The sequence below is a fragment of the Canis lupus genome, chromosome 7, assembly GCF_003254725.2.
Source record: "Canis lupus dingo isolate Sandy chromosome 7, ASM325472v2, whole genome shotgun sequence".
NCBI classification, from domain to species: Eukaryota; Metazoa; Chordata; class Mammalia; order Carnivora; family Canidae; genus Canis; species Canis lupus.
The window spans coordinates 58496683-58568771 of record NC_064249.1 but is presented as its reverse complement, the minus strand read 5'-3'; positions in this window follow the sequence as shown (position 1 = coordinate 58568771).

Genomic DNA, 72089 nt, shown 5'->3' with positions numbered 1-72089 from the left:
ACTCATTTGATTTCTTGTTGCATGACCTCTGCAGACACATAGTTTTATGTTTCATCCACTAGACAATAGTCACCTTCACTCATTAACAGGTTTGTACTCAACAACTATTATTAGCCAGGTACCATTTGAAACTTTTTTTTAAGGTTTATTTATTTGAGAGAGAATGAGAGAGAGAGCGTGCTGGAGTATTTATGAGCAGTGGGGAGAGGCAGAGGGAGAGGGAGAAAGAATCTCAAGTAGACTCCCTGCTGAGTGCAGAGATCATGTGGGGCTCCTTCTCACGACCCCCAGATCATGACCTGAGCCGAAATCAAGAGTCAGACACTTAATTGACAGAGCCACATAAGCATCCCTGAACTTTGCAATATACTTTGGGACATGAACAAAAATTGCTTGTCACCATGAAGCCTGTATTTTAAGAGGAATATAAAGATAACCAAATAAATAAATTACAATACAGTGTTTCAGAGTATGCGAGTGTTATAAAGAAAATTGAAGCAGGGAATGGAGATGGAGAGGGCTAGGACAACTCAATTGCAGTTTTTAACAGGACTACAGAGAAGACCTGCTGTGATGAAAATAGACTGTGGGTGGAAAAGGAAGAAACAAAGAGATCTGTTAGAAGCCTAATTTAGTAATTTAGAAAAAAGATGACAGAGTCTTAGAAAAGATGATAGGGGGTCCTGGGTGACTCAGTCAGTTAAATGTCTAACTCTTGATTTTGTCTCAGGTCATAATCTCAGGGTTGTGAGATTGAGCCCTGACTCAGGCTCTGTGCTCTGCATGGAGTCTGTTTGAGGTTCTCCCTCTCTCCCACTGCCCCTCTCCTCCTTCAAATAAATAGATAGATGATAGATAGATAGATAGATAGATAGATAATAGATGATAGATAAAATCTTTAAAAAAGAACAGAAAAGATGATAGGGATTCAGCAGCAGTGACTGGGAAAAATCATAGTGACTTGCTGTTAGTAGTAATAAAGATAAGTAATTTTATTTTGTATGAACATGAGGATATGTCCAAAAGAATTTTTAACAGTTCTGATATGAGAGGAAGGGGAAATAGAAATGTGAAAGGTAACGTTAAGGAGATTTATATATTGTTGAAATAAATTTCTAGGCCTAAAATGGAGACACACCTGCCCACGGCAACATGTCAACAGAACTTGGATAACTTTGGTATCCTAATAAATGTTCCATTTGACCAGAAATGCAGTCTATGCAGTCAGCCAATGGCAAGCCACTTCTGAACTTTATACTTACTTTCTTGTTTCTTGATCTTTCTAAATAAGGTCAGATATGCAAGCCCAGTTGATCAAATTAAGCTGAGTACTTCCTCCTTGTCTCCTGCTTGCCTCTTTTTTCTTTTTCTTTTTTTTTTTTTTTTAAGATTTTATTTATTTAGGGATCCCTGGGTGGCTCAGCAGTTAGGCACCTGCCTTTGTCCCAGGGCGCGATCCTGGAGTCCCAGGATCGAGTCCCGCATTGGGCTCCCGGCATGGAGCCTGCTTCTCCCTCTGCCTGTGTCTCTGCCTCTCTCTCTCTCTCTCTCTCATGAATAAAAAAAAAAGAAAAAGAAAAAAATATTTTATTTATTTATTCATGAGAGACACAGACAGAGGCAGAGACATAGGCAGAAGGAGCAGCAGGCTCCCTATGGGGAACCTGATGTGGGACTGGATCCCAGGACCCTGGGATCATACCCTGAACCAAAGGCAGATGCTCAACCACTGAGCCACCCAGGGACCCCTGCTTGCCTCTTTCTATAAAAACTTGCAGTCCTTTCCTTTACTTTGTTGCTATCCGAACTCTTGAGAGTAAAGACTACCTGCTTCATGAAGTGTTTAATAAAGTTTGCGTGTATGCCCTAAATTTTCTTATTTAATCATTATATATATATGCACGTATGTATGAGGTTCACAGATGGATCTAGGTATCTTAAGTTCAGGAAAGAGCTGCACTAAAGATGATTTGGGAGTAGTTGGGATAGAAATGAGACTTGTGTGAAGCTCTGTAGTATCATTGGATAACAGTTTAGATAAAAAAAAAAATGAAAGAAAATCAGTGACTTAGCCCTGGGTTTAAGTGGTTGAAGAGAAAAAAGAAATCATCCAATGAAACATAGCAAAAATAACCAGTGGGGTAGGAGGAAATCCAAGAAAGGATAGTGCCCTTGAAAGTGTGTGAAGAACGTGTGCCAAGGAGGAGGAAGTGATCAATCATGTCAATTGCTATTGATAAGAAAGTCTGAGGCCTGAGAATCACTTGTTGAATTAAAAAACATAGAGGTAATAGATAATCTTGACGAGAGTGCTTTTGGTCAGTGGTGGAGTAAAATTCTGGTTGGACTAAATTTAAGAGAGAAAAGAGGAAGAAAAATTGGGTAGTGTGCCTAGGGACAGCTTTCCCACAGAGTTGAAAGTCTGAAAAGAAAGCAAATAAACACAGTAATGTTCAGTGCACGTGGTGACATCTAGAGATTGTTGCTATTTATTCATGTTCCCTAAACCAAGTTCAGCTGCCCATCACCTGAAAGGTCATTACTCAAGAAATGAGCTTTTATTGGAAAAGAACATAGCTTTATTCTGGAGGCCAGTGACCTGGGGAGAAGCCTGACTCTTGTCCAAAAGCCAACTCCAAGGTTTTCAAAGAGGCTCAGGTAGTTCATCAGAAAAAGGAGTGCAGTGGTCTGCAATATTGCTTGACCACATGCAGACTCGGTAATGCCAGCTACAAATGTTATCCCAGTGCCTGGTGTTTGTGCGTGGGCATCAAGTTCTTTTTTTGTGATGTGCAGGGGTAGCCTGTTCTTCCTGCAAAGGAGGAGGGCAAGGTCTAGACATACACAGAGGGAGGTCAGTAAGATCATTTATGTGAACTAAAAGAAAGAAAAACATTTTACTAAAAAAAATTGCTAGGCTAATCAAAAAGCCCAGGCAGTTCTGGTTCTTCACTCCTTAAGGCCAATGGTCTGCAAATCTCAAAGAAAGTAAATTAGTTCTGTTACAGATCAAGAGCCTTAGGTCAGCAAGTAAGAAGTATGTTAACTTGAATAGAGTTAACCCTTAAGACCAGCTGGCATGCTGTTACATTAATAGGAAGTAGTAACAGCTTTTTGCGGTGCTAACAGGGATGGGAATTGGGTGCCAAAAAAGAGTTATAAATAATGAATGGGTGCAGAGTCAAGTGGGGAGGTTGTATCTGAGTTAGGTTCCTTGAACAGGCTAAAAGAAATGGAATACAGTGAAGAAATAAATCGTTTTAAATAGGAGCATGAAAAGTCAATGTTATTTAGGTACAAAGGTAGTATAATTATCCCAAGAAAGGGTTCTTATTAGCCCATAATATAATAGATGTTGTTTTTTTAAAGGATTTTTTTTTTTTTAATTTGAGAGAGCTCTCAAATTTCAGCTCAAGCATGAGTGAGAGAGGGGCAGAGGAACCAGCAGACTCCCTGCTGCCTGGGGAGTCCAATGTGGGGATCTATGCCAGGACCCTGGGATCATGACCTGAGCTGAAGTGAGACCCTTAACACACTGAGCCACCCAGGTACCCCTAGATTTTATCTTTGATTAAGATATGACTTTAATTTTTACTTTAAACGTTCCATTTGTGCTTTTGTTTGTTATCCCAACTGTGAATTACTATAATACACCAGATTTTTAAAATGTCCCCACTTTGAAATTAAGAATCTGTCATTTCTCACCCTTAGGCTTTAAATTTTTTTTGAAAGCAGTATTTCTTGCTAGCAGACTGTCTGGCAGTTTGAAATTGCTCAACAGATGTCTTATGAAAGACAAAAAGAATACTAACTTATGATAACATGGTGCTTTTTTTTTTTTTACAACATAGCAAAGTTGAGCCTGTCCATTCATGTAGTAGATTTTTCTTTAAGACATATGGTTTGATTTCCTACTATCCTTGTGTTGTGTATACTAGTAGTGAATTTGTTCGTAACTGTTTTTTCAGGAGTTCCTGCAATGGTCTAACTTGAGATCTAGTTAGAGTGAATTGACCTCCTCTCTCAGAAGTTTCCTAATGAGGTGTCTAGGTAGCTCAGTTAGTTAAGATTCTGACTCTTGATTTCAGCTCAAGTCATGATATCAGGGTCCTGAGATTGAGGCCCACATGGGGCTCCATACTCGGTGGGAATCTGCTTGAGATTTTTACCCTTTCCCTCTGCCCTTCTCCTGGCTCCCTTCCCTGCTCTTGTTCCTGAGCATGCTCTTTCTCTTTCTCTCAAAAAGAAAAAAATAGGTTTTCTGATCCACACATATGTGATTTCATCCAACATCTTTTAACTGACTTCATTCTTCTCTGTTGTGTGCAATTAAAGTATTTTTAATAAAATTAATTTCCATCACATTAACATAAATGCATTATTTATGTATGTGCACTATATATATAAAATATATAAGCAAACAATACACAGTTTTATTTATTTTTAATAGATGTTTTAAAGTCTCATGTGTTTTTGTCGTTGTTTCTGTTTTTTTTTTTTTAAGATTTTATTTATTAATTCCTGAGAGACACAGAGAGAGAGGGAAAGACATAGGCAGAGGGAGAAGCAGGCTTCCCACAGGAAGCCTCACGTGGGACTCGATCCCAGGACCCCAGGATCATGCTCTGAGCCGAAGGCAGATGCTCAACTACTGAACCACCCAGGCATCCCAATACACAGTTTTAAATAGAAGTCTACATTTTATTTTTTTTAAGACTTTCTTTTGTATATTTATGAGAGACACAAAGAGAGAGGCAGAGACACAGGCAGAGGGAGAAGCAGGCTCCATGGAGGGAGCCCGATGTGGAACTTGATCCCAGAACTCCGGGATCAAGACCTGAGAACAAAGGCAGACATTCAACCACTGAGCCATCCAGGTGTCCCAGAAGTCTACATTTTAATAAAGGAACACATAAATGTGTAATTTTATCACGTTAAAATAAAACAGCACCTATATTTAGCAATATAATAAGGATGCCCTTTAAGATATGTAGCAATCATATTTTACAGGTTAAAATGCTTCCAGTAATTGCCTACTAAAGGAAGGAAAACAAGCTTGCATTTTTTTTGTTTAATTACTTTAATTATTTTCCACTTTTAAGAATAATGTACTTATGATAAAAGTCTTCATATGTTCAAGAATGTGTTTATATTTTAATGAAGAAGAAAAAACATGAATAAAGCACAAAGACAACCCTGCAGAAATGATCTGTGTAGTTTCTCAGTATAATAATAAAAGCTGGACAAATGAAAAACATACTCTTAAGGAGACCACATATACTCAAAACAAATAAAATACTGAACTAAGAAGAAACATGGAAAGGTAGTAAATGATAAAACTGGCATTTTCTACTTTACAAAGAGAAATGACTGCCTTTTCATTCATCTTGGCCAATTATTCTCATTACAGTTTTCAGATCAGTCTGCCTTTTTTTCCATTTTAGGTCATTGAGAAGAATCTATAACTTACTAGCTGTCTTTATGAGAATTGAAGTTTGTTTACATTAAGGAAAGTTTTCTAAGAGTGTTTTTGTTACTGTTAAAGCTTGTCTACCCTGATTCATTTTTATAAAGGAAAACTATCATATAGTTTGTGACATTTCAAACAATTTTATTTACCATTACATTCTATGGCAGCAGCATTATCTAGCAAGTCAATGTACATTATCAAGCCTCTACTCAATACATTATTCCAAGCATGATTTTGAAATGTGTACTGACATTGACACTGACACTTTCTACTATCAGCAAGTGATTTATTTTAATTCAAAATGACATAATCAATTGGAAAAGAAACTCTTTCACGGAGAAAATAAGTTACTCCTTTTCTGGTAGAATGTGTTTTTGCATATCTTATAAGTTTAAGTGTATTCTGATAGTTTATATTCAAGTTTGATTAACCTTAATTTTTAAGATTCTACTGAAGGTTAAGTTTTCTAGAAACAGACTCAGTGGTAGAGTTTAGCATACAAGAGTTTTATTAGGGAGTGACCTTGGTTGAAATCAACCCTGAGGGAAGGGAGAGGAAGGAGGCAGAATGGTCAAAAGACCACATTCAGCTGTGAGGCAGGCTTGGCAATGGCACTGACCCAACAGTGAACAGTAAGAGCTGGTGCTAGATGACTCACCAGGGTTGTCCCAAATGGATACTTCATCACCATCGGACACTGGCTATAGACATCCTGGAAAGGGCATGACTTCTCAGAACGGATCAACAACTGAAGGTTATCATCCTCGGCAGCTGGTCATTGAGTCCTTCCACAAAGGAGGATTTGGGCAGCACATTGCCGTGTCTAGCACAGATTCCACATACCTGTTGTTAGTTGTTAGCCATATACTTAAATCGTGTACTCTATTGTCTAGAAAATTACGTATTTGTCATGAAATCAACCTTAAGGATATATTTTAGAGAATTAAATATTAGGGACTTTACTGGGATGCCTGGGTGGCTCAGGGGTTGAGCCTTTGACTCAGGGCATGATCCCAGGGTCTGGGATTGAGTCCCACATCAGGGTCCTTTCAGGGAGCCTACTTCTCCCTCTGCTTGTGTCTCTGCCCCTCTTTCTCTCTGTGTGTCTCTCATGAATAAATAAAATCTTAAAAAAAAATATTAGGAACTTTACTGAAGAAACAGAGATAAGTGTATTATAATTAACACTTTCCGCTGCTATCAGTATTTGCATTCCAAATAAGATGTGAAGCATTTGAAAAGGTCTTTTGTAGTCATTGTAGCCTCATTTAATAAACTCTGGGAGGAGTCAGGATATTTCTTATAATTGATCTGGATAATAAAGAACTTTATCAAAATCCCAGCATTAGCTCCCATCTTTCTCAACCATAAGTACTGAGCAAACCTTTATGTACTACTCGCAGCTTCTTAGTCTAGGATAGTCTTGGACATGCATTTGTAATGTGATCTCATCCCCTTTCACCAAATACAGCATAAAATAGGTTCTATCATTTACTGTCATTGAATTTAAGTATAAAGGATGCTTAGTTTTAGTTATTTCAGGCTTGTGTTTTTACTTCTATAGATACCTAGTTCAATTTTTACCTCTGGCCATAGACACCTTCTCCTGGTGGTGATTTTAAAAGTGCTTCTCTCTCCTTCATTCATGATTCTTTCCATAGTGTCAGTTTATTTTCTTTCCAATGCACTTTCCCATGCAAAATAATTGCTGCAGATTATTTCCACTTTACCTCACTATTTGTCCTTCTCCATTCAGTATTCCTAATAGTGCACAGTCCTATACATGTGACATGGGTCATGTGTAACACTAAAAACAAGTGATATGATAGGAGATGTAGCTTATCAATCCTGGTGTTTGAAAACATATTAATTTTCAAAGGAGGGCAATATAAAATAAAACCTCTATATCTTTGGGGATCTTAATTGTCTCTGTTACCCTTACAAATTATTAATTGGCTTATTCAAATGACTTCATTGTCTATAAAACTCTTGATGGGACTATTAAATTTTGAAAGCTAAAATTGAAAGATGAATTATCAGTCAAAAAAGCTCTCTGAAAGAGAAGTGCTGGCAAGATTCCAAGGGGCTTCTTTCACAATTCCAGAGTGTTCCACCTATAAGGCCTAGTATTGAGAATGAACTTTTCCCCATGTGTGCTGCTCACTTCAGTTAAGTTAGGAATGAGATCAGATCGTGATCTCAAAACCTTCCAATAAGTTTAAATGTGCGTATATGCTTACCTCCAGTTAAATAAAAATATATAGATATTTATTGGATTTGTAATTGCTTTGACAGAAGAATATAGCAGATTTGACTCTGAAATTTCAAGGCTAAGTTCATGCATCCTTCGCTTTGTTCTGAGGAACACTTGCTCTTAAACTCTAGGGAAATGACATAAGAAGTTTGATTATCCTCAGAGGGTCATCATACTTGAGGAAATCTGAGCCATGTGGAAAAGATTTGAGTAGGAGCTCAGGTCAGCAGAACTAACTGAGCCCAAGTTTTGAGGCACTCAACTGATGTGCCAAACATGCAAGTAATATAGCCTCCACATGACTCCAGTTTCTGGTTCCCTGAGTAACTCCTCAGGAGCTGAGATTTCCCAGCTGAAGCCCTAGACCTAGAGATAAGCCATCCTCACAGTACATAGTCAAACTCCTGACCCACGGGTCTCTGAGCATGGTAAAAGGGTTATGGGCTTCAAGCCACTAAATTCTGAGGTATTATTACTCAGTAGTAGGTACCTGGAATACTCAGGTACTATAATTTTATGAACAATCTTATCCCAATTAAAAAAAAAAAAGAAAGAAGAAAATCCTTCAAAAATTTCCAGCACAATTCTCTAATTAAAAGATATCACAGAGTCAGACCTACAGTAAAAGTCAGAAATTTTTGTATGCAAATCAATGCTTAAAATTATGTTATTTTTTGGAAGATTTTATTTATTTATTTTAGAGAATGAGAGAAAGTGAGTACATGCAAGTAGGACAAAAGGAGAGAGGCAGAGCAGAGTGGGAGGGAGAGAATCTCAGGCAGACACCCTGGTGAATGTGGAATCCACATTGGCCTAATCCCATGACCATGAGATCATGACCCCAGCTGAAACCAAGAGCTGGGTGCCCAACCGACTGAGCCACTCAAGTACCCCATTTATAAGCTATTTTTACTTTTAAAATTTATATACCAAATTTAACTTGAAGCAAAAAACTTTCTATTCTTTTAAATTATTTTTGTCTACTACATATGCACAAAATTATTTTCATATATCTACAATAAAAATCAGATAGAAAAATATAAACCTTTTTTTAGTAGTGATTTAACCAAGATTGCTTGATAACTTTATTCAAAAGTACTAACAAGTATGTTACCCAGAAGAATAATATAGCTACTTGATAAATTGATTTTGCATATGTTGCATAGGTGTTTCACTAGGATTTATACTGAATGATAACAGATACTTAGTAAAAACAATTCTCAGGGAAAATATTCAATAGCTTTTCCTGTTCTTCTAAGTAAGAAAATTTCAACTTGTGTTAAAAAAAAATAAAATCATCCTTCCTGATGTAGCAGTTTTTGTAGGCTCTCACTCAGAATTGGAGTTTACTGGCTAATCAGCAAAACTCTCTTAAGTACTTATTTAAGAAAAAAGAATAAAAAGACTATAAAATGACTACATACATTCAAGTCCTTAGTGACTTGGAACTTTTATTAAAAGTTTACTGAGAGTTCCAAGTATTTACAAACCTGAAGTAATACCGCACGACTGATGTGTTTCCCTGTTCAACTCTCAAAAGGCATTAGTTTAAGCCTCTTTTAGTAGTGTTTCATAAAATGCCCTGGATTGTGTGTAATATTATGGCCAGACCTGTGTGTTATCAGAGCTAGAATTAAACTTGGTGATCTAGTTCAAACCACCAATTTAATAACAGAATTGAATTGCTTCCAATGGAAAACTGTTGCTACCTCAACCATCTTGAAAAGAAGTTGCTTGCAAAATTAAAAAAAAAAAAAAAAATCCACAAAGAATGAAGGAAAGAAAGAAAAAAAGAAGAAAAGAAAAGAAAAGGAAAGGAAAGGAAAGGAAAGAAAGAAAAGAAGAAAAGAAAAGAAAGAAAAGAAAAGAAAAGAAAAGAAAAAAAGAAAAGAAAAGAAAAGAAAAGAAAAAGAAAAGAAAAAGAAAAGAAAAGAAAAGAAAAGAAAAGAAAAGAAAAGAAAAGAAAAGAAAAGAAAAGAAAAGAAAAGAAAAGAAAAGAAAAAAAGAAAAGAAGTTGCTTGTGTCCTTTTTACTGGATCATGTTCCAGGAAAATCACAACCAAATTCATCAGTCAAGTACAACTTGGATTCCTACTACTATAAGGAGTCTGACAGATTCTAGAGTAACTGCAACACAACCAGAATATCGATACTTCATTTTCCCATAGTTTTTGAAAAAAGTATCAGAAGAACTTTCAAGACATTAAATAAAAAGAAACTTTTATATCTATGCTGAAAGGGCACATTTAATAGTGTTATCATACAAAGGTTTATTATCTTTTATGGTTATTTATATTTCTCTGTGAATAGTTGACAATCTCTGTTCTATTCTGACATCATAGAAATTCCTTTGTCTAAATCTTATCACTAAGAAATGGATAAGACCACAAAGCCAATCTTTACTAGTCCATTTTATTTCCCTTCTTAAATCTCTAGGTTAGTAAAATTTTTAAGGAGAGATTTGGAATGAAAATCGCAAGCAGCCCTGAAGGTAAAATGTTATATAGTACCATGAAGAGAAAATAAAAAAATGGATCTGATGGGACATCTCAGAAATCTGATACATAAAGCAAACATACATTCCCCTTTTCAGATTTTATTGATATTCTGGAACTGAGTGCCCCATAATGCTATATGGGAGTCCTTTATGGATTATGGAGTATTAGGGGCCAATCCTTCAGAGACAGAGCCATGAGTTGACTGCATTACTGCATCTGAGGATATCATATTTTATCAGCCACAACAACTTAAACTTAAAGTGCTCAGTCAGAAAAAAAGAAAAAAAGAAAAAAAAAAAAAGAAAAGACATGATATTATTCTCTGGAACTTGTCATTAATAGAGTAAATGAGTAATAAATATTACATCAAACATGAGAAATGGAGGTGACACAAAATACAGATATCTTAGGTGCCAAAAAAAAATCAATAGGTACTAATTTGCATTACATGGTTAGGCAGTTATACTTCCCAATTACAAGCATGTGGTTTGAAAGATGATACATAGAATTTGCTTTTTTTTTTCATTTAGTAAAAGTCAATTTCGATGACAAAATCTCCAATCTTCTAATCCTGAGTGTAAACACACAAGATGTTTTTATTACATATCTGATGGAGATATGTTTGAATGAGAGCTCAAATTCTGGCAATAATAACAAGTAAACATCAGAAAGCATCTAATGCTTCCCTCTTAGCTGACCTAAAGACAAGTTAATGTTTTTAAGATGGCTATTCTAAAATCTTCTTTTCCAAATAAAGAGCATATTTATATAAATAACCCTTGTAGTTTTAGCCTAATATACAGCCTTTTCCTACATGAAAAGGTCATATACTATGAAGCATAGACAATTAGTAAGTATAGGATATTAATGAATTTTATGATTGATCTCAAGTCATATGTATGATAGAAACAACCTACATATGATATTTAAAAAGAACACACAGACTCTTGACACTGTAGAAATTCAGGAGTAAAGACTCCTTATGGGGAGTTCATAATTTAGTAAGGGAAGAAAAATTTAAGAATGTAAAATTTTAAATATTTAAGACTTTAAATGGGTAAACAGAAAGTCAATTATTTCAAATATAACACAATTTATTCATTGATTTTAAACGATACTCTAATCTTTTATAAAATAACAGTGTGGTAAGGAGCTGAAGGATGTGTGGTGAGCTTTCCCTGAAAGTTAATATTTGAGCTACAACCTGAATAATGAGTAGGGTCACTGATTCAAAGATCCTGAGTGAAACGACTCCAGGGAAAAGTGTGAGAAAATGCAAAGGTACTGAGGTAGCTGACGGGGGCAAGTGGGAGATAGAAAATTAGAAAAATAGAAAAATTAGAAAAACACTGTGGTTGCAAGACTAATGAGTAATATTTTTAGTGCTCTTTGAGAAATAATCTCTAGCAGAGAGACTTAAAGATTCTTGATCTCTCATAATTTAGTGATTAAAAAGGGATACTGCTTTATTTTATAATCACAGATTAGTGAGGTCTGTGACATCTGGGTTTTACAGAGTGTCTGGGTGAACACATTTATCCTAGTTTGGGACAGTGTTATGACAGCAGAGCACTGAGATATGTGTGGTAATTTCCTTCAAAAGGCACTGTCTTTGAAACAGCTTTGTGAACCACAGATTTAAACCAACAAGTGACTCAATGTGGTTTATTCACCATCCATTCATTCATTTATTCAATTGATAATTCCAGAAACAGTTACTGTATACCTGTCTGTTTGCCAGACCCCCTTCTACCTTCCAACAGAGAGACATGCAAAGAGCCTACTACCAGGAGACATTAGGAGGCATCATATTTAGAAGGAAATCTCAAGTTGGTCAACTGAAGACCAAAATTATATCATGGAGCCCTGTTCGTGATATGATCACAGTCTGTAATTGTGACTGATTACAATTAGTCCTGATTGTAATCAGGACTGATATCTGACTCTGTCTTTTCCTCTTTCATTCTTTTTTTCTTATTGAATTCTTGCTTGTTTGTTTGCTGCTTTTTCTACTTTCCATTTGTTTATACTTGAATTTCCCAGGTTATTTCATCATTTTTCCTGTAACTGTCTTCCCTTATGTAATTTGTCCTTTCATCAAAATCTCTCCCTATGAACCATAAGGGGTGGTAATGTTTTCTATAAGGACTCCAATTGGTAGACTGATCAAAACACTGAGATGTCAAGATGTCCAAAAGAACACCCACATGGGGCAGAGTCACAGACAAAAACAGTGGGGCAGGAGCTAAGATCTTCAATGAATAAAATTGTGGGACCAGGATGTGGGTTGATGATGGGGATTTTTGTCAGATGTCAAAGGATCTAAGATTTTTGGATAGAGAAATGAAGAGAAATGACTTGAAAGTGACAATGGGGAGTGAGGAGAGCATCTATTCCATTTCCTGACCCTGTGTAACTTGAGAGGCATGCAGACAAGGAAGTTTGCTCAAGAAGAGGCCAGATTTATATCAGGGCTAGAAGTGACCAGAAAAGCAATAGAAGAAAATAAGACACCAGAAACATATCCCAGTTTATATATAAGGTTCCTAGGATTTAGGAAAAAAGTGGCAGAAAGGAATATTTGTCTGCTATTGAAATAGACCAAGTTATTCAAAGCCTGTGAAATTTAAAAACTGAGGAAAGGCATGTTTGTGGAAAGGATTACATAAAGGCTGGGGCAGGCATTTTGGAGATACTAAGAGCAACACCATTGCAGATTTCTATGAATTATTCAAAGGAAGATATAAGACAAGGGGAAACTTTTAGCACTTGGCATTATTTAAGGTTTTAAGTAGCAGTTGCCTTTCAAGTATAGAACTAAAAAAAAAAAAAAAAAAGACCTGAGTTTAGAAATTCTGAGAGAAATCAGAATATTTGTACACTGTGGTCAACATGGATATATAGTACTTTCTTAAAGACCATAGAGGACAGGGATCCCTGGGTGGCTCAGCGGTTTAGCACTGCCTTCGGCCCAGGGCATGATCCTGGAGACCCAGGATCAAGTCCCACATCAGGCTCTTTGCATGGTGCCTGCTTCTCCCTCTGCCTGTGTCTCTGCATCTCCCCCTCTTTCTATCTCTTATGAATGAATAAATAAAATTAAAAAAAAAGACCATAGAGGACAGTTTCAGCTGGCCCTAAAAGCGCATTCTCCTCTTCCATCTTAGTGAAGAGCTGGATTCAAGGTTGTTCAGCTGGTCTACATCTCCCAGCACATGACACTTAGGTGTGGCCATGTGACTGAGTTCAAAACAATGGTTATGAGAACAGTTATAGAAATTTTTAATATCTTAATGCATTTCCAAAGTTTCCTCATGAAAATGAAAACAACCATTAACCAGTATTTTCTTTTTCTACATTTTATACAAATACAGCATACTGTACCACTCTGCATCATTTTGTTTTGTTTTGTCATTTAGCATATACACTATAGATAGTCCATAGAACAGAGAAATCATGATCATTATTTGGCTTTTTTGGAGTGCATAGTATTCTGTTTTGTGAATTTATTATACTTTACCTAAACAATCAGCTTTAATGGAGATTTAGGTTTATTTATTAATTCAACAAACATTTATGTGCTACGTACCAAGATTGATTTAGATCTTTATCAATGAACAAAACTGGTAAAGATTAAAACTTTCATGGACTGCATATTCTAGCTGCAAGAGGCAGGCAATATGGAAACAGTGTTCCCATCAAAGGGAAGGGCCTTTTCCAGCACATGCCTGATATGTTGGAAGAACAGCAAGGAAGTCAATGTGCCTGGAACATAGTAGGTGAAAGAAGAATAGTAGATGATGATAAAAGATCAAAGAGCAACTACTGGCAGTATTAGGGTATATTCTTGGAGTGAAATGCAGATCCATTTCATGCTTTGAGCAGTGAGTTGATTTAACTTGCATTTTTTTTTATCAGTGACAATACTGCTATAAATAAAGTTGTACATATTCCATTTATGTAGGTACAAATGTCTTTATAGGATAATTCCCAGGTTTAGGATTGGAGGAAAAAGGATATACACTTTTATAAATATGACAGATATTGCCAAAAATGTCTCCCAATGGAGGTTGAATCATTTCACACTCCTACAAGCAATAAATGAGTATCTGTTTCGTTTCTATTTTATATTATTTCTGTTCACTTTTGCTGGTGTACATATGTGTGTATTATCATTGCTGTATTTTTTTAACGTGAAAGAGCTTGCTTTTTCCTTTATCTATTTCCTATATTTTCTGGGGTTTGAACAAACTCACATGAAAATAGAAAAGGTTTCTAGATAAAAGAGACAATTTGATATTCTAGAAGAATGTGAGTTAATAAATATTAGGTCCCAAAGAGTTAGAGCAAGACACAACATAAAATACAGGAGCAAATACAGACCAGGCATTGGTGAAAGGAGTTCCTCTTAATGAAAGAAATAGCTGTGTGTAGATGCAGATGGAATTGCTGGTTAATTGGAAACCAGAATTGGACTTTACTTCTCAGTGAGGTATATTTTCTTCCTGAAAGAGGGAGCTAGATCATCTATTGAGAATAAAGGGGAATGTGGAAGAAAGGGAATCAAGTGCAGAAGATGAAACATTTCTTGTCAGAAATGAGAAGGAACATTGCCGGGTGAAACATAATTCAATTGAAATCACTGTCAGAACACTGATCAAACAGGTGACCATCAACGTGTGGTGTCACCAGTCAGGTGTGTGAATTTCCCCAGCAGTCTAAAAAGTCTGTGTACAGACAAAGCGAATACTAGCAGCAGGATTTGCCCAAGGCTAGATGCTTGTAGGGCAGGTGGATGAAAAGACATTAGGTCAAGGTTGTTTAGAAATCCTTCAGGAAGAGCATAAAGTATTGAGCTATGAAACTGAAGCTAGAAAGTAAGGAAATGCATTGAAAAACTTTAGAGAACTTTAGAGAAAATTCTAATTTTCTCCTTCCATGTACCATGACACACCATGACTTGTACCATTCTGTATATCATCATAGCACAACCTGTGCTCTATTAGATAAAACATATTTGACTGACATCTTTAATTAACAAAACTCATGGAATGAAACCAGAAGGAATTCGTTTTCCCAGCATACACACTCTTTAAATATTCTCATGAAGAGTAGTCTGCTTTTGCCACATGATGACACCAGGAAGTCTCTCAACATTGCTGATCACTATAAGATTTATTTTTTTAAAGTTTTCTTTTTTAATTCTTATTAAGTTGCAAACAGTCTAAACTGAGTGAATGATTAACAGTAGAAAGATGCTTTAATTTTTAATTTTTTTTCCTCACCAACGTGGTTTGATCTGTGTGAAGAGATTGTTGATTTTCGCTTTCCATGTTTATTTCCCCTTTACTACAAAATGTCATTTTCACATTCCTGGTAAAAGCTTGGGGAGGGAGCAGTGGTAAGGGTACAAGAAAGTTCCTTATTGACTGATATTTTAAAATCTCATTTATGATCTCAGGGCCTGATCAAAACTTTAATCTCACTCTGTCCCAAGGGGCATTTATTCCTAAGATCTTTAGAGAACTTAACAATGCCATTGGTCTTTTCACTGTTATTACCCAAGAACAGGATGTATGTGGTTTTTGATGTTTATTTGTTTGTGATGCCTCTCAGGATCAGATGATCAACAGTCAACCTCCAGCTTCTCTTCTGTTAAGACCTGAAAGACCTAAACGATTTCCATGTGTCTCCTTCCTCTCTCTCTTGGAGGTTGTCTTCTGGCCATAGAAAACTCTAATGCAAACTACACTACATTCAGTAGAACTTCACTTACTTCACAAGTCTTATCCCCCCCTCCCCCTATTTCTATATCTCTACTTTTTCATTGGAAACAGCCTCTTGCCTCAGGCTCCTCAGCCACAAGTCAGATACACGAGTCTGCCCTCCAAAATCCAAAGGATAGATATTAAACTCTTCTATTTATCCCATGGAAGCCCAACCTCTTATCTTGAAGAGAAAGAGAACATCCTACCCATTTACCTTGTTTTTGTTGGAAGGCTGAAAGGGCAAGTGTTAGAGAACATATTTTTTTCAGACATACCTCTACAAATTCTCCTTCCCCCTAGTTTCTAATATTAAACATAAGTGTGACTGGGCCATCCCTAGGCTCTGTGAGTCCTTGAGTCTATAGTTTCTGTTGGGATTTTATCTATAAAACCATTTGATTTTAAATATGTTCTTAAAATTAGGGCACCTTGGTAGTTCAGTCAGTTAAGCATCTGACTTGGGCTCAGGTATGACTCCAGGGTCCCGGGATTGAGCCCACAATAGGCTCCCTGTTCAGTAGGGAGTCTGCTTCTCCCTCTCCCTCTGCTCTCCCCCAGTTTGTATTCCTTTTCTCTCTCTCAAATAAATAAAATCTTAAAAAAATAAAATATATATTACATGGGCCCATGTGACATATAATCATTCATCAGTAAAGATTTAGAATAATAATATAAGAGAACTTACTTTTTTAATTGTCCAATTATAGCATGTGAATACTAAATGAAGTATTCAGGCACCATCTTTTCCTCTTTAGATCCTCCAGTCCAGACCTTCATTGTCTTTTCATGTCCTTTTTTGTTAAACACACCATTCTTGTTTAATTTCATATCCTCCATCCAAAGAAAAAGGTGGCAATACGGTTATTTTACAGAATGTTCTGACTCTTTGGAAAATTCATTAAAAACAATACATATCTTCTTACCTCTAAATTTCCCTAATACCATGTATTTAGTCCTAGTTTTATCATTTATACATGATGCAGCATCAACCATCTTGCTGCCCATGGATACTGTACCTAGACACCAGAGGGGAACTTAAAATTTTAGGAAAGGTATCTCAAGGGGTGCCTGCATGGCTCAGTGTTTGAGCGTCTGCCTTCTGCTCAGGTTGTGATCCTGGAGTTCTGGGATTGAGTCCCACATTGAGCTCCCTGCATAGAGCCTGCTTCTTCCTCTGCCTGTGTGTCCCTGCCTCTTTCTGTGTGTTTCTCATGAATAAATAAATAAAATCTTAAAAAAAAAAAAGTATCTCAAGTGTTGAAATACTGTATTGTTCCCTGGGGCTGCTGTAAACAAAGTACCACAAAATGTGTGAGTTAAAATGTCAGAAATTTATCCGATATTCTATATTCTATAACCTAGAAACCTGAAATCAAGGTGTTGGTAGAGCCATGCTCCCTCTGAAGACTCTAGGGTGGAATTTTTGTCCCTTCTAGCTTACGGTGCTTCCTGGAGATCCTTGATGTTCCGTGTCTGGTAGATACATCACACCAATCTCTGCCTATGTCTTCCCATGGGCTTTTCTTTTTTCTGGGTCCAAATATGCCTTCGCTATAAGACCACCAGATATAGTACTGGGCTTAGAGTCCACCCTGTTTCACCATGACCTCATATTAACTTGATTACATTAGCAAAGACCCTATTTGCAAATAAGATTACATCCTGAGATTCTGGGTAGATGAATGGGGGGAGGGGACACTATTCAAATCAGTGCATTCTCTGCGGTATAGAGACCTAGATAAAGACCCTACCTGCCAGAGTCTAAGGACAGCATCTGGATGAGACAATGAATCGCATAAAGGAATTTGGGGTATTTCTTCTACAAAATCAGCTTCATGTGATCTGACACACAGTAATTTTGAAGTTTTACATCTATTTTACCTTTGGCTATACTCAAAACATTTAATTAAATATCACGTTACAAGCATATATGTTGGGGATCCTTGGTGGCTCAGCGGTTTAGTGCCTGCCTTTGGCCCAGGGCATGATCCTGGAGTCCCAGGATGGAGTCCCGGCATGGAACCTGCTTCTCCCTCCTCCTGTGTCTCTGCCTCTCTCTCTCTCTGTGTCTATCATGAGTAAATAAATAAATCTTAAAAAACAAAAACAGCATATATGTTCAGCCAATAATGAACTTGCAACCATGTCAAGAAAATAATGTCTATATAAAATAACTGGGAAGTGAATATAAAAACTACAATAAATAACATAGTCAAGTAATATAAAGAAATGCAATAGCAACATATGACAATATATGTGGCTGATGGTGGCACCACAACAAATATGAGAAACCACTGAAATACATATTTTAAAAGAGTGAATTTTATGATACATGAATTTCATCTCAGTAAAGCTGTTCTTTGAAATGGTGCAAGAATCATTCTGAGATAAGGTTAATTGAGGCCCACCTTTTGGAGTAAATCCACTTTAAGATGTCTTCAAGAAATTGCAAAGTGTAAATTGGAATTTGTAAATTAGTTTTTAAAATATCTATATCCTAAAGAATGTATGTGTGTATGAAATTCCTCTTTTTAGAAATGTTTCATATCTAAAAGGCTATTTTTCTATTTCATAGAAATACTGACATAAATTTTTATCAATTAATTAAAATAACAATTCTCAACTTATATATGTCATAGGCTGAATGGAGATCACGAGTCTTCACATTATCAAAGATCAGCAGCCTAATTCTTCACAGGACACTGGACTGAAACCATATTTTGCATCAATCAAAAAAACCATATTGCTAACTAGTTGAGGAGAGATACAGGCAGGGTAGGTAGAGAGAGCATTGTTATTAGGTTGTAATCTTATTTAACATCTCTATTAATCATTGAATAGGGAAAGAGATGCAAGCTAATGAAACTTAAATCACAATAAATTGTCAAGTGTTTTAACAGCAATTAGTACAGAAATGATAAAAAGTGACCTTCAGTGATTAAAGGGCAGCCACAAAAAGGAGATCCAACCTGGAAAGCATAATATTATTGGCAAGTAGCCCTTGGGAATAAAAACAAAAATGTGTAACTGTTTTTAAGGTCACCATTCCAAAGATACATACAAAGATATTCAGTGAAAGTGAAACTCAGCAAAGTCCTTACTTTTTGCATTATTGATTTTAATGTCAGTTTTTGTATTTTAATTTGGTTTCACTTTCAGTTTTTAAATAGAACATCTTTTCTTACTAGATAGATTTGAAATGCATGGTCAAAAAGTTTGCCTCTGGATTCATATTTTTCTTGCCATAGGCTAAAAATTGAGGGATGATAGGGGTAAAGAATGAAAAGTTGAAAAAAAGAAAAGAAAAGAAAAGAAAAGACATTTAAAAAAAAAAAAAAGACATTTAAGAGGACTCCAAGAAAGTTACTCTCAGTAACACTTGTGTAGAAATTAAAATAAAAATTTATAAATATTCAATAAAATCTTTGGAGTCAGTTTGTCCTACTGTGGGTTAAGAGAAGATTTTTACTAGAGATGTCTCAGGAAATGAGCTTTCATTAGTTTACTGAACAATTTCTAATGGTTTTGTAAACTACTCAGAGTGGATCTAGATGTGAAATTTTAATATAATATATTCAGTTAATAAAAACATTGCTAATTATTTGACAGAGAGAGTCTGATAAATGTAAGCCACAGCAGGAGCATTTGAGCAAACAGTATCTCACAGATATAAAAAACAAAACAACAGACCTACAGTGGAGTCACTTATGCTAAGCCCTACGATTTAATTAATTTACAGTTTCTGCTCTCCCAGAAATGGAATCTTAAACCAGTCAATTAGGAACTATCTAATCAGCACTAGTGAGGTAATCGGATAGATCCCTGAGTGCCCTACAGGAAGGTGACCTTGCCACAACCAATCTACTTTTTGTTAGTATAACTTCCTAGCCTGGCTTCCGTCTGCCTATAAAAGTATTATTTTATACAGCTCTTCCAAGTTTTCCTAACTACTAGATGGAATGCTGCCAGATGCACAAGTCATTGAATAAAGTCAACAAGATCTTTAAAATTTACTCAGTTGAGGGGCACCTGGGTGGCTCAGTGGTTGACCATCTGCTTTTGGCTCAGGTCATGATCCCAGGGTCCTGGGATTGAGTTCCATACCAGGTTCCCCACAGGCAGACTGCTTCTCTCTCCACCTATGTCTCTGCCTCTCTCTGTGTGTTTCTCATGAATAAATAAATAAAATCTTTCTAAAAAATAAGATAAAATTTACTCAGTTGAATTTTTTTCAATACAGATAATTCCTCTAATACATGAAGAATGAGAACCTTTTCATGTAGTCATTTCAATGTGATTTTAATCATTAGCTTTTGGAAGGGCTTCAAATACTAAACTTTATACTGTTATCACGTATTTTGCTATAAACATATAAAGAAATAGAACTAATTTCAAGACAGAATTTGCATTTGCATGCCAAAAATCTTATCTCTGTAATTAACAATTTCATGCCTTATATGTCTGAGATGACAAACCTCAAGAATAACTTCTAAACACACAATGATAAACTTATCACATATATGATATGTGCCATTTTTCATGTGGCACATTTTTAATGTGCCATTAAATTTTTCTTAATCAATTTCAATAATATTTATATTTTACCACCTTGCACAATACATTAATTACTTTTAAAAGTGAGAGTAATTTCTCTGGAATCATAGGTGTAGCAATAAAATATTCAAATGGTTGAAAGAGAAGATATTTTGAACTGCCTTGCAGGAATCAGTTAAATTACTGACTTTTGTAATTTAGAAAAACACAAAAGTACAGTGAATGTATGTTGTAAAATTGAGTAACAGCTGCATCCCAAATCAGTCCACAGTGGGCTTGATTTACATCAACTTCTGTATCCCCTGCATAATCTTTATTGTGTATGGTCCTCACTTTGAAGCTAATGATAGCATGTGAGCAAAAGAGAAATAAAATAAGAATAAGAAGCAGTGCATTTTTCAAAGACAACAGCAGATGGGTAATCTGTATTTATAGCCATTCACCCAAAAATACACCTGGCTATACAATGAATTTTATAAACTGAAATTATTTTTGAATGACAATTTAACTTTGGATAATGTCTATGCTGTACTTTTGGAAGTTAAAAATTAATTGACACTTTTGCCCTAAGAATGGATCCCTTAGACAATGTCAATTATATCTAAAGCGAGAGAGAGAAAAAAAGGAGAAGAATGGCCATAAAACAAAACAAAACAAAAAGAATGGATTGTAGACAGGTAGAATTATGCTTTGGCCCTAAATTCTCATTTTGTCCCACTAATTCTATTTTCACAGCATTCATTAAATTTTGTCCATAATGACATCAAAATGTGTCTGAGCTTAATCTTTTTTTCTTAAATTGTAAGTTTATTTCAGCTAATTCTAGAATATGACTCCCCTCTAGTTTTCTGTGTGGTAAGATATTTATTAGTCTCATCTCTTCCCATAAGCACAATTCGGATGAATCCAGGCATCTCTCCACTTTATATCTAAAAAGAGGAGCCTGTTCTGGGCTCCTATAAATGCAGAGTGCTGGTCTCCCAGTAGAAGTGGAGTGCTATTAGCATGGAGATAAGGCATATGAAAGCCCCAAACTATTGTCATCTTCCTGGAGCAAACTCATTGTTTTCTTATGGATCCCAAAAACTTTAGTAAGGTTTGAGATTAGGAAAAATTCTCTGGAGTCACTGAAGTCTGAAGTTTTGTCAATTTATGCCCATTCTAATTCAAACACTAGAATTTTCATAGGACCCCAGGTAGAGTGGTTACAACTGCCAGCATTCTTCCTGGCATTTGTAAACAGATCATCTTAGTATATTTTCATATGAAGGGTTCAAAGCACCTTAATTCCTCTCTTCCAATTTTTATTAAAATTTCAGTTAGTTAACATATGTTGTTATATTAGTTTCAGGTGCAGGATCCAGGGATTTATCACCTATATACAACCCCCAGTGCTCACCGCAATGAGAGCCCTCCCTGATACCCGTCACCCATTCAACCATCCCTCCACTCACCTCCCCTCTAGCAACCCAGCTTGTTCTCCATAGCTGTTCCGTGGTTTGCCTCTCTCTTTTCCCCCCTTATGCTCATCTGTTCTGTTTCTTAAGTTCTACATATGAGTGAAATCATATGGTATCTGTCTGTCCCTGACGGACTTATTTTACTCACCATAATACTCTCTAGCCCCATCTGCATTCTTGCAAATGGCGAGATTTCATTCTTTTTGATGGCTGAGTAATATTCCATTGTATATATGCACCACATCTTCTTTATATATGCATCAGTTGATGAACGTTTGGGATCTTTCCATAATTTGGCTATTGTTGATAATGCTGCCAAAACACTAGGGTGCATGTGCCCCTTCTTATCTGTATTTTGTATCCTTTGTGTAAATACTTAGCAGTGCAATTGCTGGATTGTAGGGCAAGCACCTTAATTCTACCTGAATGCTGTGACAAGGGATTTATTTTTTTCAGTGCATTTAAAACATGAAGTAATCTAAGTAGAAATTAGTTTGCAAGTATAATGTGAGGATAATTATTTAAATATTTATACATGATATAAGTAAAGTCAGAATAAAGATTCTACATTCAAAAGTTTGTAATGATTTTATAAAAATAAGAAAAATAACTTTTGGGGCACCTGGGTGGTGCAATGGTTGAGCATCTGCCTTTGGTTCAGGTCATGATCCCGGGATCCTAGAATTGAGTTCCACATCAGGGTCCCTGCAGGGAGCCTGTTGCTCCCTCTGCCTATGTCTCTGCCTCTCTCTCTCTATGTCTTTCATGAATAAATAAATAAAATCTTTTAAAAAAGAAAAATAAATTTTATTCATGGATTTGCTGCTATATGCCAGGTACTATACTCAGTGCTGAGATGCATTAAAACAGTTAATGCTAAGATCTCGCATACAGCAAGTCCACTGTGGTTGTGAGCTTCTCCTTAGGGCAGCTGTTCTTGATGTTTTGCCTCCAAGAGACATTCAGACTAAAGGGGCTGGGAAACAGGAGTCTGTGTGTGTCTATGAGGAGGGAGAACCATGGACACTGGTGAGGACATGGAATTTAGCTTGGTAGGTCTCTGTAGAGCTTGCCTCTGCACCAAACTCAATTCCTTTTCTTTGTGGGCATATGGCTTGGTGAAATATCCCAGCTGGCTTTGTAGCACTGTGACTGAGTTCCTGAAATGGGAATACTAGTGATAAATTTCATTCCCAGCCTGGTTTATATACAGTTTTCAGGCATAATCCCCCAGGTTCTTTTCCCTGCTACCATCTTTATGCAGGTGACCATAGGGACCCTAAGTTAAAGATGGACCAGACCCAAGATGGAAAGAATCTGGATCCTTGAGTCAGTTCTCAGAGGGAAGCAGCCACAGTGAGGAATACCCAATACGCACGTTAGTAAGTGAGAAATACATCTGTATTTTGTTTCAGCCCCCATAACATTTTTAGTTTATATAACATAGCTTCCTCACATCATCAGATCTTCTTTCTTTTCTTCTTTTTTCTTTCTTTCTTTCTTTCTTTCTTTCTTTCTTTCTTTCTTTCTTTCTTCTTTCTTTCTCTTTTTTTTTTTTTTTCAAAATTTAACATATCTGAAGTCAGGATGTATCATACAATCAAGTGTCTTTAAATTATTTGGCAGCACTTCTTCCTTCATTATAAAGTAGTGTTAGTTCTCACAGTCAATAATGTCTTAGATTTCATGACATATAATAATCTACAGGTTATCTTGATTTTGAAATCCATGATCTTAATCACTACCTATATTATCTATCCCCTTAAGTGGTGGACTGCATAGTGTCAGATAGCTATCTGACTCATGATATTATACTCTGTTCTTAGATTTTATCTCAGACTATTTCTTCCTTCCTGTTTAGCAAATCACCTGGAAAATATGAACATTATGGTAGACATCTTTTCTAACAGCATTCCAGGTATGTAGGTACAAATTGATTTTTTAAATGTATTTTCTGCCATTTAGAAAATTCAAAGACAATGATATAAACTCAAAATCTTCCACACATTTTCCAGAAAAGAAGCTGCCTTGTGCTCACAAATGGAATAAGATTTGGCACAAATTAAAATGATGTCTACCACAAATTAGAGTTCAAGTACCCATAGTGGTAAAGTCCGCATGGTTAGCATAATAAAAATATGGACTTTTTTCCTGTGATGTACTAGCTTTGTCAACTTGGAGGTGGTTGTCCACTGACTCTAGTTTACTGATCTATAAAATCACAATAATATTTATTTTAAAAGATCATTGTGAGGATTAAATATACTATATTAATAATAGGTGCCCAATAAATGCTAATTCCTCTGCCCCATCTTACTTGACTTATGGGATTTTCAGTTGAACTTTTACATATATTTGATTTATGACTTAAATAGATGAAAGTGAATGCAAAATTAGCTGCAATCTCACATTGCTTGCTTCAATGAAAAAGTGAAAGCAAAACTAAACCTTTTCCTGTGTGCCTCATTAGCTCAGTAAAATCTAATTTTCTCTAATTTCTTTCACTTCCTATGGGAAAGACCAAGTGATTATTGGAATTCATAGTCACATTTAATGATCTTTTGATACCTCTATAGATTTTTACTTTGTAAGAAAGAACTGGAATTTGAGTTCAGTTTCAGACCGCATAGGTGACGGGAAGGTGAGGATATATTTTGAGGAGAAATGGCAGAAACTTCATTAGTTACTTGTGAAATTTTTCGAAGTTGCTAAAGCCTCGCAAAGGAATTGGACACATTCTCACAGCAATGGACAAAGAAATAGGCTATTTCCAAAAGCAGAGGCAATAACAATTCCTCTGGGATGGCTATACTTCTATCTTTCTGCATGGGGAAAAATAAACTACTGAATTGGATGGCAACATATCTGTGAGAATACCTCCTACTTACTGTGGGCTAGCAGATATAACTAGAAAATCCATTTTTACAAATAGTTATGATGGTGTTTTCCCATAGTGCCAGCAGTTTACAATCATCTCAGATTCTATAATACACTGGTGTTAAGAAATTCAAGAGTGGCAACATTCTTTTTCAGAATTTATTGATGGGAGAGCAGTCACAGGAAGTTTCCCACAGCAGATTCGGGGGGAGATACAGTGCGCTGTGTCTGATTTAAGAGCAAAACAATGATTATGAGTCCCTCCTTTTAGAAGGAGTGCTGATTTAAGGAACTATGTAAGTTTCGATAACTTTGGAAGCAAGAAACATTAGTAAAATATGGCAATAAGTGTGATTTTATTAGATGAGGACTTGGGAATCTTACCATTTGGATATTAAGAGAAGTGAGATAAAGACTACAGAGGTTCATTGAGTTATTTTTTAAATAAAATTGTTATCAAAGTATAATATATAATATATAACACAATAGGTAATAATTGCATATACAAACAAATGCAAAAATAACTGCACAGATCAATTATTTTTCATGACTGACTAGACTCATAATCAATAGATCAAAAATAGAACATTATCAGATATCCTTCATTATACCTTTTAGAGTCACTATCTCCCTTCAAAAAACAATTCTGACATTTGTTATCACTTAGTTTTGCTAGTTTTCAACTTCATGAAAATGGAATTTTTGAGTGTGTACTTTTTGATGATGACCTTCTTAGTTTAATATTATATTATGGAAAAAATATTATAGTATGAGGTTAAGTTATTCGGTAGTTTATTCATGTTTATTGATTTCTAATATTCCATTAAATGAGTAAATAGTGTCATTATATATTTTACTATTAATGGGCATTTGGGTTGTTTCCATTTTGGAGTTCTTTTCAATAGTATTATTATATTCTTATGCATGCCTTTTGTGAATATATATGCACAATTTGGGGTGTTTATACCTAGGAGTAGATGACTGAGTCATAATATATATGAATGTTTAATAATCTAGATATAGTTAAACAAATTTTCAAAGTGGTTATATCAGTTTGTACTTTTACCAGCAACATATGATAGCTCTTACCAACAACTGGAGATACCATTAAAAAACAAAAACAAAAACAAAAAACAAAAAACAAAAACAAAAAAACCCAAACTCATCCAGTTTAATGGAAATGTGATAATATATTTAATTTGGTTTTTACTTTGCATTTCCTTTACTACTACTACTGAGGATATTTGACACCTTTTCATATGTTTATTGACTCTGAGTATATATCTTGCAAAGTTCCTATCCAAATCTTTCATGTATTTTCCTATTTTGTTGCTGGTCATGTACTGATTTGTACAGGACAATTATGTTTTTTTTTAATCGTTTTTATTTTGGCAAATTCATCTTTTTTGCTTCTCATTCTCTGTTCCTGACTGAGATCATATTTTTTCTGCCTGAGATTTCCCTTTAGCATTTTTTAATTGTTTAATAGAGTTATGCTTTTTAGCTTTCATTTTTTTTAAGATTTTTTTTTCTCCTGGGAATAGAATAATAGTTTGGCAGTTGTTTTCCCTTAGCACTCCACTGATTGCATGGTATTTTCCTCTCGTTTTGGTGATTTTTATTTAAAAAATAGTCATTGGTCTTATATGCTAATATTTTAAGGTTAATTTATCTTTTTTCTCTTGCTGCTTTAAAAATACTACTTGTCTGTCTTTGGCTTACAGCAGATGGGCTATAGTATGCCTAATCATTATTTGCTTTTATTCATCAATGGTTGGAATTTGCAGATTTCTTGGATCTCAGTTGAAATTTGTCATCAGTTTTGGAAAATCCTAAATTGCTATTATATCTTGAAAAATTGCTACTGCCTAATTTTCTGAATCCTTCTAGGAATCCTATTATAGATATGTTGGATATTTTATTGATACATGAACATGTGCAAATACACACTCATTTTTTGGTATATTCAATTTTCCTTTCTGTATTTTAGTCTGTATATTTTCTGTTGATTTATATTCTAGATTGAGAACTCTCTCTTCCACTAATTTGATATTAAATCTATCCACAGAGTTCTCTATATTTCTTATTGAATATTTCAATACCAGTATTTTAATTTGACAATTGTATATAAATTCCAAGTATTTGGGAAACTCTCCATAATTTCATCTCTTTTCTCCATCCACATATGCCTCCATTTTTCTATTTAATATCCTTACCTGATAACTCCAAAATCTGTTTTACCAGTGGATCTGCTTTTATTCCTGTCTATTGACTTGCAATCATTCAGTCTTTCTCTTGGCATGTTTTGTCAATGTTTTGAGTGATATCAGCCATTATACAAAAAGCATTTTTATAGTATCTAGATCAGGTTACTTTTTCCCAAGGATGTTTGCTCTCTCCTTTGTTAGGCAGATAAGGAAGAAGCTGACCAACTTAATTTAAGTACTGACTTGGCTTGAGGTAGATTGTAGCTTTGGTAAGACTTCTAGTTCTGGTCTGCTCAACCTGTTACTAGGTCATAGCCTTTAAGAGGTTCTATTTTAGATGCTTGGTCATTCAAAGTGTCCTCTTTCTCCATTGATCTCTATTACCTCTTAATTCTTCACAGCTAAGCAACTACTGAAAACTCCATCTACCTTGCTCAGCCATGCTTGGTCTACTAATAAGCCCAGCAGAGTTATTCTTCATTTCTGTAACAGTGTTTTGTTTTGTTTCTAAATATCTAGGATTTCTTTTTGATTCTTTCTTAAGATTTCCATCTCTCTGCTTAAATTGCCCATCTGTTCCTGCATGTTATCTACTGTAGCTATTAGAGCCCTTAGCATATGACTCATAGTTGCTTTAAATTCCCAATCTGATAATTCCAGCATCCCTGTCAGGTCTGGTTCTGCTACTGCTCTCTCTCTCTTCAAATTGTGGTTTGTTTATTTGTTTGTTTGTTGCCTTTTGGGATACCTCATAATATTTTTCTTGATAGATATGATGTACTGTGGAAAAAGAACTACTGTGAATAGACCTTTAGGAATATGGTTGTGAGGTACGGGGGAGGCTCAGGTTCTAAGGTCCTATAATTAAGTCTCAGTCTTTCAGTGAGCTTGTGCCTGTAGACTGAACTTCACAAGTATTTCTAGGGTTTTGTTTTGATTTTTTTCTCCCTTACTAGGTAGGAAAGCATGGCTAGAGTGGGTGGGAGTTAGATATTTCCATTCCCTAGATCAATTAGACTGATAATATCCTAGCAGGTTAAGATTTGGTTAACTAGTTTCCCTGTGGGCAGGCCTTGAAACCAGTTCCTTTTTCTGTTCCCCCCTCCTAAAAGCCTGAGGAGATTTTTCTCTTGTATTTACTATGGGAATCTGCTAGAGCTCCTGGAGGACAATCTTATGGGAGGCCTCCTATGATAGGATCCCCTTGGAGTTTTTAACTGTCAAAATTGTCCACTGGGAGCCTGTAGCCATTTGTCAGACACAGCTCAGGTGTTCCTACTGCTGCCCTGGCTCCCACATTCACATCCGGAGTCAGTGTTCCAGGAAGTTTGCCTGTCTCTTGCCAATGTTGGGGGCACTGTGTACCCCCCTCCTTTTTTAGAGCTCCAAGAGGAGTTGTTGACATTTCAGTCTGTACAGCTTTTTACTTGTCAGGACAGGGAAGTGGTGACTTCCACACTCCTTCCATGCAGAATTAGAAACCTAAAGATTTCTGTTTGCATAGGATCCTCTCTTGACTTTTGAGAGCTGTCCTGACATTATAATTTAGCAAACATCACATATGGAAAAGCTGGAATGACAGACTTGTTCTCCGTGTCTCCTTTTTTGCTTGGAACCTGATCTCCAGGACTCTACTGTGTGTTTCCTTTTTGTCATTCTGTCCGTACGAAACTCCCCAACATTCTGCTGTTTTCCAGATGCTTGGGCGCTGTGTCTCACTTTGTGTGTGACTTATACCCTACACTCACAGAAGACAAAAACAAAAGCCGCATTGCCTGACATCTGGGAGTGCTTCATCTGTCCTCTAGTATTTGAAAATGCACACATGTTCATTTAATAACATTTATATTGTCTTTGTCTTTCTAATCCTTGGTAGAAAGAGGAAATTAATTGCTAGATGTCTTTTTATAACTTTTAGAGACAGCTACTTAGATTGTTTCTAACATGTTCACTAATGCATTGTATTTTTTCTCAAATTATATGTTCATCATAGCCAAAATGGTCACCACGTCTCACTTTCATTTTACAGCTTAAGATATTTACAGTGTCTTTTGTGATTTCTTTTAGATCTAGGTTATTTAGAAAGATTTGCTATTTTTTAGGCATTTGAGGATTTACCAGTTATCTCTTTGCTGTTTGTTGCTTCTTAATGTAGTTTCATTGTAGCTGATTTATTCTGTATGATATCAGCTCTTTTAAGTTTGTTGATTCCTTCTGTATTGCTCTGTCTTAATCAATTATGGGAAATGGTCCGAGCACACTTGAAAAAACTACATATTCTTCAGTTGTTATTGGTGGTATTCTATTGTCAATCAGGTTCAATTTTTTTAAGTATGTCATCTCATCTATATATTTACTGTTTTTTTTTTAATCTCTTTGTTCTGTTACTGAGAGAAATATGTGAAGTGTTTCCCCAGATTTGTGGTAGTGCCTATTTCTTTCATATTTCTATCAATTTTTGCTTTACATGGTATAAACCTATATTATCACATGCATACAGATTTAGAATTGATGATTCTGACAGATTAACCCCATCATTATGGTGAGGTATCTCTCTTCAGCTCTAGTCATTCTAAATGCCCTAAAGTCATCTCTGATGTAGCATAGCTATACCAACTGCCTTGTTTGTGTTTTGTTTAATTTGGAATATTTCCCATACTTTTGCAATACATGGTGTGCTTTTTAATTTTTTAAAATTTAAATTCCAGTTAGTTGACATACAGTATAGTATTAGTTTCAGGTGTGCAATATAGTGATTCAGTGCTTCCATAGAACACCCAGTGCATTTTGCAACAACGTGAATGGAGCTAGAGAGTATCATGCTAAGTGAAATAACTCAGTCGAGAAAGACAGATACCATATGAATTCACTCATATGTGGAATTTAAGAAACAAAACAAATGAGAATAGAGGAAGAAAAAGAGAGAGAGAGAGAGAGATAAGCCAAGAAACAAGCGCTTAACTATAGAGAATAAATACTGTATGGTTTTAATTTCAGGTATCTTTTTAGAGCCATCTGTATTTAAATTCTGTTTTTTAAACCAGAGTGACCATTTTTATTTGATTATCTATTTTCCTGAGAATTTTTGAATTTGTGTATTTAAGTTTATGTACTACCATTTTTTTTTTCTCTTCTTTCTTGCCTACTTCTGGATTGATCAAGTTATTTTAAATTTAGTTGTCTTCTCTATGACACTGTGAGTTGCAGACTTTTTTATTCCTTTATTACTCAAGAGGCTGCAACATGAATCTTTGACTTAGTAAGATTTACTATAAGTGTGTACTTTTGGTACTACCTACAAGAAGCTAAAATTTTAAAATAATGTGACTTCATAGACCCCCTCTCACCTTTTGTGCTATTGTTGCCAAACATTTTAATTCAATTATACATATAATTCAAATGACAAATATTATTGTTAGTATTTTGTATATTTAGGCTTTTTATATTTCTTTGTGTTTTCTTGCATTTCCATGATTCTTTCAGGATAAGTGAGTGAAACTAACACAGGGATAAATCAAAGAAATTGAAAAGGAAAGCAAAGAGTATTAAAACCCATTGATTTACTACTACGTGTCAGGAAGTGTGTGCTGTGTTAGTAACAATAAAATTAATCATTCATTTTCTGCATACCACAAGCCAGGCACTATCCTAACTCTCTACATTCAGTACATTTTTAAAGCTTAGAAAAACCTGGAATTATGGTTTCCCCTTATGTATATATGGAAATTAGGAAGGTTCACCTTTCAATCAAGTATATAGTGTGTCCTTTCTTTTATGTGCTAGGAAATGTTTGAAGTGCTGAGGATATAGCAAAGAAGTAAACAGAGAAAATCCTGGTCATTCTGGTGGTTACCTTCTGGCTTGAGGAGATGGGCAATAAAAACAAGCAAGCTAATATATGAATGATTATATAATGTGAGAGATGATGGTAAATGCTATGGAAAAAGTAAAATATACATTTGGTTTGCTATTTTATATAGGATTATGAGATCACCTCAGAGACAAAGCTTTATTTGATCAAATTTCTTAAGAAAATACCAGGCTTTAAAAATCAGTTAGATGAAAAATTTAAAAATTACAAAAAAAATAATAAAATAAAACTAATAAAATGCTGAGTCAGTCTTCTTGATTACAAAGTCTAGTGTATCCCACTGGTTCATAGAGATGGGAAGACTAGAAGTAGGGAATACTGGGGATAAAAAATCAGGCCAGGAGTTAATTTTAGCTCTTTCTATTATTAGTATTTTCTAAACCTATCATTCTGGTTTTCTTTATTTCATCTATCCTGCTTCCTTGCTTAATAGCAAGGAGAATTCTTATTTCTCAAAATAAATATATATATAAGATATCCCAAAAATTTTATTTTTTAAGGATTTGTTTATTTATTTGAGAGAGAGAGAGACATCAAGATAGTAAGAGCAGGGAGGAGAGGGAGAAGTAGGCTCCCCGCTGAGCAGGGAGGGAGACACAGGGCCTGATCCCAGGACTATGGGATCAAGACTTGAGACAAAGGCAGATAGATACTTAAGTGACTGAGCCACTCAGGTGGCCCAAGATCCCAAAAATTTTAATGCAATTCTAAACTTAAATAGATAAATAGATAGATCTACCTGCCTAGTCATATAAATAACCAATCTTTTCATGTTGTACATGAGGAAACAAGGAGTTCGCTTAAGAATTTCTGTTTTCTTGTAATCAGAGTCAATCACTACCGGTTAAAAATACGTACTGTGATGACAAAGACCAGTGAACATTACTTTTAGGTGAGGAAATGTAAACCAACGAAAGCCCAAACTGCAATCTGCTAAATATAATATGTGTGTTTATTTGGGGTCTTAGGGATTGCAATCAGGGAGATGGATTCCACAAATTTTGAAAGTGTGCTCCTGAGAGACACAAGAGGCTAGAGATTTTGAAGTGGAAGGGAGTGAATTTGCAGGTGTTGTTTTGAATGAAATGTGATTGGTGCTAGTGTAGCCTTGGTTAACACTAATCTATGTGTGATTGATTGCTAAGGCTAGTGTTGGGTAGAAAGTTCATTTATGTCCAGTTTAACATGTAGCAGATGACTTGACTTTTAGCTGCATTCAGTGCAAATTCTAAGAATTTGAGACAGAAGATATGCATTAGCCTCACTTCCTCAATGCCATCTGGCTGTTTTCTATCAGACCCTTAGTAATGCTTACTCCATTTTATTCTCTGTAACTGGGGAAATATAAATTGTGTTTTAAAACATCTCCTAAAAAAAATTAAAACATCTCCTATTATTCGTATATTTATGCTCCATCTCTCCTCAAAACTCACTGAATTTTACATAGAAAGAATCTCATTGTGGTGGGGATGTGAGAGAGGGCAGAACTAAGGAAAAGAACCTGAATTCCATGGAAGAGTTATCTAGTATGCATCAGGTAAGGTTGTCAGGTAAAATACAGAATATCCAGCTAAAAGTATCAAATGAAAAATGAAAGGAACTACAAATAAGTTCTTTGTTTAGAGTTTGTCCCAAATATTGCATGGGACACTCTCAGACTAAAATAATATTTATTTTATTTTATTTTTAATAATAAATTTATTTTTATTGATGTTCAATTTGCCAACATACAGAATAACATCCAGTGCTCATCCCATCAAGTGCCCCCCTCAGTGCCCTTCACCCATTCACCCCCACCCCCCGCCCTCCTCCCCTTCCACCACCCCTAGTTCATTTCCCAGAGTTAGGAGTCTTCATGTTCTGTCTCCCTTTCTGATATTTCCCAACCCTTTCTTCTCCCTTCCCTTCTATTCCCTTTCACTATTTATTTTTAACTGAAGTTCAAATTTAACTTAAAATCTTGTATTTCCGCTTGTTAAGTATGACAATACTAACAGTAGGAACAGCTTATAAGATCCAGAAACTGAGCCAACTCAGAGGATAGAGAATTTGAGCTCAGAAGGAAAATAAACTCATGAAATAGGCCGTCTTACTCTTTTCTGTTACTTCAAGAGTTTGGGATGTCCGAAGTAGTAGATAGGATATTGGAAGTTGTGGGGAAGAGGTGGTTGAAACAATCTAATCTAACTACTGGGGTTGGGACAGGAAATTTCACTTGAAATTTAAATTCTATTTACTTAAAAAAAAAAAAAAACCTTTATAATAACATTCCTTCCTCTGAAAACAGTACGTTGATTGAGTTTCCTAGGTCCTTAGTATCTCTCTTGTCTTAATCTCTTTTAATAAATACTTTGGAAGATTCTTTCAGTTCTAGTTTTCTAGTTCATAGAGGCAAATCCACACATAAGTCCAATGTGCCCATGACTGAACCCCTTTAAATGCCACCTATCAGATCTCCAAAAGATTCTGAAGAGAACAATTTTAATTATTGCCAATCATGGTGATTCTTTTAGAATTTAATTAAAGAGTGCTTTAATTACATGGCATATTTTAGAAAACATCCCATATATTTATCAATTGGCATTTTCAAATGTGAATATATATATGTATGTATGTATAAAACCGTGCTGAAGTTACACACATACAGTAAATATGACTTAATAATACTTGTGGGTGAACTCTTCTGTACTTGAAACCATATTGTACCATGGGTTATATTGATAGAGACTTCAAGTTAAAAAGTATTCATTAACATTGCTAAAGATGTAAGAACAAAACAGAGAAATAAGGAAACACAGAAATAATATTAAAAATCATAAATTTATATTGATACTGTGATGAAATGAGTAAAACATTGGCACAAATAACTATGACATGAAGTATTATTTGCTAGTTAACTATTCATTGGATATATTCATTGATTGTGTTTCTTTATCAGTTTTAGTGAGAATAACTGAGAAGAGTGATCTAAATGTGTAATTAAACTTAGATTATTCATTTTTATTTTGCAACATCAAAATGAATTTCTCGTTTATATAATGTTTCACTTGAATATTTAAAATTTTCACAACTAAAATAAAAATACACAAAATGATGGAAACCAACCCCACATGAAAGTAACTATAATTACTAGTAACTGTCAAATAGAAATTAACAAACTTGTTTTTACACAGCAATAGAGGTTTGAGTGCCCTAAGCTTGTCAAAAGTGTTTAAAGGCAGTTTGCATTTATATCCCAGCGCACTGCTTTTAAAGGTCATTTTTCTAAAGAATGCACAAAAAGACAAAAATCTATTTATTCTCATATTACCCTCTCATCAAAACTAGGACTGAATTGCCATAGGGGAATATGATATTGGCGACATTTTCTAAGACAGTGACATCTATTTTACCTGGAACTTTTAATGTTTCAGACTTAAGAGGTAGAAGAAAAAATCGTATCTAATATTTCATACTGTGCCTACTCTGTGCATGCGTCCCCCAGGTTCTCCATAGGACATAGATTTCACATTTAAACAGGGTATATTTGAAATACATCTGAGGAAATATGAAGGAAAGAGCTGTTTACAAAAATGGGCAGTTAAGGAAAACCAGAAAGGTTGAGAGAAGCATGACAGGGCTAGCGAAAACTGTGAGCTTCTAATGCTCAGATCTGAAGGGCCAAGAGGAGGAAGCAGTCACTGGAACCTGGAAAACATAACTATAGTCATAAGAGGAGGCTCGAAGGTCGGAGCTGCGGTGTCTAACAGATATTGCAGGAGTCGGAGGAATACGTAACCCCAATCTCAACTTTCTCCTTCTACCCTATTTCTTGCAGATGCTTTCCACTGGTCACACCCAGCCCTAGGGTAAGGGAGCTCTTTGATACAGTTTATAAAGTTATGTTCCCAGCAAACACAATAGGATGGGAAGGAAGAAGAGGGGATCTGGAGAAGCAAACAACAATATTCAGCACCACCCACCTCTTTTGCTTTTCAATATCTACTGTTCTTTTTCATAGTGAAAAAATTTGTGTACCCATACAAAATATTTCATTTTATCATGTTGCATTTAATCATGGGATGACAGCACAATAGACAGACTCCTAGCTAAAACATAAAATTTTAGGCACCATAATTTCTTAATAAAAGGAGGAGGGAGGGCAGACCCAGTGGCACAGCGGTTTAGCGCCTCCTGAACCTCGGGGTGTGATCCTGGAGACCTGGGATCGAGTCCCACGTCGGGCTCCCTGCATGGAGCCTGCTTCTCCCTCTGCCTGTGTCTCTGCCTCTCTCTCTCTCTCTCTCTCTCTCTGAATAAATAAATAAATCTTAAAAAAAAAAAACAAAGGAGGAGGAGGGAAAGAAGCAATTCACATAAAAGTTGCCTTTAGCAGTCCTGTTTCCATAACTGCCATCTTTCAACATTGTTTAAGGCCTGTCTTACTCACTGCAATTACCTAAAATAGATAAGATTCTTTACCAAGTGGGGTGGCCTGAACCTTTACTCTTGGGATCTGAATCTTTTCTGGCTGTCTTTATTTGACTGCTGCAGTGTTCCATTGGCTATCATAGAGTAAGGGGATGCTAAAAGATCCTAAAACCAAGTGAATTCTCTGGCTCCAGACATTGTCTTCCTTGTCCCATTGTGTAGTGGCCGTGTATTTTCTCCTTGATACTGAAGATCGATCACTTCTCCAAGAGAGTGACCCTCTTCTCTGTATGACATGAAAAGCACAGAGAGCAATTTCAGTTACTTATTCAAAGGAGTGTTACTGTGTTCCCTAATAGAAGCATTTCTTCCCTTGGACATTAGGACTTCTAAAGCCACTGAAATCAAAGTCACAGAGACAAGAAGCAAAAAATGTTCCAGTGATTTACTTTGTGTAACAGTAGAACAGTTTCACTTTCAACCCACCAATTTCTACATTCTATATATCTAGTTTTTTAGTAAAGACAACATAATATAGTGGTTTTTGGTTTATGGCATACATATATGCTACATGATGAGAGGAGATATCTCCCAGTGGTGTGATAACTGAACTTTTACCAGGTTTTTTCACCATCTGAAAGCTAGCTGAATCATAAGCATATGTTAAGTGAATTCCATGGATGTCAACTCATTGCTTTACTTTTTTTGCCATAGAAATGCGTAACACACACTTTGACCAGTGGTGATGGTATGTGGCATGTAATAGAAATGAGTATCTGACAGTCCCTGAATAGTGTCACTGGCAGAGATGTTACAGACAGGAAGGCATGTTTGCATCTGAAGAATATATCTAGCCCTGTGTGGGGATAGATACGATCGATATGATAATAGAAGCCAATGTAATCAGCCTGCTACCAGTTGGGTAGCTATTCTTTTGGAAAATAATACTATATCAGGTGATCAGAATTAGTCTCTGGGGTCTGGCAACAGCTAGCTCAGTCTTGGTAAAAATCATTTAAGCTGTAGAAATCATGCATAACTTTTATGCCAACCTTCATGAACTCCCAGGATATATGAATCTGCCAAGAAAGCAGAAAAATATCTGGGAAAGAATCAATGACATCCATCTGAAGGGTCATGGTTTTCATCCTTGTATTTCTAAGCCTTCTCTGAAATGGATCTTTTCTGATGCTTATCTACAGAGAATACAATTATCTTCAATACTGGTGCCTATACTCAGAAGTCCATTCAATTACTTATTGCCCCGACTTAATCACCAGCCTGGCAAATTATGTTCATTGCCCGAGCCCTGATCCACTGTCCAACTCATTAACTAGCATAGGTATTTTTCTTAGACAGTTTGTCCTTCTTCATGAAGGGCACAAACAGATCTACCATTCCAAGTTCTGTCCACTAGGAGGATTTCCCCCCTTTTTAAATAAATTTATTTTTTATTGTTGTTCAATTTACCAACATACAGAATAACACCCAGTGCTCATCCCGTCAAGTGCCCCCCTCAGTGCCCATCACCCATTCACCCCCACCCCCCGCCCTCCTCCTTATTGTAACATTCAGACCTCCCTTGAGTGGAGCTGTAATACAGCAGTTGTCCACTTCCAGGCAATGTCAACATACTGTGCAGGTGTGTACTTTTCCTCCAAGATAAGGTGAGCATAGAGAACTCCTTGTTAAGCTTGAGCTGTGATGTGAAGGAGAGTCAGTGAAGCAGAAGGAAGAGCTATTGTGCATTTCTAAGGCATCTGCTTATGCAGTGTACTTGCTTCTTCTAGTCTAGTTTTGCTGTGTCCTTACACTCTCCATCTCCAGTTTTCAATGGATGTTGGAAATATATACCCGATATTATGGTTTAGTGAATTAGACAATGCACAAGTCATCGTGGGCTTTTTAGGTTTCACTTTTATTTGGTGCTTTATTATTAACAGTTCGGATTCTAGAAACATTCCAGAAGCGACTTTTCAAATGGCCTCTGAAGATGGCAGGTAGAACATTTTACAGTGGCAATATGTAGATTACCTGGGGGAGGGGACTCTCTGATGTTGAACCACAGAAACTTTTATTTCTGGAAAAAGAAAGCATAGCCAGGGTATAAAACTCTGAGTCTGAGCTGTAGTTTTTCTTGAGGCCTATCAGAGGCTCCACTGCAAGTTCCTGTTTTTTTTTCTACCTCAGGGAGTGGCAACTTTTTCTATAAAGGGACAGATAGTAAATATTTTAGCCATCATGGGCTATCCAATCTCTGTCACAACCATCCATTTTATTTATTTATTTATTTATTTTGATTTATTTATGATAGTCACACACAGAGAGAGAGGCAGAGACACAGGCAGAGGGAGAAGCAGGCTCCATGCACTGGGAGCCCGACATGGGATTCTATCCCGGATCTCCAGGATCGCTCCCTGGGCCAAAGGCAGGTGCTAAACCGCTGCGCCACCTAGGGTTCCCACAACCATCCATTTTAGATTTAGCATGGAAGGGTCCAGAGACAATAGATAAAGGAAAAAGTGTAACTCTATGCCAATAAAAGTTGCTTTATGGACATGGAAATTGGGATTTCATGTAATTTTCATATATCATAAAGTGTTCTTGTTTTGATATTTTTTCAACTATTTAATAATAGAAAAACTATCTCTGGCTCACAGACTGTACAAAAACAGAGGGTCCAGTTTCCGCCAGCTGACTATAGTTTGGCAGCCCTGATCTACTGGGTTGTGAGGCCCAAGTGGCAGGGCAGCTTGAACTACAGGCTAGAACTGTGAGTAAGTTGCCTTTGCCTCTGAAACTAACAGTTTTATGGGCTACCCTTAAAAGTATTGAAGTAGCTAGCATACCAAAATGATTTGTGAATTGCCTTTCGAATCCAAAGCCACCACGAAGCATGGTGACTTTTAGTGGTAGGTGATGGGACAACTTTCTTCTCACTTTAGAAGGGATAGTCTGCTATAATAAAGAACCATAGGCTCCTCACAACTCTACCAACGTGGCAGGCCCCTAAACATTTATAGAATTTATCTCCCATTGTCTGGCATACATGAATCCTACTGGGGCATCTAGAATGTTTACTGCTCCCTGAACACCACATCTGTCTGGCAGAGTATTTTCAATATAAGTGAGTAGCACAGAAGATGTTCTGTGATCTATCAACAAGATCGAGGTCCCTCTAAACTACAGGGATAATAGAGAGTTGAAGAGCTGACATAGGCCTGTGACAGCACAGTAAATGTGTATTGCTGTCTCTGACATAGAAATCTAAATTGCTTATTTCTGTTTACCTATGGAAGAAAAAAAATTAAATGCTATTTCATTAGGCGCACATCTGGTGATTTGCTTTAGTGATGATAATCTAGCTGGAACTACAGCAATATAACAGAATTTACTTAAATTACTCTGTGTAACAGATTGTATAAACAGTCCAGGGATGATACAGTGATTAAATAGGGTTAGGAACCCATGCTTTTCCATGTGTTGATGAACTCTTCCTGTGTGTTGGGTGTTTTTATCAGCATAATTTACCTGCATGTCTGTATTTTACTTAGCCGGAAAGAGTAAAAAGAAAGTGAAGGGGTATGTCCATTTCTTTTAGTGGAACATCTTGGGAAATAAACATATTGCTTCCATTAAAATCCCATTGGCCAAGAGTTAGTCACCAGGCCAGAACTAGCAACAGGAAGTAAGGCTGGGTAACATATCTTAAGCTGGAAACCCGTGTGCCCCAGACTTAGGGATTCTGCATTAATGAAAGATGAATGAATGATTGCTGGGCTAGTATCTAACTTATCTTTATATGGGAACAGTTTTTTTAATAGAATTCCAAGTTCTTGTCCAAATAGCCAGGACTCATTCATAGATGTGATTAGAGTTAACATAACAAGTATGTGTCTTAATGGATAATAGACTATTAAAACTAGAGAGAAATTTGAGATGACTTAATCCTAAACTTTTTCACATAAGAATCAAGTGAATCCTAGGAAAAAAGAAAGTTAATGTAGCAGAACTACTTCCTGGAAGAACTGGGACTGCATCCGAGTATTCCAACTGTATAGTCTTTCCCCTTTCCACTAGCGCCTGCTGCTTATTCTGTTACATTTCCATTTCGTGTGTCGATAAAAAGGTGTGTGCTGCATAGTCTGGTGACTAAAGTCTAACCCACAGGAACCAATAACCTAATAAGAAAACATTTTTGCAAATAATAAGAAATAAAGAAAACATAATAAAATAAGTGTAAAAAGTATTGAAACAAAGTAAAAGTATTGCATTACCACGTGTGAAAGATAGGATGTCAATGCATGAGGTCTCTTTTGAATAAAATATATCTTTGTAATAACACTATATTAATTATAACTTTAAAAATAATAAATGAAGAACTATCTCTGTTCTCTAAAGTATTTCAAAGTACTTTAAAATGGACTACATTTGACTAAGCACCAAGCTTATGGTGATGTAAGCAACAAACTTAAGATAAAACTTAGTTTATAGTAATGTATTGAAGACTTAATTAGCAGCATTATCTCTATATTCCTCCAAAAATGCTAATAGAGTTTATTTACATGATCAGCATCTACTATGGTCATGCACTATTCAAAGTACTGAGTCTAAAATGGTGAACACCACAGAATTTTATCTTCAAGGAACTAAATGGAGTTTAGAGATCTCAATGAGTAAATACACGTAAAGTGCTTATATCGTGCCTGGCATATAGGAAACACGAGATGACTCTTGATGATTCAGTGTTGTTTTTCAGTATTATTTAGTAATATTGCTTTTTCTTGTAACAAATATTCACATCTACAATTTTGTTGATATTTGATTGGCCCCATGCTAATCATCAAGAAATCCACAATGTTTCACCGAATAATGTTATGCCTCATGTAAATTTTCTTATATGAATAAATATATTTATTCATTGGTCATTTTTTACTAAGTTTCATGGGATGGTAACTATAAAAATGTTATAGGTGCTATATCATGCACTTAAGGCAGTCATATGGGTTATATAAGTCATATGAGTTGGGAATGCACTATAAAATCATAAATTATAAATGTTATAAATATAGTATACGTCAGATTCATAGAGAAAGTTATGGCTAATTTTCTTTTAGGAATAAAATTCAGCGTGTATTTTTCTGGAATGTGATACATGAACTGAAACGTAAGAGGCCAATTGGTTCTTGCCAAACACATAGGTCAGGAAGGGGAGGAGGGCATGGGGGTGAGTGCAGAGATGGTACATTCCACAGAAGGAGGCAACAGTAAGGAAAAGCATGGGGACTTTGGAAGCTTTAAGTAATTATGGCATGGAATATGGTTCTGAATAGGGTGAGCAGTGAGGTGTAAAAGGAATGCAAAAGCTGGTTCTTGAAATACCTTATATGCCAAGATAGGGAATTTGATTTCTCCTCTAATCAAATGGAAACCATTAATGGAGAGTAAAATGACAAGACTTGTCCTTTGCAAAAATTTTGTATCAGTGTAAGGTAAAGGTCAGAGAGTGGCAAAACTGAGAGCAAGGAAATTCATTATATGACATTATTGAAGTTTAAAAGATGAAAAGTGTATGAACCAAGAAAGCAGGCCATAGAAAAGATGTTCTTGAAGAAATATATAGCCACCAAGTCTCAGGTTTAATTTAAGATGCATTTCCAGTCATTTTGGGAATAAAATATAAAGTGTAGGATATCTTATTAACCTTGGCACAATTTGGGCAAAAAATATAAGTGCATGTGCACTCATGTGTGCATGTGTGTGTGTGTGTGTGTGTGTGAATTGCAATATCTTTAGGAGTGCTAATATACTTTCCTTTAAGCTATTGAGGGCATAGAATGTCGTTCAGTTTTGCCAAAATAATTTTTAGTATAATGGGCTTGCAATATTTGATCTGAAACATATTTCTACTGGCTTTTCTCTAGATTTCCATGATTGAAAGCAATGTACTGTTATTGCCACTGATATTTCATTTAACATATTGTAAATGAATTTACTCTGAAAGCTAAATACATGGGTTTTACCCATAAAGTTGATAAGACATATGGCAGAGCAGGTCACACTTGCCATCAATATCATTGATCTATGGGACGCCTGGGTGGCTCAGCAGTTGAACGTCTGCATTTGGCTCAGGGTGTGATCCTGTGGTCCAGGATCAGTCCAGCATTGGGCTCCATGTGGGAGGCTGCTTCTCCCTCTGACTATGTCTCTGCCTCTCTCTCTCTCTCTCTCTCATAAATAAATGAAATCTTTAAAAAATATATCATTGATCTAATGCTGACCTGAAGAATCTCTCCCTTTAGAGAAGAGAAAGATATTCAGCCTGAATGTTCATTTGATGTTGGCCTTTGTACAGAGATCAGTAATCACTTTGTCAATTACAGTTCACAGAAATTTCTATTCTTCATAAATAATATAAAATTTAGTTTCCAAATTCTAAGAAATGCTCCTACTATCACTCCCTTGTTCATAATTACTTTTTCATTCAAACATATAAGGAAATATGCTGAATTATCTAATGGGCAATCACATTCTCTGAAATCTAATGTGGAAGTTGGAGAACAAGGGTCCAAATTTATGTGTAAGAATTTATTCAAAAGTCATTGAAATTGAATATTAAAATAGAAACATGTCATTTTCACCTGGGATATTCAAGGAAGACTTTATTGGATTAGAGGAAATTTGAAATGGATTTTGGAGGAAGGAAGGAAGGAAGGAATTTTTCTAGGACACATTGTGTATAAATCATCCTAGAAGCTGAATCAATATGTAATAAACACGAGATGAAATCAGTGGGCAATATTTAATAAATTATAATTTTACTATATTAGAGTATTCAGAAGGGAAAATTTAGACAAAATTGAAAGGGCAGCAGAGATTAGATTATAGAAGCTTCTGAGTTGCAGACCTAAGAATTTTAATATTGTTTAGACAACAAGAAGTCTGAGTAGTTTTGTGAGCAAGGAAGGCAACATGATTAAAGAGGCTTTTTAATAATGTTATATTGGTGGCATTTATGCAGGATAAATTGATAGGAGTAGACAACAGAGTTTGGCACAGTTCTCCAGAACTCTTCAAATTTCCAGTTATGAAGACATAGGGCCTAAGGGTAACAATTGCAAGAAATAAATGTTAAAAATAACCCAAAGTAGTCAAATGATGTCATGATTGATTGTTTATTGAGAATGAAAGGATGAGTGTGTTTCTAAAGATGACTTTAAGGTATTAAACCTGCTAGGCCATAGACTTAGTCCTTGTGAATGACAGTAAGAAATGAGAAGATTATTTAAACATATTAAGACTAAGTTATTCACAAGAAATAGAAGTTAAAATGTCCTTAAGAATTGTATGTTTAGAACACAAATAAGAGGTACTGGAGATATTAAGATGAGAAAGTACTATGTTGCATTTACTGGGGAAAAAAAAGGTTTGAATATGTTGGAAAGAAAGAAATAACCAAGAAAAGAGGTAGACTGTAATTCTGATCATTTTTCCCCAGGCCTACTAAAATAGTCTATGTATTCATAACCCACAAATTGTCCTTTTCCTTTTTCTTTTTGTTTTCAAATTCATGCCAGTCAACTCACATATAGTTATAATTCTTATAAGTCCTGATTTCCAGAAGAATGAGGAAAAAGACAAGGACTTAGTAGTTAATGAGGTAATATGAGGTGAAAAACTAATCTGAAAAATAAGAAAATTAATTTGAAGTATATAAATTACTATGTCAAAAAGCATAGATATAAGTGACTTATTCAGGAAAATACAGCAATGTCAAGAAAGAAATCCCTCACTACAGTAGATTTTCACATTCTGATATATTCTTTGGCTAATACAGTTTAGAAAGAGGTGTCTAAGTATGCTCACTTAATGGCAATTACTGAAAACTGATAAAATAATGCATCCTTTTTATTCAACTTTAGGAGGAATGCAAAATCATTTTCCACAAATCTCATGAGGAGTAGATGATATGATGTCAACTGGAAAGGTAATAGTAAGAGGATCAGTCTGTGCAACAAAATACCAATGACAAAACATTTGTGGGTAAACATTTGTTTTTTACCAAAAAGTAGCAGCTTAAAACAATATTTATTACCCCCACAGTTCTGTAGGTCAAAAGTCCAGGCTGGCTTGACTACTTTCTCTGCTTAGGGTCTCACAAAGTTGAGGCCAAGCCAGGTAAGCTCTTATTTGGAGTCTCTGAAGAGGAATCCAAAGAATCCACTTCAAAGCTCATCCAAAGTGTCTTCAGAATCCAGTTCCTAGTGGCCATAGGCCTGAGGTCCCCATTTCCCTATCTACTGGTGCCCTGTATGAGCCCCCAAAGGCAATCCTTTGCACATAGCCTTCTACTTATTCAAGCTACCAATGGTGCCTTGAGCCTTTTCCATGCTTCAAATTCCTCTGCTCTGCTGACTCCAGCTGGAAAAATAACTTTTTTTTTTTTTAAGGGTTCAGGTGTTTAAATTGCAAATACTTGGATAATCTGCTTTTTGGTCAACTCAAAACTAACTGATTGCTAACCTTAACTGCATTGACAAGTTCTCTTTGCCCTACAATATAACATAATCACAGTCCCGGAAGTTAGAGAGAGAAACCATGGGTAGGAGGCTCCTTTGGGAATTCTGCCTACCATATGGAATATTTATTTTACTTTAATAATAGATTATTTAAATTTTCAAGATCTCTTGAATGTAACATTTTTTTTTGCATTTTTATGTTTCTGCCATTCATATTTGTCCTATTGGCTTTATGAATCCCCTGGTCTCAGGTGTTAATTCTTACTTTTTGTTTGTCTGGTATCTCACTTTCCTGATGTAACTCAGAGGTTTATTGGCTATTTATTTTTGTTTTTGAAAATACCTGTTCTGCAGGTGAGAGTCTATGATGGATGAAGGTGGTGCTGGTTTTCTAGATGCTGACAGACCCCGGTCAAGGTGGCTAGCAGTCCCTTGGAGTACTGCCTTCCAACTTAGTCCAAGCATCTCACTCACTGCTTTAGTCTTTGGCCAAAGGCCCTGATGAGCTAAGCCCAAGAAAGGGCAGGTTGTGAGGCTGCTCAAACTAAGCTGCGCTAAGGGACTTAGATGACTCTCCCTCTAGCCTTGAGGCTCCTCCCAAATGTCTCTATTTAAGTACACTCTTCTCTTGTTTATGACCTTTTCCAGAATTGTTTCTCAGTATGTCTAACTTTACCTGCTTTCTAGCTTTCTGGAACTCCTCGACATGGCATCCTTTCTTGTTTTATTAGAATATGGGGAAATCCTCTCATTTCATAGGATTTTGTATATATATATATATATATATACATATTTATATTTCATATATTTATATTTTATATATTTATATGTATAAATATATATTCATATATATTTTATTGAAATTCGAGTTGCCAGCATATAGTACAACACCCAGTGCTCACCCGTCAAATGCCCCCCTCAGTGCCCGTCACCCAGTCACCCCATCCCCCTGCCCACCTCCTCTTCCACTGCTCCTGTTCATTTCCCAGAGTTGGAAGTCTCTCACCTTTTGTCCCCTCTCTAATTTCATAGGATTTTAAAAGAGTAAGAAGATTATCATCTTGATTCTATTAATAGGGCATTCACTTGGTAAAAAAACACCTTAATGTAGCAAGAGCTACGGAGATATATAAGACGTGATTCTTTGCTTTTGAGAATAAGAAATATTCGATAAATAATGAATTCACTCTTTTGAGTCTTACATTTAGTAAATACATATTCAATTTCAAGTTACCAGACATTGTGGTGCTTAGATAAAATGACAATAAATATGGGCATAGTCCCTGCCTCAAGAGAGGTTACAAACTAAATATTATATGCAAAAATAGACAAATATTTACAATTAGCCATGATAAGTAGCATGATAGGTGGAGAATAGCAAGTCACAGGAACACATCGTAGGCTAGATGGAGTGGGGGAGAGGATGACTGAGAAAGAACTGCCCTCCTAGTCTGAAAACACACAAACAAGAAAATAATTTGTCTGATAAGACTAATATTCTAGAGAGAGGTGTTTTCTCTGAGTTGAAGTGTCATTTTCGTAGTTGCATGAGTTTCTTTGGTTCTGGCCTTAACGTTACCAAATACTGAAGTGTTCCGGCAGATTTTCAGCGAACCCTCAGATGAGAACTATATTCCCATTTAATAAGTTATGTGCCAAAGGTGATACTGATACGCATGATATCAACTTTTTTCATCATATGACTTCCCATACAGAAAAGCAATTCATACATTCCTTCAGTAAGTTGTTAAGTACAAGAGGATAATTATCTGCTAAGTTTTGTGTGGTTATATGAATATCTATGCTTATGGATAGCACATTTGACCATATGAAAAAATAGAAACAAAAAAAAAAAGAAAAAATGGAAACAAAAAAGAAACTTTGCCCCTAAAAATTTATTATAAATATCTTAATTAATTCTTTTGCTTCACCTTCAGTTTTTAAATAAAATTTTTGAATATATTATAGAATTCACTGAGAGGATCCCAATAGTTCTCAAAGGAATCAAATTATATCCTAACTATATGGCTGAAAAATAAAATCATAATTCCTTAGTGATCCATGAAAGGAAATACCTTTATAGAAGAATTTCATCAAGTAAAGGTTTTCTTTCCTTATTGAATCTGAGCTGTATTTAATCAAGGCCTGAGAAGCCTGCCAAGTTCCTTTTCTTATGTTTAACAAAAAAAAAGGCCTCCAAAAATAGACTTCTGTTTCTTAGTACACTCTTACTCACTGACGTTTCAAATCTCAACTAAGTTTGTACTTTAGCAGATTAATTCAAGTGGTGGGCAGAAAGAATATTCCATACACCTATAAAAAATAACACTAACACTAGCTTTATTGATGTATAACCTATATACAAAGAACTGTACATATTTAACGTGTATAATTTGATGAGTTTTGACATATGAAAACATCTGTAATACCATCACCACAATCAAGGTCATAGATATATCCAGCAGATCTTTCTTGTGTCTCTGGCTGTGTGTGTGCACGTGTGTGTGTATTAGTGTGGTAATACCATTTAACATGATGTCTGCCCACTATACACATTTTGAAATGAAACAGGTCTATTCTTTCGTCTTTGCTTGTAGGAATAGAAGATCCCTCTAGATGATTAAATATCCTGCTAAGAGTGTAAGCAATAAATTGGACTATCTCTTGATTACTTTTCACTGCCAAGTAAAACTTTGTTTCCTGTCACCCCACTAAAAGTATACTGGAATGAGATTGTAAGAATGCACCTAAATGAACATATGGCCAAATGAGCTCTGCAACAAAGGTAGATTAGTTACTGAGCCTTGCACAACAATAAATTGTATGTTTAACTGCCTGAAGCAGTAGTACATGTGACCTATTTTATGGCAATTATATTTATGGAACCAATTCAAACATGAAATTATCCAAGATATCTTTTTAAATAAAGAAATTGCGAGAATAAACTGCACATGTCCTCAGGGTTTGGTTTAATCTTGCAAAAATGTATTGACTGTTCCTGTATTTTTTCCCCCTCATAGGAGGAATATATTTGGTTAAGCAGGTGTCAAACTTAATGAGCAAAAACCATGCCATGGCTCTTCCCAAAAAGAATACTATCTCTCAAAAGGATAAAAAACAGTTGTATTCACAAATAACATTACAGCAAACCATCACAAAGGGAGTAACATTTGAATCACAGAATGCTTTAGTAGGGCTTATTTCATCATATTCCATCTATCTATCTTAAGCCATTAATTGTAAGATGGACTATTATTTTACCATTTATATGATCATTAAGGAAAAAAATGCTGCCAATTAAATGATGACTTAGTGTTTTAACAACAGTCTTACTTGATGCCCAAAATAGGCACATTAACTTTTCATCTACTCTGGGCTTTTAGCAATGGCCCCTGCCCTCAGCAGCACCGTGGTGAGCAATATTCTACTACCAATCTCAACCACAAAAGTTAAACATCTTCTCGAGGGCATCTTTCTTTCTAAGATCCTATAAACATTTGGTGGTTGTTTTCAAGAAAAGTGAGGAATTATGGTCATTTCGCTAATGGTTAATGTTTCACAAATACCAAATTTACTCTCCATTGATCACTTTTCATGGTGTCCTGAATAGACAAACTTTTCATTTAGTGCCAAATCATAGAGTAATTCTTTAAAAGACATTTTATATGGCAATTAAGCTTAACCTGTGCTGTAACAACATTGCACATGATTCTATTGAAGAGAAGAATATACGGTTATAGATAAACCTGCCCACATGCAAGTAATGAAAACATAACTGCCAACTGGTCAAAGTGATTGCAAGCAATTATAGTTCACATCTCAACTGCACATCAACACACGTGCACACACACACACACATAGCTAAAAAGTAAAATATGATGAAAAATGTATGCTGAGCATCTTACTTTGGTTCATCTGAAGTTCTTTATAATAAATTTTCATCCTCACTCCTAGAATTTGTTGTTATTCTATTATAAACAAAACTTTTATCTCAAATCCCTGTATTTCCCTTTGGGCTACCATAACAAAATGCCAGTGACTGGTTGATTTAAGAAAAGAAATGTATTTTCCAGTTCTGGAGGCTACAAGTGCCAAATCACAGTTTGGCAGGATTGGTGTCTGGTGAAGATTCTCTTCCTGAATTACAGATGGGGCCTCCTTTTTATGCCCTCACTTGGCCTTCCCTAGGTGCACGTGCCTGGAGAGAGAGCCTCTTCCTTTTTTTTTTTTTTTTTGTTAGATTATTTATTTATTTATTCATGAGAGACACACAGAGAGAGAGGCAGAGACATAGGCAGAGGGAGAAGCAGGCTCTGTGCAGGGAGCCTGACATGGGACTCCATCCTGGGTCTCCAGGACCACACCCTGGGCTGAAGGCAACGCTAAACCTCTGAGCCACCCGGGCTGCCCTGGAACCTCTTCTTATGAGGATACCAATCATATCTAATTCTATCAGATCATGGGCTCAGCCTTATGATCTTGGTTAACCTTATTCCTTCCTCAGAAACTTCACCTCCACATACAGCCACAATGGGGGTTAGGGCTTCAACATATGAATTTGAGAAGAGGAGCACAAAATTCAATTCATTACACCGCTGCTAGTTTAAAAGTTCTACTTCCCCCGTAACTGTAATGTAATGTAATAGCAAGAAATATTGATATGTTTCTAATGCTCAATAGGATTAATAATAAGAAAACTTTTCCCCAAAACCAAATATTTATCTCAGCCACTTCTACTTAGGTGAAGTACAGTTTGTTTAATTCAAGATCAAATTGAAAAATAAATTATTATAAGACACCATATGGTTGACAAAGGCCACAAACTCACATTTGCTTCTCTTGGAACTTGCATGTAGCTAAAACCATCTAAGACCGCTGTTTTTGTTAAGTACTGGGCAGTGCAGAGGCCTGGCTCTAAAAAACTTACGTCAGGAAGACGATAATGCTTTCTTCCTACAGACAGCCCACTCCATAGAAAAAAAGGGAAGAAAAAAAATAAATGACTTACACATGCCAATTTCTCCTTCTGGCTTCATATATCAGATAAAGAAGTGGAAAGACCAGAAGTCATACTCTAGTGTAGTTGCTTCCACATGACAGGAAACAACATCAGAAGGAAGAAAAATGCATGCCTTCCCACAGACCTAAAACAAAATTCTAAACATTTTATCTGTAATGTTTGGTGCCAATAATTAAGACAAAATACCAAAACAAATTGAAATATCAGTATTACCAGATGAAGGAACATCATAGAGAATCACTGAACTAATATAGAATCTCTACACAACTTGTTGTTTGATACACCTACAGAATTCCTGTTGCAGAGGGCATGCATGGTGTTTTTCTGTTTTTGTTTTTTGTATCCACCATCCAGACTTTGTAATTAGACTCTCAATTTTCTTTTGGGAAAATCCCCTTCCCTTATGGCCTGCCATCTCAGAAAATGTCAGTTAAAGTGACCAAAAAAATGCTCATATAAATATATAAATCAAATATTAAAGAGACTCTTTTTAAGGGCTCTTGAATCTTAAGCAGGCTTCCACAGGAGAAAGCAGCCCTGAAGGGATGCTACCCAGATTCCATCACCTGTTCTAGCTTTTTCAAAGCTAGGTTGTTTGGCTTTTGCTTTGATTCTTTAATTATTCTGCAAATTTTAATTAATTTTTAAATTAATCTATGCTTAAATACTTCTATTGATAGAAACCAATTATCTCATCTAATATTTGTCTTTATATGTTAAATATACCCCCTCTCTTTTTTTTTAGAACTGAAACTTAAATCCTGTAGCTTCCTACTTTAGTTTGACTTTTTTTTAATTTTCTTTTTTTTAATAATAAATTTATTTTTTATTGGTGTTCAATTTACCAGCATACAGAATAACACCCAGTGCTCATCCTGTCAAGTGCCCCCCTCAGTGCCCGTCACCCATTCACCTCCACCCCCCGCCCTCCTCCCCTTCTATCACCCCTAGTTCGTTTCCCAGAGTTAGGAGTCTTTATGTTCTGTCTCCCTTTCTGATATTTCCCACACATTTCTTCTCCCTTCCCTTATATTCCCTTTCACTATTATTTATATTCCCCAAATGAATGAGAACATACAATGTTTGTCCTTCTCTGATGGACTTACTTCACTCAGCATAATAAAAAAAAAAAGAAAATTAAAAAAAAAAAAGAAGTCAAACTAAAGTAGGAAGCTACAGGATTTAAGTTTCAGTTCTAAAAAAAACAAGAGAGGGGGTATATTTAACATAAATTTTCTTTATTTATTCACGAGAGACACAGAAAGAGAGAAACAGAGACATAGGCAGAGAGAGAAGCAGGCTCTATGCAGGGATCCCAATGTGGGACTCGATCCTGGGACTCCAGGATCATGCCCCGAGCCAAAGTCAGATGCTCAACTGCTGAGCCACCCAGGCATCCCTAGTTTGACTTCTAAAAGAAGAGAAAAAGAGATCTAGATTTTCTTCCATACTGTCATTCTTTCAAATTATTGAAATCATGTTCTTTTCCATATTGGTTCTATGTAAATCCCTAAAACACTTTGTTATAGGACATAATTTATAAATATACCAACCTTTTGTAATATTTACTAACCTTACTACTCTGAAATTGAAGTGTACAGAATTGACTATAATGTTTTATATGTGCTCAGTTGAATACAGACAAAAGTGAGACTAACAACTCCTCTATGTCTCAGGTTCTCCTTCAGTGGGCTTATGCCCCATGAGTAGAAGCCAAATTATGCTAGAGGATGCTTTTGAATATAACAACGTATTATTATTTGTATATGTAACACATAATTATTTTAGGAGGCACCTCGGTGGCCCAGCCAGTTAAGCATCTGACTCTTGATTTTGGCTCAGGTCATGATCTCGGTATCATGAGATCAAGTCCTCAGTTGGGCTCTGCACTCAGTAGGGAGTCTACTCAAGATTCTGTTTCTCCTTCTCCTTCTGCCTCTCCTCTCCATGCTCTCTCTCTCTCTCAAATAAAGAAAAAAATCTTAAAAAATATTCTTTCAAATATGATATTCTCCCAAAATGCTACCGAGTGAAATGACTTGATATCTTCACTTGTATAGTTGTTTTCTATTCCTAAGTGAAATAATTTTACCTATTCATTTGTACAGTAAATATTTTTAGGTTGGAATTTACCCAAAATACAAAATAAAAGAACAAAAGAGGTTAATGGGAAAAAAAAAAGTTGTAATGAATTAAGAACAGGAACAAATGAGAGGTAGAAATGATAACTAAGAAGTTTAATATAATAAGCTCTATAAAAACATGCTTGCTACTTCTCTCATCTTCTTTAAAGAATAATATTATATAAATAATAATTGCAATGTGTCCCTGAGTTTTTAATATAGACAAATGTAATATGAATAGCAATATTAGCCGGAGTACCAAGTTAGTGTAAATCTGAAGTAGATTCTGCTGTTAAGTTGCATATGGCAAGCCATAGAACAATCATTAAAAAGGTAACAAAAATAGTAAAACATCATTAAATAACTAAAATTTTACACTAGAAGATCTTTATTAAATGCAAAAGAATATGGTAAAGGAGAAACAAGGAAAAAGAATAACATGAGAAATAGAAAACAAAAAGTAAAGCAGTGTGGCAATTTGGCAAGAAAAAGAAATAGAAGGTCTCCAGATTGGAAAGGAAGAACTAAAATGGTTTCTATTTGCAGATGGCATAATCTTGTATACAAAAGATGCTGAGGAACACACACAAACAGAAATACTATTAGAACTAATAAGTCAATTCAGTAAAGTCAGAGATAAAAGTCATAGATAAAAAGTCATGAAGATATAAATGCATAAAATTTGTACTCATATACTAGCAATGAACAATTCAGAAACAAAAATTAGGAAAATAATTCCATTTAGAATGAATATATCAAAAAGAGTAAATTATTTAGCAATAAATGTAACAAAAGATATACAAACTCATACTCTCAAGCTACCTCTGTAATAATGAGACTAGGTGTGATTATCTTTGGATTTATACTGCTCGGAATTTGTTGAGATTCTTATATCTATACATTAATCTTTTTCATCAAAATTGTGAAATTTAAGCTATTATTTCTTCAATATTTTTCTTTCCCTTTTCTTCTTTATGAAACTCACAGTACATGTGACTTACTGTATTTAATGTTGCTCTGTCATTCATCCTCAGATTAGATAATATCTATTGATCAAACTTCAAATTCACTGGTTTACTCCCCTGATATCTTTTATCTTCTGTTCAGCAGTTCTAATGGATTTTCATTTTTTTGTCTACTGCAATTTAAAGTTTACAATTTTTGTGTAATCTTTTCTTAGTTTTAATCTCTCTACTGTTAAATAATTCAAACATATTTTGAATCAACAAAAAAAGCTATAGTGATGCTCAAAAATATTTGTTTAACCCAAAAGAATACAGTACAGGGGGAACTGATAGAAAAACAAAAAAATGAAACATACAAAGTCAATGTTTTTATTGCAATCTGTACAACAGCCAGTAACTTGAAAATACAGTTAAAAAATCTACAGAGAAATTAACATGGTGCACTTAGAAGTATTTATTTAACATAAAATGAGGTAGTAACAGAAAAACAGAACAAAAAAAGCAGGAGATATATAGAAAATTAATACCAGAATAGCACATATAAACCCAACCATATCAATAATCATATTAAATGTGAATGGACTAGTCACTTCAATCCAAAGGCAGAGATTATTTGACTGGATAAAAAGCATGACTTTCCTAAATACTCTCTACATATATATGTACTTTATATTCAAAGACAGAAATAGGTAGAAAGATAGAAAAAATATATCTTCTACAAATAGAATCTATAACATAACCGGAGTGACTCTGTTCACAGAAAGTAGACTTGTATTTCTTGCAGAAATACTCTTAAAGAGGGACATGCCATAAAGATAAAAGGGTAAATACATCAAGAAGATATGACAATTATGAATATATATGCACCTAATGGCACATAATATAAGAATTACAAATGTCTTTACACCTAAATACTCCTTCTCTGGAAAGGAAATGAGATGAATTTTGCAATCTCTCTACCCTTATGTCCTTGTGCTGTGAGCTCTTTACAATGAAGGAAAATATTTTCCTCTGCTAACATCTGACAAGTGTGATTTCATAAACAGTTTGCTAAAAAAAAAAAGAATACAGAAGCAACTAAGTATTGAAACTGTGTCCCAAAGTCATAAGCATAAATGAAGAAACCATTTCCTTTTAGCTGATTTGGAAATGTTTGGTTCACAAGGAGACCTATTTATATGATTTATGTGGGATTTTGAACCAACAGTTAAAACATGTAGTTTTTTGGTTCATGCATGATATTATTTCTCATTTTCATGTGTTAGGAGGATTCACTCTGCTTAATCTGAGTCTGAACTATACCAGGAAAATTGTATAGCTTGGGATTTCACAATATGGCCCACAGATTTTTTTTAGGGAGCTTGTAGAATAGTAGTCATGAAAAGACCCAGCTTTAGAGAGTTATAAGCTACCTCATTTTGAGTTCTGCCTGCCTAAATGAAAGAATATGTTTAGCTGATCTTTAATATCATATATTTTTGTGAAAATGAATGTTATTAATTTATTCTTCTAGCTAGTTTTGGCTAGGACCATTTTTTAAAAATGAAACTTTTGGGGAGTGCAGGGTGATGTGAAGCACAACACATTGTCAGAAGTCTGCTTTGAGACCCAGGCAAGTAATCTTGTGTTGTTTGTTCTAGTCTCTTGACATGGAGCTAATTTTCTCAGTAATAGCTGCAATGGAAATAACAAATATAAAAGCTTCATTTCCCCATCCTTCAAAAAGCCTTTTAGCCTACTTTGAAATCCCCAAAGAATATCTAGAAAAATACCTATCAACTGAAAAATGTCAAAGCTAATGCTCTGCTTCAAAATTAAAGCATAGAGAAAAGGGTTGCAATACAGCTAACTCTGATTTTTCTGACGCATTCCTGCTTGTGTTAATTCAAAAGGGTTCGTTCTACTGCTGAAGGAAGTCACACAGTTTGCTCCCACTTCTGCACACACTGTATCTTTTCTTGTAAATAATAGAGTAAGAATATAGGAATTGGGTGCATAAAATGGACAGGTTCCCAGCTCTATGTTCCTTGAAGTATATTAAGCAACTTTGGAAGTTGCATTGATATTTCAGATCAAGCACCATGGCTTATTTATGCATTAAAGGGATCACATGTTGAAACAGAATCTGAAGGTTCTGAAGTGTAAATCCAAAGTAAGTGTCCCAGCATCCTAGGAATGCTGATTATAAAATACCAGATCTCAAAGTTAAGTAAAATAGTGACCATCTAGATTGTCTCAGCTTAAAGATTTACTTTATTTCAATTTCTTTCTTTTTGTTAAAGGTTTTATTTATTAATTCATGAGAGACACAGAGAGAGAGAGACAGAGACATAAGCAGAGAGAGAAGCAGGCTCCTAACTTCAGGAGCCCCATGCGGGACTCAATCCCAGGACCCCAAGATCACACCCTGAGCCCAAGGCAGATAGTGGCTCAACCACTGAGCCACCCAGGCGTCCCACTTTATTTCAGTTTCTAAAGCATCCCTCCTAGGAGTGCCCTAGTCTTTGGTGTTTCTGGCCATGGAGGCCATATATTCAAATTCTGAGTTAGCCTTGAGAGAGGAGCAAAACGTTTAAGCATTTTAGAATTCTGCATTCTCACTGCAGACTCTAAGTGGTAATGGTGGTGTCACAACTCTCGCTCACCTTAGCTGGTGTTTGGACACTGCGGTCTGCTCAAAGAGCCTTGGATGTCTTTTTTCCCTTTTGTGTATCTGGGGGTTGGGGGAAGTGCAGGAACAGGGAGCGGTCACATTTTGTGCTTTTATTTCCAAAATTCAGCCTGTGAAGTTCATCTCCAGAGAGGTGTCCTTACACTACTAGAACTCCCCTGCTTGTCTTGTACAAAGATCAAGAAGCACCTGGGATTTATATCTCCCTCATCTCAGGTCAGAACAAGAGTGAGGCATGACCTACATTTCAGAAATCCCTTGCAAGTTCAGGCTGGAGCCAACCTTTGCAAAACTTTGCCGCGATGGTACCTCGTTTAGATTATCCATTTCCTACTCTTTCCTGTCCTGCGTTACATACTCTCAGTCAGCTGACCATGAATTATTTTCTTGTACTATGTTGAACAGCAGTGGTGAGAGTGGACATCCCTGTCTTGTTCCTGATCTTAGGGGAAAGGCTCCCAGTGCTTCCCCATTGAGAATGATATTTGCTGTGGGCTTTTCATAGATGGCTTTTAAGATGTCGAGGAATGTTCCCTCTATCCCTACACTCTGAAGAGTTTTAATGCAATCCCTATCAAAATACCATGGACTTTCTTCAGAGAGTTAGAACAAATTATTTTAAGATTTGTGTGGAATCAGAAAAGACCCCGAATAGCCAGGGGAATTTTAAAAAAGAAAACCATATCTGGGGGCATCACAATGCCAGATTTCAGGTTGTACTACAAAGCTGTGGTCATCAAGACAGTGTGGTACTGGCACAAAAACAGACACATAGATCAGTGGAACAGAATAGAGAATCCAGAAGTGGACCCTGAACTTTATGGTGAACTAATATTTGATAAAGGAGGAAAGACTATCCATTGGAAGAAAGACAGTCTCTTCAATAAATGGTGCTGGGAAAATTGGACATCCACATGCAGAAGAATGAAACTAGACCACTCTCTTTCACCATACACAAAGATAAACTCAAAATGGATGAAAGATCTAAATGTGAGACAAGATTCCATCAAAATCCTAGAGAAGAACACAGGCAACACCCTTTTGAACTCGGCCATAGTAACTTCTTGCAAGATACATCCACGAAGGCAAGAGAATTATTTTCTTAATAAATGTCTCACCTGTCAATTTTCATCTCAGGGTCTGCTTTGGGGAATCTCAACCCATGACACAAACTAGTACCTTGAGATGGTGCCACCCTAACCAAAAGACCAAAGGCATTTAGGTGGGAGTTAGAGGAAGCAGACAACGGGCTAATGTTCAGCTCCTTAAGGACAACAAAGGTGCGGGTATTTTTTACTGTCATGTATCTTACTCTTCATCCCACTTTCAACTGCACTCTTTTTGTCCTTCTTCAAGATACTGTGCCTCTAAATTCCCCTTAGAATTCCCTTGGGGGAATATCATCCTTCATCTGCTTTCCTTCCATCGACACTTAGTTGTTCACTCTTCTGGCCAGAACTTGGGACACTCTCCTCTTGTCATATAAAGTAATTCTAGAAAGAAGTTCTTCATAATTGTTATGTATTACTCATCTTATATATTTATATGTACACGAAAATACCGATAGCATCCATATTTAAAGAAAATCATTAAGATAAAAATGACTTAGTCTCTATCCTAAAGAAAGGTAAAATATTCTTAGGATAATAAAACAAATTCATGAAGTAGAACCTTTCAAATGTCATAAGAAATGCGTGAACAAAGTGCTATGAATGTTCAAAGAGAGAAAAAGAACTATGTGGCAGGCATTTTTGCATATTGTTTCATTTAGTGTTAAGTTAGATGATATAAAGTCCTGGCTCCCACTTTCCATGCATAAGTAAGTGAGCTAAAATAACTTAAGTACATGTCTGAGACACGTAGCAGGTACATACCAAATCTACAAATGAAGGCACTACTTTTTGCATCCAAAGCATATGCCCTTTCTTCTATATTGCTTGAACAAAATGCAGCAGAAAGGGGCACCTGGATGGCTCAGTTAGGCATCTGCCTTCAGCTTGGGTTGTGATCCCTGGTTCCTGGGATTGAGGCCCACATCAAGCTCCCTCCTCAGCAGGGAGTCTGCTTATTCTGCTCCTTCTGTCCCTCTCCCCACTCACATTCTCTTTCTCTCAAATAAATAAATAAATAAATAAATAAATAAATAAATAAAATCTTATAAAAATATAGAAGAGGATGCTTGAAATTTAAGCTATATTTAGGAAGTTGGGTAATAGATATTTATATCAACTGAGCTACGTACTTAAAAAAAAAAGATTTTATTTATTAGAGAGAGAGAGAGCATGAGCAAGGGTAAGAACAGAGGGAGAAGCAGACTCCCCCCTGAGCAGGGAGCCTGATACGGAGCTCAATCCCAGGGTCCTGGGAACACGAGCTGAGCTATAGGCAGATGCTTAATGGACTGTGTCATCCAGGCACCCCTGAGCTACTTACTTTATCTCTATTATTCATTTTTACATGAACCTTATAGAGTCGATATTATATCATTTATGGATTTAAAAAAGAAATTCAGATGAAATAATACTTGCTCACACTCACACAGGTATTAAGTGACACAGATAACTTTAATCCCAGGTCTTCAATTCCAAAGTCTGATATTTTACCCAATTTTGGAGGATTGTATAGAGACTGAAAGGTCAGTCTACCAGAGTAAGTGGAGAGTAGGGGCAGAAAAACAGAGCAGGGAGCTCTGAATGTATGTAGGGTGAGGGTGTGTTGCAGTTTAGTTAGGGTATCTGATAAATGAAGAGTAGGAGGATGGCACAGATTGGTAGAATTCACTACTTGGGTCTAAAGAAATTGGGCTTAATAAATGAGCAATAGAGAGTCATTAAAAGTGCTAAAAAAGAAACAACAGAACCAAAATGGAGTCGCTTTCCTAAGGCTCATATCACCAAATCAAGACTTAATATCTGACCTAATTGCAGCTTTAGCCTCTCCCAAGGATGGAACCTTAACCAGTGAGTCTGGAATTTCCTGGTGAACATGAGCAAGGAACTCTTCTTTATAGACCCCCACTGTTCTCCAAAGGAAGGTGACCTTGCCTAAATCAATCCACTCTTTGAAGGAAATCTTGAATTACAAACATTTCTAACAATGATATAAATTCAGGAGAGTTGACCAATGAGGTATCTCTGTGAACAGTTTGGGGCATAATTAGCTAACTACAGAGGCATTGCCTTATTGGGTACTAGCCCTCTAGCAATTCAAAGGCCCAAGGACAATCATCACCACAGACAGAGATTGTGAGAGATGGCCCAACTGATCCTGTTGGGGGACAAACCACTCCTACTAAGGTGACACTGTTCATGGATTTGCTTGTAGGGATTGTCACAATTGCCCATTCAAGCCAGGGCTCAGTTAGGTTTTCAACACACTCTGGAAGTAAATCTCCTAGACTGAAATAAAAAGTGTTTCTAAATTCCTTGCAAAGATGTGTGCTGCATTGAGAACTTTTGGTGACTGGGGAAGATCTAATTTAGATAACCAAAAGAATGTGAGGATATAAATATACCATGATTTACATAGGTATTTGTATCTAACAGGATGAGTGAAAACAAAGTACTAGATGATTTGGCCTTAAAAGTTGACTTTGCTTGAAACAATCCATTCTTTGCTAGAATAACTTCCTTGTCCCACCTTCTTCTGCCCATGAAGGTCTTCTGTTTTCTACAGCTCCTCAGAGGTTTTTTTTTGTTTGTTTTTTTCTATTTGTTTGATGAGATGCTGCCCAGTTGTGAACCATTGAATAAGGCCAATTAGATCTTTAAATTTACTCAGTTGACTTTTTTAACAAAAATTTCTAACCAAGAAGGTAACATGGTTAGAAATTAGTTTTAACATGCTAACTTCTTATAATTTTGTGATAACAGAGGTAGCACATATGTTAATCATAGAAATAAGTAATATTTACTATTTTGGTCAATGTGTGTTTTTAAGGGGGTAGATTTAAAAATCAAATTAATTTCCTGTCACATCCTTTAAATCATACCATTTAGGATATGGCTTATTTTATCTAAGACAGACTGTTTCTAATCCTCAGATGCATTTTTTTCTAATAGCATCATGGTTGAAAATAGCAAAATGCCATTTCCATGGCTTAGATTCCACTGGATCTAAGCCAGTCTATGAGAATGGAAGTATATCAACCAAACACAAACCAGCATGTGGGAATTTAGATGAAATCAACTAAACTGTCAATGACCAAAAAGCTTGAGATTCAGCACTCTGAGCAGTGGTAACATTTAATGTCAAGTGAGCAGTGGTAACATTTAATGTCAGGTGATAGGAAATTGACAAGGGCATTTATTTACTATAAGACCAGAATTAAGATAATTCTTGAGAAAATCAATAGTTTCAAAGACCAGGCAAGAATATCAGATGTCCTGAGCTACTACTGTCTAGGATTAAAGCAGACTTCCAGGCTCCCACTATCCTGCATGTGCACACAGAGTAGTAGCAGAGGTGAGTGGAATGTGAGTGAGTTAGAGGCATGAAGAGACTTTAGGCAGACAGAAACTGACTAGCGAAGACAGAGAAGAACACTAACTCCGATATTGGAGAAAGGATAAGTCACCTGTTATGTGGTTCTCTGATCAGATCTAAGATGCTGTTTATAAGACACAGAATTTATTCCACATGCAGATAGGACATTTCCAGACCTGAGTATCAGGAGAATATTTACTCCCATGCCAGGAAGGACAGACAGAATCAGTGACCATGATTTTTGTTAAAGATATTCAGATGAAAAAAAAAAGTCTAAATCCATTCTTTTATTGAAACATTATTTGTTCTATAAAAATGAATTGGGTACCTACTATATACCACGATCCCTCCTAGGTGCTGGGGGTTCATCAGTGCAAAAACAAATAAAGAGGCAAACAAATAATGAAAGAAAAAGATTTCTTCTCCCTGGAAGCTTACATTCCGATGAGGAAGATGGACAGGGAGCAATGATAGTGAACAAGTAAACACATAACAAATTCATTACTGCTAAGTGCTTTAGAGCATGTAATTATGGTTACAGTGACATTCCTTATTGGTACAACCAGAGGCCACAATGCTCATGTGAAAAAAGGAGGAGGACAGAAAAGGATGCATAACCCCCAACTGGCTGGCACCAAGGCTGAGTGGAAAGAGAGGTCTCTAAGTGTTTCAAAACAGCCCACAATGTCATCAAGCCATTTGCAGAGCAGAAGGGAGTGTGCTATTTGCATATCACCATGCCTGCCTCTCTGTCATTTCTGAAGTTATAAAGGTACTAATGCAAGGACCTAAGAATGAATCCATTTCCCTGCTTTTAGGGACAGTATGGCACAGATGGGCTGCTACTTTAAACAGGAGTATTATTTTATTTTTTTGAGTGAAACTAAAGTTATCCTTTACATATTACATATCTAGACGGATAAAGGTTTTTTTTTTAATTATCAATTATAGAGCCCAGGATTCTGAATTAATGGACTCTTACTGTAGGTTCATTAAAATAGGACTAATTTTCACTATGTTATAATCCTTGTCTCAAGTTTTGAAATAATGGAAACTCCTGGAAATTGCTATCAAACTTTTAAGGCATTATCTACTATTGAAATATGTACTTCTAAAGCAGAGTCTCTGTGCCTGTTGAACCAGTCAGCCTCACCATATTACCATGAACCCTCGCACATTGATTAAATACTAATGTGACCCCAAGACAATTTCAACTAAAAAGGTTTTTTTTTTTTCCTTTCTATAGGCCTCATGCCTCCAAAGCTATTAAGCTACTTTGTTCTTCTGCTAATTATCTGAAATGTTATTAATCTGAAGCCTAAAACTCCTAGAACTTCTTCAAAGCTACTCTACAATGACAATGGAACTGAAGTTAAAAATATAATTAAGAGATTGGAGAAAGAGAATCTAATGGTTAATTTCCAAACTTACAGACCTTAATGGGTATGCCATTCTCTTTTGTTTGATTTTGTTCTTGTTACTTCAAATCTTTTTTAAGTGGTGAAATTACAGTCATTTGCAAAAAGATTGGGAAACATTCACTATTTAAAAAAAAAAACAAATACATTGCTTTCATATCAAAGCTGATAATTTTAGCACTTTTTTTCAGAAATCTATATAACCTATAATTTATATTACTACCTTCCTAGTGGAACCCTCACCTCGCTGCCCTTGCACCATTGAAATTGGCCGATGCCCCTTAGAGAGACGAAATTCTGGTAGCCCTGATATAGAGTTGTCACTCTAACAACACAGGTCCTGAGTCTCAGGGAATGCAGAGATTTAAAAAAAAAAAAAAAAAAAAAGGCATGCATTGTGTCCATTTGTCTTGAGGATAGATAAAAATTCTGGATAGTAAGAGGTTCTGTCTCTTTAGCTCAGAAAAAGACATAAAGAACTGGAGATTTGGGCTTTCTTATAAGCTATAGGCAAGATGAGACTAATTAATAGTCTTTTTAATTGTCAACAGTACAAATTTTTAACATAATAAGTGATCCAAAATGATTGAAATCAAGTTTTAAGGATCTAGTTTGGCTGGTTTCTTGTGTGCATGAAACCTTTAAATATTTTGACAGCTATTCATATTAATAGATGTTTCCAGAAAAAAATGAAGAATCTTAGATATGAAAGATGTTTCACTTATATCTTCCTGGCCTCATGATATATTAAGAAGGTGATCATTAAGTTCTAATCACTACCAAATCAGTTAGTAAGCACAATAATCTTGACCTGCAGAGAAGAAGAAAAAAAAATAAGGTGCTGGAATTCAGTTATGGAGTCTGTCCCTTGTTATAAGGGTTACACTGAGCAATGAATTTCACCTTTGTAAACTTATTTTTCTGATTCATAACATGGAGAAAATAAGAGTACTTATTCATAGCGATGCTATCAGTACTAAATAAAATAATGCCAAGAAAATGTATTTGGTACAATGTAATCTCTTGACAGCCCCCCTGCGCCCTCTATTCCAGTTATATTCATTCTTTTCATTTTTCTGAATGGACTATTTTATTTCCTGGTTTGTTTTGCTTCTCTATTTTGCACTACCTAGACTGCAATTCTTTCCTATTGTAGGCTCTTATTTAACAACAAAGCTCTAAATTACACATCATCTCTGTTATAAAACCTGTACTGAGCCTGCTTCCTCTCCCCATCCCAACAGGTAGAATTGACCTTCTGCACTTTTATACCTCCTCAGTGTCTTGTGGAGGATTCTATTGTCATAACAATTACAAATTTGTGTTTCACTTTTTTGTTTATATCTTTGTTTCCTTCATTAAATATACACTGCTGAAGGCTTAGAAATACTTTATATTCATATACTCTTCCTAAGAAAAGTGCCTGAAATATAATTAACAAGCAATAAGTGTTGAATGAGTGGCAGCATGAATATAAGCATATGATCAGGTTGTGCAAAATCCAATGAGCACTTAGAGAGCTTACTACAGTTATATGCAGTTATTGGGCTAGAAGCTTCATAAACAGTATATTATATAACACACTGAAAATTGCATTTACAAAAAAAAACAAATATTTGAAAATGAGGTAACTTTCTTAACACCATGACAAATTTGGGATTGGCATTAAAGGCTGCCATGGCTTAAAGTTTCTTTCAGTAAGTGAAAGAGAGATAGAAGATATTTCATATATATATATGAATATTATATATAATACATATATATAATGTATACATATATAATACATATCTATGATTATCTATAATTATATTAATTAGCTCTCCATAATTATATGATAATCTAATGTATATTATGTTATGGACTGAAATTCATATGTTGGAGCCTTGACCTCCAAGTCTCCAAGTACCTCAGAATGTGACTGTATATAGAGAAAGGGCTTTTGAAGAGGTAACTAATTTAAAAAGATGTCATTAAAATAAACCCTAATCCAATCTGACTGGTGTCCTTATAAGAAGAGAAAAATCGGACATACAAAAAGACACCATGGAAAAGACTATGTGAGAATGTAAGGAGACAGTGCCATCTTCAAACCAAGGAGAGAAACCTCAGAATATAAATCAGCCAACAGATCTTGGACTACCAACCTCCAAAACTGTAAGAAAATAAATTTCTATTGTTTAAGAAACCTAGTCTTGTGGTACTTTGTTAGGCAACCCTAGCAAACTAATATATTTACACATACACAAACATACACACACTTTTAATGTGTGTTAATATGGCATACATACCTAGTTTTAAATAATCAAACACTATCACAACCCTTACAAATAAAATCAATGGTCATCTGCCTCACCCTGAATTCCTATTCCCCAGAGACTATCAACTTTAACTTTTTAGTTGTTTCCTCTTATATTTTCTCCTTGCTTCTAAATAGCATGTTTACTATATTATCACATTATTTTTAGCATTTCAGATGTAGATGTTATTAAGTTTCAACCAGAAAAGATGGAGATTTGTTTTTCTTACATTCTTCTCTCATCTTTCTAGAATATGTATTTCATAATTTTGACTAAATAAATATGCAGTGTTATCATAATTATGACTATAGCAATGTTATTTTCAGCTCAATTGCAGAATAGTAGAATACTAAGCAGCATTCTCTCAGACACTTCCATCCATGAGAACCAGCAACCTTCTCTTCAACCTACAGAGGCCATTCCTGCCTTGCCTAATGAGTCCATAATGCATTTCCATGAGGCAGTTAGTTACCTTGTAGAACAAAATAATTTCTCCTCATCTATCCCTCCAGTTACAGTGCTCACTGGCTTCCAACATATAATGCTTGTTAGAACACAGTATATTTCAGGAGATCAATTACAAAGTTAAAGCTACAAGACAGGGTTACAATCAAAAGTATTACGAGATTTTGCTAAATTTTATCAACACAAATCTGAAAAAAATAGGTGTGGGAATGTAGTTTTATGATGTTGAATCAGAGAGAGGAAAAATAATTTCAGATATATTGTGGGCCAGGCTACTTGCATACCCCCCCCATATAGGTTCTATGATAAAATCCATGAGAAAGTTTCCTCACCATGACTTTCAGATACACTGATGAGGTGAGAACTAGAATCTTTGAAAAGTGTATAGTGGTTACTTTCTTTGTTCTTTATTTTAAATATTTCATTTATTTATTTGAGAGAGCAGAAAGCACAGTGGGAAAGGGGAGATGGGCAAAAAGAGAGGGAAAAGCAGAAAAGCAGATTCCTCACTGAGTAGGGAACCCAATCCTATGTGAGGCCTTATCCCAGGATCCTGAGATCATGACCTGAGCCCAAGGCAGATGCTTAATCACCTGAGCCACCCAGGTGCCTCTGTAATGATTATTTTTTGTAGGCCAAGGGGATAATTGGAAGATACTGTTAATGAAATGGATATCATCAGTAGTGATGTTGGAAACACTAAAGAAGCAGCTCTAACTTATTGGATGAATATACGTTTACTCTACTCAGCACTAGAATGGTCTGAACTAGATAAATCTTTGGTGGTTACATATTGATCATGGTGTCCTTAGCAATAAATTTTATGCCTACTTAGAAAGTTCCCGGGAATATTTTATGTATGCTAACCAGAGATATAATGTGAACTATCACAATAGCCATGACCAGGTACTCAATTCCCAAATTTGTATCAGATCATAAAATCCAAGTCTGTGGAAGGACCCCCAGGTACACTTAAGAAAAGAAACTGCTAATATCCTAAACATGTACTGTAAATTTCTTCCTAGCCTTCTCTTACGGTTACTTCCCAGGGTTGCTGTGTATTGAGAAAATAAAAAGGCCATACTATTTGAAAATTATTGAATACTGATTCTGAACTAATACTTACTTTGGGAGATCCACAAGATCACTGTGGAGCACAAGAATAATGTGATCTTTCTTAGTGGGTGGTTGAGGGTAAATGGTTACAGTCAACAATGGTCAGAACCTCTACATTAACTCTCTGACAGAGTAAGAGATACTGAGACAAGAAGTGTCAATTAAGAAGCTCTGGAATTTTTCTTTCCTTCCAAAATAATAAATCAAAAGTAATACTTAGAGTGTATTGGAAGGGGAGGGTAATAGAGTATATAACACCAGTGCCAAATATTTGAAAGTTGTCAAAGAGATGACTCCTATCACATTGCCCACTTAACTCTCTGGTTTCATTTGTGCAGAAGACAGATGTATCCTGGAGAATGACAGTTGGTTACTAAGAATGTAAACAAAAGATAATTGCAATAATTTCTATTCTTCCTGTTGTCTCCTTTTGGTAGGAAATCAGCAAAGGGCTTTGTCTCTGTTACATTTGTTTCTACTACCACAAGGAAAAGAACACCGGAAGTAGTTTGTCAGTCAACAGAGATAGCATTGTATCTTTGTTCTTATGCTTTAGAGCTGAATCAATTACAGTGATCTGTGACATGATTCAATTTTACAGAGTACTGATCATCCCCAAATTTAAAAAGTAAATGAAGTTGGTCTAGGAATAGATTGATAAACTGTGGTCTATTAGCCAAATTCGACCTTCTGTATGGCCTATGAATTAAGTATGATTATCACATTTGTAAATGTAAAGTGTTGTAAACATACACACACACACACACACACACACACACACACACTACTGTATGACAAAAAGGAAATTTGGCCCCCAAGCCCCAAGATATTTATTTATTCTCTGGTGCTTTAGAGGAAAAAACAGGTAAATGCATGGTCCATTATATCCATAATGTCATATTAATAGAATCTATTAAGTAGGAAGGGACAGTAATTTGGATGACTTATACTTGTGATGTATTATTGTTTCTATCTGTGATTAGAAGGCCTCTCATGTTTACTTCTGAATATATTTACTATTTCTTTTAACTAGGCACTTTCTCAAATTTCCTAGGGATTCCATTGTCTATCACTATTAGTTGATAAATTAATATCCAATATATTACTGTGGGACCCAAGGAATTTAACAAAAATCCCCTACCCCTGGACAAGCAGAGCAGGATTAACTAAGGCACTCCCCACCCTGGTCAAGCCGCTGAGCACATCCTCACCGGAAACTGGCTCCTATAGGAATGCGGATCCCCTAACCACCGAAGAATGTAAACCCCGCCTTGTGCCCCCCAAACCTGCGCGCCAATTCTGACCAGAGTGATAGGCTAGTTCAAAAGGTCACTGTAGGGATCCCTGGGTGGCGCAGCGGTTTGGCGCCTGCCTTTGGCCCAGGGCGCGATCCTGGAGACCCGGGATCGAATCCCACATCGGGACATCGGGTTCCCGGTGCATGGAGCCTGCTTCTCCCTCTGCCTGTGTCTCTGCCTCTCTCTCTCTCTCTGTGTGACTATCATAAATAAATAAAAATTTAAAAAAAAAAGGTCACTGTAGGGTAAATTGTAATTCAGTTGGCCACCTGCGTGTGGACCGACATGACTGACATGACTATGCAACTTTCTGTGTGTGTTACAATCCCATTGGCCACTGGCCCCTATAAAGCTGCTACGCCTCTTAACCTCGGGGTCCAAGTCCCTGCTCCGCTGTGTCGGGTATACTTGGACCCCAAGCTTGAGCTTGCAAATAAACCCTCATGCGCTTGCATCGGTGTCGGCTCCTTGGTGGTTTTATCGGATTCGTGATCTTGGGCACAACAATTATATTAAAATACTGTAGCAGCATATTCTTTGAAATCCTCTAACTGAATGATAGCTCTATAATATTTCAAGCCTGCACTGTCACTTTCTATATTTCATTCTGATCACTTATTTCCAGCTATATCATCCAATAATTTCATAAATATATTGGGTTGGTTAATTGTATGTGTCAACTTGACTGCATCGGGGATGCCCAGATAGTTGGTTAAACAATATTCCTAAATGAGTCTCTGAGAGTGTTTCTGGAAGAGGTTAGCATTTGAATCAGTGGACTAAATAAAGCAGATGGTTTTCTTCAATGTGGATGGGCATCAGACGATCCATTCAAGATTTAAATAGAACAAAATATGAAGGAAGATTGAATTCACTCTAATTGCATGAGCTAGAACATCTATCTTCTGCCCTTGGGGCTTTTGGTTTTCAGGCTTTCAGACAGACTAGTGACTGCACCATTGGCACTCTGGCTCTCAGGCTTTCAAACTGTACCATCAGGTTTCTTGGATATCTCAAACTTCTCAGTCTCCATAACCATGTCAGTCAATATTTCATAATAAATCTCTTTATTTATATATACATATATCCTTTATTCACTCTGTTTTTCTGGAGTACCCTGACTATTATATACATGAAGCCACACTACTAAAAGTAATTAAAGTAAAAAAAAATTCCCATTTATTGGTTATTTTCTGTGTGTCAGGCATGTTACTAAGTGCTTTACAGACACTTATTCCTTGGGGATTAATCCTGTGGAGTTGAATATAAACTCCATGTAAAACAGTGTATCCATCTTATTCACTATTGTGTATCCGATAATTAATGTAGTACCTTACTCACATATTATACTCTATTAAATATCTATTGAATAAGTAATTGGCAGATATTATTAAGCCCATTCACAGATTAAGAAATAGGGGCACAAATATGTTATATAACTTGCTTAAACCCAGTTACTAAGGGGAAATCTGTAATTCAAAGCAAAGTACTTCTGATTCCATATTTCACTCCTGAATACTATGACAAATTACTTTTCTTTCATCTTACCACCTTTCTGTTTCCATACTCAATAATTCAACTCTACCTACAAGTTCTTCTTTATCTAACCACTATCTCATTACTTTAAACATGTTCTCATTGAAATCATTTATATTTCATTGTCTAATGAATGTTTTTTTTAAAAAATGGAGGATTGAATAAATGGAGACCTATGTGTCACTCTAAGAATGCACAATAATCTTACTATACTAAACAAATAATATATAAATCATTTCATGTGCTAATTAATAATCAATTATTATATTTAATGCTTTAAACACTTCAGAGTAGAGCAATATGCAAAAGAATGAGGGTGAAATATACAAGACCAGGAGAGATAATGTGAAAAGGTGTTACTGTATAAACTTAGTGGTCTATAAACACAGTATACAAATAATATTGTTAATAGCACTGGGGACTCTCATTGTACAGCAAGGAAATTGAGAAAATTCAAGAATTTTCACTGCAGTCTTTTGATGCAGAGAATGTGATGCCCATTAGATACTAATAAATTTTTAAGTGGCCAGCATATTCACATGTTTAGCATTTCAAGCCAACAAAGGATGTATTTATGATGAGATTACCTTAAATATTTTAGCTTATGACAGTGTTCAAGACAACAAGACACATCCATATCATCGAACTATGCACGTAATGGTAGTTTTATACTTCAATGCCCAGTTATTTAATCAAATATTAATCTAGAGATTTTGTAGATATAATTAAATAATCAGTTGAGTTCAAGTAAGAGAGAGTATCCTAGATAAACTACATGGGCCTGATTCAATCAGTTATGAGCAAAACAGGCTCTCCTTAAGAAATTCAACCTATGGGGATGCCTGGGTGGCTCAGCAGTTGAGTGCCTGCCTTCGGCCCAGGGCATGATCCTGGAGTCCCAAGATCGAGCCCCACATCAGGCTCCTTGCATGGAGCCTGCTTCTCTTTCTGCCTATGTCTCTGCCTCTCTCTCTCTCTCTCTTTCTCTCTCTGTGACTCTCATAAATAAATAAATAAGATCTTTAAAAAAATATTTTAAAGAAATTTGACATTTGGGAAGGAGCTTCCATTCCCATATCTAAGTGTTCCTGCCTGCCCTTCCTAGAGCATGACCCTCTAGATTTCAGACTTGCTTCTCTGGCCCTGCAACAAATCTCTTAATGTAAATATCCTGCAGCTTCTGTTTCTCCGATAGAATCCTGACTAATACAATGCCACATGCTTTTGTGATAAAAATGACGGAGTGGTGTGTGTGTGTGTGTGTGTGTGTGTGTATGTGTGTGTATGCTTGGGCGCATGCATGTGTATCCTGATTCACATACATAATGCTCATCATCCTGAGAAATTATTAACAAGGCTTTTCTGTTTTGTGAAGTTCAGGGCTGGGCTATGAGTTAGAGTAAATATAAATTTGGTCTTCTTATCTCCATAATACACACAAGTTGAGGGTTTGTCAATATTCCAGTCGAGTCTTTTGAACATTTATCAGTCAGCATTGGCAGTTTTGACAGGCAAACTACTTGCTGAATACCAAATGCAAAAGCACTAAGCTGTCACTTTTAGACAGGTTATTACTTTGAAATGATTATTATTTAAGATAAGTTCCTCCATATATTTAATTCAGACTCCCTATCATCTCAATTGTAAAGTGCTTTGAAGTAAATTTTATTTGTATGCAGTAAATGTAATACTAATGCTTTTAATAAGTATATTTTTGTATTCAAAGGATTTCTGATTATTCTTAATACATCAAGGTATGAGATATACTACAATCTGTTTATGTTGATATCATATTAGGTCTTTGACATGCCAAATGGAAATTCCTACCGAATTTGATGATTACATGGGCACAAAAATATGTTCTTTAAATTATTTCTCCAAAATACATTTCAAGTGTCATTATAAATCAGAATTCAAACAATGTCAAGATTTTTCAATAATCAGAGTACTTTTTTTTTTTTTTTTGGCCTAAGAGTAGAAGAAGCTCACAGCAAATTTTATTGAAAAGAGAGTTGTAGAAAAAAATAGACAAGAGAACTGCAGACATATATACACACATACATAGAATGAAACTATTTCTACACCATTACATATGCATACGCTTGATTCACCCTTGTTATGAGTTTGTATTCTTAAGCGAAAGATGAGAATAAACTCATCAACTAGTGAAAAAGTGCATTTGCATGATATCAAATCCTGTAACTCATTAGAGTTTTTCTAATCAACTCATCTGAATAAGATATGATGATGATGGTGATGATGATGATGATGATGATGATGGTGATGAAAATGAAGATATAAGACAGCAATAACTATTTTTGCATAGTAAGGCTAGTCTATAAGAGTATACTCCAATTAGATGAAACGGAAACATTTACCCCATATGATTTATTTATCTACACAGCTGCATGATGTTGATGGGAATCAGGAATGCCAATTTTATTGTTTGTTCATAATTTTAGGGCTGCCTCTAGTGATTGGAGCCCCTGTTTGATTTTCCCTCAAGCAAACTAGGATCGAATGTACTCCAAGATGAAGTGAAAAGACAATAAAAGGTTTCTCAGTGTAATTCAGAACTCAATTCATTTATAAAAAAAGATTTACTGATATTATATTGGTGACTTTTAGAAAGGAAAATTTTAAAAAGTAAATAAGAGCACAAAAAATGTAATTAAAATGTTGTAGTCAAATAGCCCTAATAAAATAATGCAAATTACTGTACTGTGTAATGATAAACCTAACTATATATATTGTAGTATGGGAAAATGTATACAAAGCTTTTAAAGATAGCTTTATTTAAATCAATATCAATTGCTATACTTTAAAACCAGGGATCCACCAAATGCTAAATATTCACAATAGAAAATCATAATGATCATCTACATCACAATAATCACTCAGATTGTAAGTCTACATTATGCCTTACTAAATTTTAAACTAAACTGAGTAAACATACCAAAGCATTCAACGAACAGAAGTAGAAGTTTTTTTTTTTTCTTTTTTTAAAGCAGAGCCATGTTTACATAATTATCTCTGGCCACAAAATTAAAGGGAGCAATGAATTCAGCTAGTTGCATGGGTAGATGGGTAAGGAATGGCAGAGTGCATGAAAGCCAAGGGTGGAGGTGAGTTAGCAACTCCTGGAGGCAGAGAGATAGAATAAATGCGGCATTAAATTCAGAAGGGCAGTGAGGATGTTACTCCATTAATAAATCTTTGCTTTTTATTAGAGATAACCATCATAGAATTAATGCAGAAGAAAAGTCTTAGAAGATGCTTCAAGCCATGGTTCTGGAGCAACTTGGAGAAGAATACAAACCTGAATTCCAAGTAAGGGCAGAGCTGGGAGTGCTCCCTGGGATAGGGTGAAGAGCAGATACCTCTAATGGGGGAACAACACTTCTCAATAGGAAGTTGGACCTTGAAGGTTCTGTTGACCAAGAATTCACTGAAAATTTAAGCAAATGGGTATCTAATTGGGCAATGAGAATTGCAATTTAAAAAAAACATAGATTTAGGTAGAAACTAGAATTGTGTTCTAAGGAAGAGAAAGAGGGGGCAGAATGATAAAAGTGAAGGTTTACAAGAATAGTTCTCTCCAGATCCTCTGTGCAAAACAGGAATCAAAAAAAGGTTAACCGAGATTGGTTGAGTTAATGTACCAATGAGGGACTGAAGCTTGGTAAACTGAATTGGCTCCTTCGGAAGTGGAGAATGGGGATGATCTAGTTGCCATGCTGAGGAGGAAGTCAAGTCGTGGCTACGGTAAGAGTTGATAGTTCTTCTGATTGAGGATGTGCTTAAGTTCCTCCTTCTTTATGAACTTCCCATTTTTAAGAGACTCTCTTGCTCCCTTTTGAAGCCTCCTTTTACAGTTCTCATGGGCCTAATGAGAAGTTTAGTTTCCTCCTAAATCTATAACTTATTTATAAAAGGCAATGGCGCTGTAGGAAAAACATGCATGTCAAATCTAAAGAATTGGAGTTTAATTCTCTTTAGAAGACAGATCTGCTGTGCAAACTTAGGCAAGGAAAGGCAAGGAAATCTAACCACCATCTTGTCCGGTAACAGGATGAGAAGCAGCTACAAAATTCATCATCCAATGACACTGCTGTAGGTAGTCTAAATGCTTACCAGAAAAGAAATAAAGGCACTAAAAGAGATGGAATTACACTTCTAGACCTAGTCAAAGCAGAGAATTTGGTATTTCTCTTAAAGTCATTATAAGAAAAAAATTCTAATTTTAACTTCTTCCAATACAAAGCATTCATTTACTCCACAACTAATATATATTTCTGTAGAAAAATAGAAAATAGAGACAAAAATAAATTGTAAGAAATTGTAACATGACAAGATGCTTATCTTCATATATGTGTGTGCATATGTAGCACCATATATGTATATTTTTATTATGTGCTTTAAAATTATTGTGTAATATATATCTTATATATATTATTGGGTAATATATATTTATTTATATAAACTTACACATAATATAATAAATACATATTTTTTTAAAATTGTGTAATATGTTTTTTTATCTTTATGAGAAGATATAATGTAAGCATAGCTTAAGGAAAAATAACGAAAAAAATTCTTAGGTGACTATTATTAATCTTAAAAATAGAAACAGTATCTCTATCTATTAACTGATAAGTAGTAGAGCAAAATCCTTCCATTTTCCTATTTTGAGTAATCCATGGTTTATCTTATATCTTATGCATTTCATACATATTTGAAAATCAGCTTGTGATATTTTATGAAAATAACTCCATTAACGTCATATTGGAAATAATTTGATATGCAA